This window comes from Lontra canadensis, unplaced genomic scaffold (assembly GCF_010015895.1).
Source record: "Lontra canadensis isolate GAN:19392208 unplaced genomic scaffold, GSC_riverotter_1.0 scaffold2, whole genome shotgun sequence".
NCBI lineage: Eukaryota > Metazoa > Chordata > Mammalia > Carnivora > Mustelidae > Lontra > Lontra canadensis.
The window spans coordinates 27,055,102-27,127,190 of NW_022630996.1; the positions used below are offsets into that span (position 1 = coordinate 27,055,102).

At 36.8% G+C, this 72,089-nt stretch overlaps 2 long non-coding RNA genes across 3 annotated transcripts; both read right to left on the reverse strand.

The window, feature by feature from the left end:
- Window positions 1–1,285: 1,285 nt before the first annotated feature.
- On the reverse strand, window positions 1,286–52,604 carry LOC116872384. Its single transcript, XR_004383631.1, has 5 exons — window positions 52,552–52,604; window positions 48,938–49,070; window positions 46,780–46,847; window positions 18,385–18,526; window positions 1,286–1,445 (listed from the first exon to the last, which is right to left on the reverse strand). It is a non-coding gene; the product is annotated as an uncharacterized LOC116872384 (long non-coding RNA).
- Window positions 52,605–52,628: 24 nt separating this feature from the next.
- LOC116872391 lies at window positions 52,629–59,420 on the reverse strand. 2 transcript variants are annotated; one of them, XR_004383632.1, is made up of 3 exons: window positions 59,347–59,420; window positions 55,707–55,802; window positions 52,629–52,666 (listed from the first exon to the last, which is right to left on the reverse strand). It is a non-coding gene; the product is annotated as an uncharacterized LOC116872391 (long non-coding RNA). The 2 variants fall into 2 exon arrangements; XR_004383633.1 differs by lacking the exon at window positions 52,629–52,666 and adding an exon at window positions 54,138–54,305.
- Between the last annotated feature and the right edge of the window lie 12,669 nt (window positions 59,421–72,089).

Below are 72,089 nucleotides of genomic sequence, written 5' to 3' on the forward strand. Positions count from 1 at the left end.
TAAGCACTGTCAAATAGAGTGGATTTTACATAAGAGGGCAGATTTAAAGCTATTTAAAAAAATAATAGTTACGTTTAACCCTTTGGGCTAGTTTGCTAACCAAAAAATTAAAATCAAAACCAATTAAAATCTTCATCTATAAGACACAGAGCTATTTCAGAAGACTTTAAGAAGCTTCAGGGCAAGTGCTGGCAGCATTGCTTTAAAAAGAGCACACAGATTTCACAATGAAACAAAGTAGATTCAAATCTAGGCTTCACCATTTGTTAACTCTGCACCTTTGAACTACCCAATGCCTTGAGTCCAACTTTCTTATTTATAAAATGGAGATGATTTCATTCTTTTTCCTACATCTGTGTGTGTGTGTGTGTGTGTGTGTGTGTTGATAAGAGAGAGAGAGAGATTTCACTGTTACACTCCTTCAAATTCAAATTTCAGGTTTTACTTAGGACACTTAAAGAAAACATCCAGGATCTCTTAAAATACAGTGATTTAACTAAGTCTGGGAAGTATAGCAGCTTTTTAAAAATAATCATCAATAGTCACTTCTCATGTTTTTATAATTGATAATCTCCAGCTATTCAGAAGAATTTGTGGTAGGTTGGTACCTACTACGAAACCAAGAAACCCTTAAGGAGATCTCAAGTAACAATAGAAGATAGACTTTAGTTTTATCAGTTTGTATTGTTAGCTCCAAGCAAAGACAAAGCCAGTCATTTGGTTCTCCCCAAGCTTTCAGGAGGGGAGGCTGAAAGTGGATTACTGAATCCCTTAACTTCTGTCAAACTGAATATTCTGTGACAATAAATCCTACTTGTCCAGGCTTACTCTTTAAGTAAATTGGTATCAATGAAATAATCAAAAGCAAACCAATTATGTTCTGGCATCTTTTATCCATCTGTTTGGATTTAACTGTCTTTTAAATGGTGTTTGCATATGAGGAAATGCTCTATTGTAGGCAGAGGTACTCAATTATTTAGATTATACATTTGAATAAACTGTGCAGTGGAAGGACCACCCTTGTAATGTAGGACAATTACATTTTCTTGCATAGTTTACAGATTATTAAACTCATATCAATTCGACCCACACTACCAGTTGCTAGATTCTAACCTTTGCCTTCGAGACTTAGCTACTATGAGGGTCTAGTTTCTACCCCAACAATTAGCAACCTGTGTCAATCATTTCAAATTATACCAAATTATGTAAATTGGTTTTGGGAAAAGGATTGTATGAGATGAGACCACAAAAATTTAATTTCAATAAAGATCATAGGTGAGATCTGTAGCTGCTTGCTGCTGCTTGAGGAATCCCAGATAATCTGTGGTTCATAAGCAATGGTTCTCTTGCTTCAGAATGGCTTTCCCTGCACATGCACATCAGGAGAATCCTCTGCCTGAGCCTTCCCAGCACATAGGACTGTCCGCTGCACCTCAGCTGGGCACCTAGGAGCCACAACAAAGATTTCCTTTGTTAGAAATATCTTTATTTAAGTTTTCCGGAAGAGGCATTAGGTCATTAACACATAAATTCATCATTATGTGCGCTGTTTAATAAATATAACAAACCATCACATTTGAACTCCATCTTCACAGAATTCAATTTTTTTAAGATTACTCAATGCGTTCCTCTTTTTTCTCACTTCTACATTTTAATTACAAAATTAAAAAGTACTTTTTAGTTACAAAATACTACCAATTTGCTGTAAACAAACAGAGATGCTCCTCTCTGTAATCCTACCTGCCCCCCACTGGGTAATAAAATTGGCATGGATATAGATTTTTGTCTATGTTTATAAATGCAGGCATAATTTTGAAAATCTCTATTTTATAAAATAAGATCAAACAACTTGAGAGAACATGAGATGCACACATAGCACACTGGTAACTTGATTCCCCCAATGTGGTTCATTGGAAAATTTGTTAAAATACTCTCTATTTTCATAAACCCAATTTGCATGGCCTGTTCCTGTGTCCTACCTGTCCACAAAAGGAATTTGAGTTAGAGTGTAGACCCTTGATTGTGAACCAGTTTTAGTTTTAACAGATAAATTGAGGGTCAGAGGGCTTAAGGGAATACTCAAAATCAAAGGATGATCTAATGGCCAATAGGGAAGTAGAGCCAGGTACTCTGAATTCCTTGTTTAGTTCATTGTTCTCTGATCTCCAGTGGTTCTTATGCATAAATAGACAAGCTGAGTTTTTCACATCATGTTTCTTTTATGTTTCAATACAACATAGAATTCATACAAATTTTAGAAATTTTTGTATTAATCTAAAATGTGTTCATTCCAACCCTCATATGAATGTAGAACACAAATAAGTTTTCCTACTGGGACACCTTGGTGGCCCAGTCGGTTAAGCATCTGACTCTTGATTTCTGGTCAGGTCATGATGTCAGGGTCATGGGACTGAGCCCTATGTCAGGCTCCATGCTCAGCCTCAGATTCCCTCCCTCTCCCTCTCCCCCTCCCCCCATGCATGTGTGCTCACACTTTCTCAAATAAATAAATAAATCTTTAAAAAAAAACTTTTCCTTCTAATAAACTCTGAGTTTCTTCATATCACAGATCATATTTTTTCATTTTTATATGCTAGGCTGTTAAGTATTCAGTTATTCAATTAAACAGGAATCTAGGGGTAGCCATGAGGGTATTTCGAAGGTGTGATTAATATCTGCAATCAGTTGACTTTTTATCTAAAGGAAATCATCCTGGAGAATCTGGGTGGGATTGATCTGATCAGTTTAAGGGCCTTAATAGCAGACCTGAAGAAGTTTCCCCCTATGGGCTGCTTCTACCCAAGAGTTTTGGCCTGCTCTTCCTGGCTGCCTATCTTAACAGATTTGAATTTTTCTACCCAGCCCTGGACAATCTCATAAACTAACTTGTTGATCAGATAAATAAATATATATCTCCTACTGGAACTTTGATTGATATAGGTGAGTAACCAGCTGCAGTAATCAGTAAATGTTTTCCAAATTGATAAATATAAGAAGGAGTGTTTCATTTCATTAAAAACTATGTATTTGACTTAAATTTGTCATGTTGCTTATAAACATTTTTTTAGTTTTCTAGTATGATTAAGTGCATTACTCTTAATAAACAAGACTCCCTCATGATTTAGGGATTAAATGTCTATTTTTATTTCTTTTGTTAGAAAATATATCTCACTGCCTGTCCTGAGTAAAGTGGACTAGCTTCCTTGGTTACAGAAATGGAGAAGACTCTTTAAAAAAATAATATTTGTAGGAAAGAGTGTACATTTATTTAGCTTGTTCTCAGTTGAAGAAGAACCTGGTTAAATCTCCCCAGACCATTATGAATCCCTTATTTTAAATCTCTAGTGCTGTAAATAATGAAAAACAATATCTTGCAAATGTTGTATTGACTATAGTATCTCTTTGAAGTGAAGATTTGGCTTACAGGTACTCAGATCCTGTTCTTCCATTAATTAAAATTCTCATATATTTTTTGAGAGTGTGGAGATATTTTTAAAAATTTCTTAGTGACAATTCAGTTACATAATTTTGTTATTGACCAACTGTTCTTTAGGTGTAATGACAATGACAGCATCCTCACTACAAGAAAAAAATGAAACAAAACAAAGAAAAACCCTCTTTCATAGCTAAGAGAAGGAAAAATACAGAATAAGTCTTTTCATGTAGTTCATCAAATATAGAACTTTTTAAGGGATCCCAGTTTCAGATTGGTTCAAGCCTATAGAATATATAACTCCAAGTAAAAACTCTCCTATATTCATGGGTGACAGAACCTGTGATAGATAAAAAACTAGCTGCACAATCAAGTCTTTTACAATTATTTGCATTTCCAATGAATGTTGACTGCAGTCAAGTAATGTCAAGGTGACAGGTGTGCAGGAAATGATTCTGATTCATAATGCATGTAACTCAAGGTGCATATCGACTGTATAACACTATTTATCAGAAATGTTTTGGGACAGCAAAACATTTAGGTAAACAAGGTTTTGTGTAATCTAGGGAGTTACAGGGCAATTGATTCATGTCAGGAGACATAACCTAGATTTGGAAAGGAGGTGGTTTTGAATTGAGGATTTAGGACCTGTGGAGCTTTAATTACATAAATGTAGGATTCCCAAATTTCATTAGCAATATTAATGTGTATTTTGGTTTGCATTTTAAACACATAAAAATAAGTTATCTGGAATCCTTTAGAAAATCCCAGAGACAGTAAAAAATTTAAAGCGTGAATATTCAAATGTTTGAATAAATATTGTTTTTCAAATATAATTTGTCTTGAAGTTAAATACTGGCCAATGTGAAAAAAAAAGAATCTGTGGGAATTTGGGCTCTACTCTTTGTTCCCCAAGTTCATATTTTTGTCTTCAAACACTGAAAATAGCTCTGTACACAACCTACTTTTTATATAATTACTCATTTTGTCTTTTAGTTTTTCCTGTTTGTTTCTGATCCAGCAACACAGGCAGAACCATATAAATTCTATTGTGTGGTTGAGGATTGTTTCTCTGATTTCCTGAGAAACATGGGCTTTCTTATTTTCACTATATGCTTCCCTTCATAGATAAATAGTTGTTTCTCCTATAAGGAATAGTCAAGTATTCTATATTGCTCTTATGGTAAGGATCGTAAACATTGGGTTGGAGATTGACCATTTAGAGTTTGTAAATTTTACTTAAAAGGATCCCCATGTGCTAATGAAGCCTCCATACTCTGGCAAAGGAATGAGCCCCTTATCTAATCTCACAGCCTTTATATCTGCCTCTGGGAGGTGTGTTTATTGAATTCCTCGGCCTCACCTAAAGTGAGTCCTCCTTTGAGGCGGCACAGCTTTAGCGGGAAGTTTAGTGTTGGGGCAGGTTTGGTGGCCTAGGAATTACTTTAAACTTGGAATTGCAGTCTATTCTTAATAGGATTCTCTACTATTTTTTTAAAAGATTTATTTATTTATTATTTGAGAGAGAGAGAGAGGTGGGGGAGGGACAGAGGGAGAGAGAGAGAATCTCAAGCAGACTCCTTACCGAGTGCCGAGCTTGATTCTGGTCTTGATCCCACCACCCTGAGATGGTGACTGAGCTGACACACAGAGCTGGATGCTTAACTGACTGAGCCACTCAGGCTCTCCTAATTCTCTTTACTACTAAGATTTCCAGTCTATTTACTTTCTATCAAGTACATTGGATAATAAGCAAAGCCAAACATCTTGTCTAAATATAAAGTTTTTTGATTCCTGTCTCCAAGCCACTGGCCTCAGTGATTTGCCCATCTATATTTTAACTCACATTCCTTAGTATAATGGCCCCTGATTTAGTGTACTGCTTCTTTTATTTTTAAGGTAAAATATATCATGGCTTCATATTGATTTTTCAATTCAAATTCAGAACATCAGGAATTTAAAAAATTTCTTTGATCTTGTATCTATCTATACCTACTTTCTTATTACTCAAGAAGCCTGGTTCTTGATGAGATCCAGAATAACAGAATTAAAATATTGTCTTATGGACACAACAGTCTCAGAATGCCAGTATAAATGTTATGACCCATTATATGGTTACTGAAAACAGTTTAAGAATTTGTTGCAGTTCCAAATATCCCGCTAAGGATATACAGTCAAATCACTGGGTTTTAAAGTCACTTATCATAGTTTCTCTTTTGTGTAGTTATTCTAGCAACTTGGGATACATTAAAGATTTTCCTATTCTTTTCAATAGTTAAGAATTATTTTTTCACTTAAATTTTGTACTAATTTTAGACTTTATTTTATACTTATACTACATTTTTACTAATGTATTAAACAATTACAAAATTAAACCAACATATGCAGGTACATTCAAAGAAGACAAACTTTTAACACTGTCTCTTTTGCCCTATTTTACTTCAGGTGACCAAATTTCATAAGTTATCCTTTTTTTGTGTGTGTGTGTGACACCCAAAACACAAATATTTGTATACCCCCTTTGTTAGATAACATAATTGCATACTATACACACTTTCCTCCACCTTGCTTGTAATCACTTAATATTTTTACCGATCACTTCTTGGTAGAATACAGAGATTCTTTATACTTTTTTATGGCTGTCCAATCTTCTCTTGTATGAAACTGCCATAGAAAGTTCAATCCATTTTCATTTACCTAGTAAGAGGCATTTAAGTTGTTTCCTTTTTATACTATAAATAATACTATGCATATGTATTTTCATATTTTTGTCAGTATATCTTTGGGATAGATTCCTACAAGAGGGATCAATGGATACATAGCTATCCAGTTTCCATTTCCTTTACACCAATTTGAGAGGTCAAATTATTATATAATATATATCTTATTTATATGGTATCTATTTATTATATATTAAATTCACTCATGCATGCAGTTGTGTTTATTTCTGAACTATTTCATCTATATTCATGGTAGTTTAAAAAAAAATATGACCACAAGTTTTTTGATACTCTATCCCCATTCCAAGAAGTGGAACTTAATTTCCCTGCCCTTGAGTGAGGATCAGACATAGTGACTTACTTCTAAACGATGGTTTGTGGCAAGAATGATGATATGTCACTTTGAAGATTAGATGATAGAAGAGGCTGTGGCTTCCATCTTGAGTTTGTGTTCTGTCTCTTTCTGTCTCTCTCTCTCTTTCATGTTCTCTCGTCACTCAACCTGGGAGAAACCAGCTGCTGTGTTGTGTGGCTACATGGCTCAACTTCTGATGACTACATCCCTAGCCAACTGCTTGGCTACAGCCCCATGATAGACCCTGAGTTGGAACTACCCAGCTAAGCCCCAGCTAGATTCCTGACACTGAGAATATGAGTGAGGTAATAAATATATGCTGTTTCAAGCTCATCAACTTGGGGAAATTTGTTACATAGTAATAGATAAGTAATATATTCCATCTATTCATGAGACCATGTCATACAATTTTCATTGCATAGGCTTTATGGTTTTTTTTTTTTAAGATTTTATTTATTTATTTGACAGAGAGATCACAAGTAGGCAGAGAGGCAGGCAGAGAGAGAGGAGGAAGCAGGCTCCCCGCGGAGCAGAGAGCCCAATGGGGCTCCATCCCAAGACCCTGAGATCACGACCCAAGCCGAAGGCAGAGGCTCAACCCACTGAGCCACCCAGGCGCCCCTATGGTATGTTTTTATTGCTCTTCATTTCCCAAGTTTTTAAGACTACCTTTGTTTGTTAAGTCATCAGATTGCGCCATATAATTATATTCTCTAGATCCAGACAGAAACATAGTGGTAATTTTTTTTTTATTGAGGTTGCACTAAGTATAGTATATAAATTAAGAACTGCCACTTTTACATTGAACATTCCTATCTGAATACATGATATATTTTCCCATTTATTCCAAGTCTACTTTTGTGTTTTTATGAATGTTTTCTAGTTTCCTATAAATATTTAGTGTATTTCTTGTTAAATCTATGTTCATGTATTTTTTTTTCTCTTTGCTATGATAAATGGAGTCTTTTCCTCCATTATTTCCTCCCCCCTCCCCCTTCCACATCTTTTATTTTCCTCTTTTGGTTTTTATATATGAATACTTTTGATTTTGGGAAGTTAATTTTATAACCTCCTTGGGTAAGCAGAGTCAAGTTCCCCATCCCACCCCTAGAATTGTTCATTCTGATCCTCAGAATCTGAATATGTTAGGTTGAATGGAAAGGGGAATTAAGGTTGCAGGTGGAATTAAGGGTGCTAATCAACTGACCTTAACAGAGGGAGCTCATCCTAGTTATATAGGTGGGGCCAATGTAATTACAAGAATCCAACAAAAACCTAAGTGGGAGGCAGGGATGTAGGAGAATCATTGTTTACAGAGATCTGATGTGAGAAAGACTTGATTTGCTATCTCTGGTTTCAAAGATAAAAGGGGCCACACAAAGGGAAATGATTATGGCTTCCAGAAGCTGGAAAAAGTAAGGAAGCAAAATTTCCCCTAGAGCCTCCAGAAAAGGTGTAGTCCTGCCAACACCTTTATTCTAACTTAGACTGAGAACTCTAAGGTAATACATTTTCATTGTTTTAAGCTACTATGTTTTGGTAATTTGTTCCAGCAGCAATAGAAATGAATGCACCTGAAATTCATTAAATTTTCTTACTGTTTTCAGTGGTTTTTCTATGATTCCTTTCAGTTTTATAGACATATAATCATGTCATTTGAAAAGGTATGCCAGTTCCAATCTCTACAATTCTGAATGCTTTGGCTGATAACCCCTAAAATAATAATATATTAATATTAACACAGTAGGCATCTTTGTCTTATTCCCGGCTTTACTTGGAAAACCTCTATCTTCACTTTAAGGGCTGGCTTTTGGGTTAAAGCATATACATTTTATCATATTAAGAAAGTATCCATCAGCTCCAATTTTGTCCAGTGTTTTAAATAAATGGAGTTACATTTTTGCAAATGTTATTCTGTATCCAGGAAAATAATCATATAGACTTTCTCTTGAGCTCTATTAATAAGATGGTGGGATCCTGTTTGCAAGTATTTCATTAGAGATTTTCACTTTGATATTTAAAAGTGTGGTTGATCTGTAGCTTTATTTTTTGGTTAATTTTTTTGTCATATTTTGGAACCCCTATCATACTTCCTTTTGAAAATTAAATTGACAAAAGGGAAATGCTGATATATACTAGAATGTGGATGAACCTGAAAAACAGTATGCTAAATCAAAGAAGGCAGACACAAAAGACAACATATTGTATGAATTAATTTTATGAAATGTCTAATAAAGTCAAATCTCTAGAGCTGGAAAGTAAATTAGTGGGTGCCTAGGGCTAGAAGTCAGAATGAAGATTATCTATAAATGGGAAGGGGATCTTACTGGAGTGATGGAAATGTTCAAAGAGTAGATTGTAGTGATGATGATAGCACAAGTTGGCAATATACTAAAAATTGTTCATTTGTACATTTAAAATGAAGACCGATTTTATGGTATAAAAATTATAGCCTCACTAAAGGTGTTAGAGTCATAAATTAAAAAAAATAAATAAATAAAAACCTGAAATGTAGTCCTCCAAAGCAATATAGTGGTGCTTAATAGAGAAAAATGAAGTTGGAAGTTTCCCTCATGTTCCATACTCTGAAATAGTTCAAGTAACACAGAAATCATCTAAGACATAAATGTTTGGGAGAGTAACTAAAGTGAATATTGGGCTTGATCTACTGTGTGAGTTAGGGGTGGGGAATTAGAGTGAGGTCTTTATGATTTTCTCTACTTTTTCTGTGGTGATTGACCTGTTTAGACTTTTTGTCTTTACTGAGGTCAGTTTTGTGAGTACAGGATTCCTTTAAAAATTAATTTCTTTTAGATTTAAAGCATATATACAGAGAGATAAATCAAATAGATCTTTACTTTGTGATTTTTAAAAATTCTTTAGATATCTTCCATTTATGATTTTTAATTTTTGTGTTTTCTCCCTTTTGCCCTTCATTATCAGGTGAACTAGGAGACTATCTGCTTTGTTGATCTTATTTTATACAATGATAATTGGACTTACAAAATATGTCTTGGTGTTGGTTGTTCTGTGTAAATTCTTCTAGATATACATTGTGCTCTTTCAGTGCGTGCTTTCAATATATATTTTTTTAATTTCAAGAGGTATTTTTGAGCTACCCATTTCAGTAATTGTTCCATTCCATTGCTTTGGTTTTCTTCTTTGAGGACACCTATGATACATATATTTCATTGTCTTTTCCTATATTATATATCTGTGGCTGTCTCTTAAAATTTGCTATCTCTTTGATATCATTTTAAACCTATTTAGTGGGATATAATTTACATACCATAAAGTTCATCCACTTTAATTTTTAGTAAATTTATATAGCTGAACAGTAATCAACTGTTTAAGACCATCACATTATGCTACAGCATAAAACAAGCCATGAGAAATTAAAAAGGAGAGAGATAATACAAAGAAAAATATCCTAGTAAATCAGAATTAAATTAAGAAATCAAGAAAAAAAAAAGTTGGGAAATCCTCCAAATATATGAAATATACAAGTCATTTGTAAATAACGCAAGAATCAAAGAATCATTCACCTATAAGATGTTCCACAAATACCTAGCTTCTTCGAAGTCTTTGCTAACTGCAAAATCTAAGATCAGTTGCAAATGGTTTCTAATGAAGAGTGTATGGGTAACAAATTGCTGGCTCTTTGGATTTCTCCGAATTTTTGGTTGAAATCTAAACATTGTAGACAATCTATTTTAGTAACCCCAAATTTTAATTTATTTTTCTAGCAACTTTTTGTATGTGGCTTTTTGATTTAGGAAGATGTTTTGTTTTGTTTGTTTTGGTAACTTGTCTTACTCTAGAAATCTTTTTCCTGTTATTTTTAAGTGCTAATATGTCTGCTCCATTCTTTTATTCTGATTTCCCTGGCTTCCTCCTGTAACTACATGGCTTATGAGGCAGTCAATGATGTGGGCAGAGGTTGTGTTAAAATGTTTCAAGTTCATAAAGCTCCCACCTTCTGTGATCGATTTGTGTGTGAGTTGGAGAGTACATTCAATGTTCATCCAGTCCTCACATCTCTTTCTTGCCTTTTAATTTCTTCTGCATTCCCCTGAGTCTCCTCTGTAGATGTTCAGTTTCCTAGTCAGTCAGAGATGTGTGTGGAACTTAACCAAGCTCTGTATACTTCTAGGATCTTCCTTCAATTCTGGCTGGTTGGCCTCTCATGCCAACTGTGGATTTTCCCATTTCTTTTCTGTGGGAATTTGTTCCTTACCATAATTGCCACATTTATCTGACAAAGCTAGAAGTTTTAATCTCCTGCTCCAAATCAACTTTGTCCTCTCTGACAGGACAGCTGTTGGTTGTGTACTAAGCTATTGATCTTGAGCACCTAAGTTTGAGGGTGTGTATGTGTATGTGGCAAAGCCAGAAGAGGGGGAAGAGAAGGACCGTAGTACCCGCAGACAGAAGCACCATGGGTTACTGCTGTTCTTACCCAAAGACAAAGCATTTTTCCAGAATTATGCTTGGTGATCTGTTTTATATCTTCAGTCTATTTCAACACCTTGGATTAGTTCTTTCTGAGAATTATATTCAGCTAAATGGATTCACCTTTGTAGGCCACCATTGCCACAGTACCTCATGTCCTTTCTTTGGGTTCTAAAATTATTCTTTTTCACCTTCCATTTTGCTTAATATATCTATTATTGATTCACTCTTGTGTGTGTGTATGTGTTTCCTAATAAAATTTATTTACATAGACAAAAGATGGGCCATATTTGGCCCCTGACCCTGGTTTTCTTTTCTCTTTTCTTTTCTTTTCTTTTTTAAAGATTTTATTTATTCCTTTGACAAAGAGAGATCACAAGTAGGCAGAGAGGCAGGCAGAGAGAGAGGGGGAAGCAGGCTCCCAGTGAGCAGAGAGCCTGATGCAGGGCTTGATCCCAGGACCCTGAGACCATGAGCTGAACAGAAAGCAGAGGCTTAACCCACTGAGCCACCCAGGTGCCTCGAGCCCTGGTTTTCTGATCTTGTTTTAAGTTTTCATTTGTAGCTTGGACTGATAAAAGCTATGAGTGGAATGAAGAATATAGTTTGATATACATGGAAATACACAGTTTCATGGTTTTGTTTTTTATTTATTTATTTATTTTTTTTTTGTTTTTTTCCCCTGCGATGGAACTAGAACTATAAAATCTGCTATTCCTTCTTGGGAATGGGGAATGGAACTAAATTCTACTGAACAGTTGCTGGTGCCAGGCATTAAGCCAGATATTTAATTCTTAGGGCAATCCTATCCAACATGTGGTATTAAAGGGATTATGATGACATATTTAGATTTAGGGAAGTTAAATTAGACTGTCAGTTCCTTGAGGGTGAGGAGCTCAGAGGACTCATTCATGGCTGTGTCTCGAAGGCCTAAAAAAATGTCGGCATCTAACACTTGATAATTCATCAGCCTGCTTTATAGTATCAATAATGGGGACATCCACAAAAAGAGAAAAAAATAATATTAAAAAATATAAAGGATATTATATGAAAAGATATTGTATATGAAAGATTAATGTAATCATCATAAGAAAAATTGGAACATCATTGAGTTTATTTGCACTTAGGTTATGATATACTGTAACTTTTAAATGCTTCAAACATTTAAAAATTGTGAAATATACTCTATACATAGGGGAAAAGCGTGAATGTATAGTTGAATGAGTAATAAGCCTTGTGATTATTAGCTAGATCAAGAGATGGGATCACAATATCCTCCTTACCCACCATTCTGACTTTTGTAGTAATAATTTTCTTGCTTTCTTTGTTATTATTCTTAAATTTGTATGCCTCCCTGAATTATGTAGTTTAGTTTTGCCTGTTTATTCAAGTTTGTGTTTCTTTTCATTTAACTTTTCTTTGTGAAATGACTTTTTATTTTATTTTTTCTATAGACTTCCTTCTGGCTGAGTGTTTCTAATTCTTATTTATGGTGCTCTTTCCTGTCTTCTATTTATTTTTGTTGAGCTCATTTTGACGTATTTGGTTACTTTTTGTATCCATTTGGCAGACAGGTTTTTGTGGCGTGATTTTATTATCCGAGAGGATGCTATTCTCTTTGTTCTCATTTCTTCCAATGTTGTGTGGGATTCCTTTTATATTGCACATTCTTACATAAAATTCGTTTACTTAAACTTTTAAGAAGGAGTGGCCAGGATAGTTTTTCTATTTTCTCTAGAAGAACTGACTCTAGAGATCCTGCTTTGGTAGTTTTTGCAGAAAGATCAAAACACTTTCTGAGATTTGCTTTCCCTGCTGTCCTTCTTCCTTTTTTATCTGGACCTTGTCTTTATTTCGCTGTTATTCGTCCCCTCTTGCTTACTTTACATCCAAGCCTCGGTAATTTATTTTGTTATCTGTGCGTGTGTGTCTAGGAAAAGAACTCAGGTTTTTGTCTTGGTTTTGTTTTGCTTTGTTTTGGTTTCAAGTATTTCCATGCTTGCTTCAGCCTGCTCACCTTGAGATGAATCCCGTGTTTTCACTGCATTAAGTGTGCAAACTTCTCTCCATTTGCAGCTGCTTTTTCAAAAGGGCTTACCACCCTTTCTAATAAATGTCTTTGGGTATTTTGGGGTCCTCTCTGTTGCTTTTCTTTTCCTCCAGAGCTACTGGTGCCACATTGTACTATTTATATTATCATTATATAAGAATTCTTACTAGAAGGATCCCTAAGACTATTTGGATATTGACCACCTCCTTTATCTGGGGAGTTGACTCAATGAGCTCATGAACAGTATCATAAGGAGGCCAAATAAAAGTTAGACGTAGGCTCAACAATATGGGTGTCTGCACCAAGGATGACTTGATTGTGGAGAACGTACAATGCACAGTTTATCCATAATGTCTAATCCTAGACACCAGTTGTGGCGTTGTATGTGTGCATTAGGACCTGATGGCAGGTTAATTATACTGGACCGAAATTCCATGGTGAAGGAGAAGAAATTTGTCTTCTCCAGAGTAAAGTTGCATTCTGCATTCAAATTTTCTTTCTCTGCTCTTCATGCCTGTGTTCAAATATGTAGACTTCCTGAGTGCTTTTAATTTACTATAGTGGTATCCCATGTAACTTGCCTTCAAACAAGACACTCACATGAAACGGGAAGACAAGAGACTGCTGGCCATGCCATTCATAAGTTCAAGGTCCAGCTTCATTCTCATTTCTTTGAAGAAGTCTTTTTGAGTATAACTCTTTGGTAATCATTACTTCTTCTCAATTTGTAGTGCTTACATTTTTATATCATTTAAATTATCTTAGCACTTACTATCTTGTTCTATCATTCAACTTCCATGTGTACATCCTGCTTTATTATTAGATTTGAGCTTTTTATTTTTTATTTATTTGTCAGAGAAAGAGAGAACACAGGCAGGGAGAATGGCAGGGGAAGGGAGAAGCAGGCTCCCCACTGGGCAAGGACCCCGATGTGGGACTCAATCCCAGGACCCTGGGATCACCACCTGAGCCCAAAGGCAGAGGCTCAATTGACTGAGCCACCCAGGCATCCCATGGCTTGACCTTTTTATTTTTTTATTTATTTTTTTGACCTTTTTAAATAGAATCTTATCTCACTGTTTTCTCTTGGTCTAACAGAATATTTTGCACTTAAAGATTGTTTGTTGATGACAACCATATTCACAGAGCCCTAAAATTGCTTGTGGTTTGCAAGGGCACTGAAGCCCCAAGCCCTCCAATAAAAATTCCCTTTGTCAGAATGTTTTATTTTTGTAAAAAGGTTAGAATTGGCTGAAAGAAGTCAAAACCTCTCTTACCAAGTAGCCAAGGTCCAGGAACAGTATAAGGTCAGCGGACACTCATGTGGTCTTAGACTCTTCCTATCACTTGCATAATTGTGTGTCAAATGTTTGTATTGAAAAAGCAGACAAGTTATTTTTATCTTCTCTTGTGAAAGAAAAATAGTTCCTCCTCTTCTCTGTAGCTTGCACTAATTTCTAAGAAGATAATAAATATAAAAGTTTATCTACTGACTTCCTAGAATATAAGCTCCAGAAGGACAGGAATTCTCCCACTCTCTCTCTCTCTCTCTATTTTATTCTAGTATTTAGAAAACTGCCTGCCATATAATAGGGATTTGATAAGTAGGTCCTGGTTCTTTAATTGTGTGTGGTTCAGTTGTGTTCAACTGTGTGGGCTTTTCAGTTAAAAACTCTTATCAAAACCAATACACAAAACAAAATTAACACAAAATGAGAGCATTATACAAGTAAATGTATTTATTTTAAGGTCTTTCCATAGAGAAAACCAGAAACATTGTGAACATTGGTATCCATCTAAGAGACATAGATTAGCAACCCGTTTGTAGACAAAGGCATGTGGGAGATAGGAATGTAAATCTCCAAATTCACAGATTTGCCGAATCCAAAAATTGCGTTCAATTTTTTCAATTCAGTTCTTCCCTTCAGTGAACTAAATAGAATATTCCAAATAAATTATAAATAGTAGCTAATGCCATAAGCTTATTTAGGGAAACCCAAACCTGATTTTCAAACCTGATGATAGCCCGGCTTTTTAGAGTGATTCCAGTTAGTGCTAAATGACTTCCCTAAAAAATCCTGTAACAGCGGTTTAATTTAAGATTTCACTTAACCAGGAGGCCAGGGGAGTCTACTTCATAACCTCATTTCTGAAAGTTGACTACTCTGTATACATGCTTTTGTACTACTTGAAAAACCATTTGACAGAGGGCCTTGAAAGAGTAGAACAGGATATTTCCTAACTAAGAGAACAATTTCAAGAAATGACCAGTTTCAGTTTGGAGTTCTCTAAGGGTTTGTTTCACCTTCGTCATTGATCTTTCCGTTTGAAGTGTTCATTTACCATCCTGACATAATCTAGGGCCGCACTGCATGATGTTGATGATACTTTTGTCAACGTGAAGAATGCGGGGCCATTGTTACAGAAATCGTACAAGAAACAGAGACCTTAATATGTACCATCTGTTTTACAAAAAAGCTCAATGTGGTAATGCATTTGCAATACCAGAAGCAATATCTCTAAGACATGAAATGAACATATGTTGTCTAAGAGCCTTCAGGCTGACATTGAAAAAGAGAAAAGATAGTACTTCAAGGCAAATACTGTCCCAGTAGAAAGACTGCCAGATCCAATATGGCTCAGCCTATTGACAAGTCTCTGGTGAACAACTTCATATAAAGATTTTCACATTGTTATGGGTTGTACAGCTCTCTGGCCCATCTTTTTCAGCATGGGTAAAATAGTAGAAAACACTCTCTTTGTCACTCTGGGTACTTTTCTGTTTCAGAGCAACAGATGTTGTCAGAAAAAGTCACACCACACAATAAAGTGCTTGAATGATTATTTCTAAGGCTGGAGGGAAACTGAAATGGTGTCTTCTGATGAGGGAGCAGGTAGTTTTAAGAACAGCTAAAAAATGCAACTAACTGAAAGCTGTACAGAAACATTGAGCTGTTTAGCAAAAGTTTAAATTATAAATTTGATGAATGGTAGCTTATACAGTTTTCAAATATGTATTGAATACAACTGAAAATTCTGACCTAATTTTTCTAGATTAAACTCTAATGTAAAATTATATTTTACAATGTAATTTTTTAGAGTGAGAGAGAGAGAGATGGGAGGGAGGGGCAGAAGGAGAGGGAGAGAGAATCTTTAACAGGCTACATGAGCCTGACGCAGGGCTCCATCTCGTGACTGACCCTGAGATCATGACCTGAGCTGAAATTGGGAATTGGCTGTTTACCCAACTGAGCCACCCAGGTGCCCCTACAGTGTAAATTTAAAATGTATGTACACTCATGAATATTCAATATGTGCATAGCCCATAAGTCTATATATATGTGTGTGTATGTGTGTGTGTGTGTGTGTTATATTTGTATACATGACCATCAAAAAAAATTGCAAAGGTCAAATGATGGATTATTAAGGCCTGTGGAAGGAAGAGTTAACAGCTTAACAAGTGTAGTTTGCTTATATTTCAGTTCCAAAGATTCAGTATGGGTTTAAATTATATTATGCCATAATCAGACTTAGCTCTTCATAACTATGTCCATATGAAATAGAAGCCTTACATTAAAAAAAAAAAAAAAGAGAGAACAGTTGAAGAAATATAGCAGTGGACCAGGAGCCAGGAGATCTGGCTTCGAGTCTCCAATATCCTTGTAGAATGTGCATGACCTCAGGTAAAGCTGACCCGGGTCCCCCTTCAAGGCCTTGGTTACTTTAACTATGAAGAGGCATGAACTAAATGACCTTTAAGGTCCTTTCCAAATTTAAAAATTAAATTGTAATTACAAAGAGACAATCATATATTGTAAAATAGCAGAAAAAAAGGTGTTTTATGTATAAAGTTAAGATAATTAACCCACTTATTTTATGTAATTTATGTTTAAAGCTATATGTTGATCTATAAGAGATCTTATTTTTTATGTCATTTACATGACTTTACATAAAATTGTGTTCATGTTCATCCTAAATCTTACTTACAAAAAACGTAAAACCCTTCATTGTTACTGGTCTGTTAGCTATTGGGCAGGTAAAAGATAATGGCCAGACCCAGTTACAACCATAGTCCTATGTATTCAGAAGTAGTTCTCGGATGATCATTAATGTAAAGTTATTTTTTAAAATGATCTTATCTTATGTAGAAATGGACTCTATATGATAGCTCTCATGGCCTGCTGAAGATCCAGGATTCATTCCAGACATCCCCGATGCTCTTCAAGTTATGATCCAAGGATGGCTTTAATGAGGAAAGTTTGGTTTTGCTCCAGGGTGTTATTCAAGGCACTGGGTCCATCCTCTTTTGCAATCCACCAATCCCTGCTGTAATAACTCTTTGGATTATGCCTCTCATAAGAAAAAGCTGGATGGTTCATTAATTATTCTCTGGTGTATGCTACAGATAGAAACTCCCAACATAAAAACCAACTTCTGAGCTGAGATTTGTGTGGGAGGCTTTTCCACCCCGTCTTCTGAAGCTGTACTCCTGCTTTCACTACTAATTTTTAATTCCCTGATCATACCCTAAATCTAGTTCCTGGTCACTGTCTCCTCCTTACTATTTTGTTTCATAGCTTCCGGTATTTCTGTTATATATTATGCTACCTAAAAAGTTACAAAGAGCAGTGACTGCTCTAGTCACCCTTGAATTTAGAGCTTTATTCAAACTACTGCCAGGTCTCTTGACCTGTCAACAATCAGGAGTGACCAACAGGAATTCTTTTCTTCATGGTGGGTCAGAGGAAAGCCACTGGTGAAATTCACTTCCAACCACACAAAGTTCAAAGGCGCTGGCTTGAGTGGTGTGTGTGTTTATTCAGGAACATGTGGATCTGATGAGTGTGAGGAGATTGGTGCAGTATGGCTCAGATGCAAGTCGTTGAGTATAATTGATTTTTAATGGGCTGGCTACCTGCCACCAGATGTTCATCAATTAGGTACACTTTAAAAACCAACACAGCTGCTTATTTCATGCTGACTATCCAGTGGCTGAGATAGTGTTAGCTCAGCATAAGAAGTCATCTCTGTGTCGAGTGACCATACGTTCAATTTGCTCCCGACCAGTCATGATGTAAGCTAATAGTTATTAGTAGCGCCTCTTTTTTCTGTCTCAAAATGCCCCAATTTGGACAATTAATCCCATGGGGATCTTACCTATCTGTCATGCTGTTCTTGGCCCTCTACACATTTAAGTTAAATCTCGATCTTGCCCTGTAGCAGCAAGTAATCCATATTAACATCATACACAGGGTAGGTGTTAACCTCTGGATAACATTAAATTTTAGACATGGAAAGACTTTTTAGATTACATTTAGTCCAGTGCTTCCTAAGACCGGTTCATGAATCAGTGAGTTAATTTTCATCAACTTACCTCTGATTCTCCAGTTTTCTCCCTTTGTTCATCCTTTCTCTTTCCTCTTATAGACGGTCTCTGGGGCTGGCTGATTTCTTTATCTTACAGGTAGTGCTCATGGCCAGAGAAGGCCTTTCTTTCCTTTGAATCAGCATCTACCCTAAACTAAGGTGATCAAATGACCTTGTTCTTCACAAAGGAACAATCACTTTTAGGCAAAAAGCAAATAACTTTCCTAAAATATATTATAAGATAATTTAGTTTTATGTCTGTAAGAAAGAACACAGTATTATTATAAAAGGATTTTCTCCCATCCTAGTCATGTCATTTGAGTGTCATAACTTAGCTTTAAAAAAGATTTTAACCTTCTTTATGTTGTTACACTGTGATGCTTTAGATAATTTGCCTACTGGTAATTTTGATTAGAGCTGACCCAGCCCATACCTATGGAGACCACTTTTTCCCTGAATCTCTACTAATCTCCAGGAAATATTTATCCTACCCCCAGTGTCTATTTACACTTCTTCTTTTTTAAATTTAATTTTCATTTTTATCAATGTAATAGATGTAGAGTTTTTAAAAATCATAAAGTTCTAAAATATGTATGAAATATAGCACTCCTGTTCTCCAGTGACAATAACTTTCAATTTTTTTTAGTTCTTTCTTTGTGCCGTTACCTTCATACTATTAAATAACATATTTAATTTGCTGGTTTTTGACTTTCTGTTTATTTTAGACTATTTTAGATTATTTTAGACTTTTTGGTCTATTTTAGATGTTTTACAACAGTCTTCCACTGCTAACATACTTTCCCCATCTTTATCCTCCTAATATCCCACATTGGTGTTTGCAGTGTTACCAATAGGTAAATATTGCTAAAGTTCAAGCTATAAAGTATATTATGATCATATTTTCTTTTTTATACAACTTTTTCTTAATTTGAAAATATGACTGCCTATTTTCCTGCTGTTTCTTTAGTTTCAGTGTTGTTTAGTTTTCTGTGTATTTGTCACTAATTTGACAGCTCCAGCTTTCCCCCAAAACTGTCAATCTCTCAACTCACTCAAACATTTAAGGTAATTGATAGGTTAATTGATAAGTTTAACTTGCCGTTTATACAGTAATGTATACGTTCCTTTTTATTTTCCTTGAAATTGCCTCCTGGAGACTTGGTCCTTTGACTCCAATCTGTAGCCTCAGGAAGGAGGCATTGCTGCTGTTGCTGTTGTTATTCCTTTCATCCATTGTTAATGTGGAGACATCCAAGGCTGTCATGATGTCTGACTTACCACAAATTTAGTGCCTTAAAACAACACAGAATTATCTTAGTGCTCTGGAGGACGGAAGTCTACGATGGGTCTCCTGAGCTAAAATCAAGAGGCCTGCAGCCTCCGTTCCTTTTGGGAGGCTCTAGGGACAAACCTCTTTCCTCACCTTTTCAAAAGGCCTCTGCATTCCTTGGCTTGTAGCCCCTCCCTCCATCTTGAGAGCCAGCGATGGCCTCTGAAGTCTTTCTCACATCATGTCACTCTGACAATGACTCTTCTGCCTCCCACTTCTACATTTACAGACCTTTGGGATTTTTTCGGGCCAACCCTAATTATCCAGGATAATCTCCTTATTTTATGGTCACCTGGTTAGCAATCTAAATCTGCCTTTGCTATTCATAGGTTCTGGGGAGTAGGACACGGACAGCTTTGGGGGGCCATTCTTCTGCCTTACCACAGGCTCTTGGATGCAAATGCAGACTCTTAAACATTCAATTCTTTCCTCAGTATTTCCACTTAGATTTCTGATTGGCATCTGAAACCAAATTCAAAACCAAACTCTTCATCTTCATACTCCATAAACCTGTTCTCCCTTTAGCCTTTCATATCTCAGCAAATAGTCAAGCCAGAAATTCTAATTGCCAAAACAAATGATTGATACCTTACATATTCTTATATCTCATCATGTCTTTCAGTAAGTTCTATTTGTTCTGTTTTCAAAATATATCTAGAACTCAGCACTTCTTCCCACCTTGCTTCCATACATCCAGTTGCCCAAGAGAGTTCTTTGAACATTGTAAATGTTATTAAGTATTCCGTGAATGACCTAGTGAATGGATGTAGTCCTCCCAATAACATGATCACATGAATAACTATCTTCTATGCTGGTTTATGGTTTTCTCTTTGTTTGATTATGTTTTATCTGTATTTCAGATGATAATTTTATTAGTCTATATACATCTTTGATAAACAAATATTTCTTCTCAGTGCAAACTAAGGAATACATGGTTCAGTCAGAATTCTTAACTAAAAGCAACACAAATTATTGACTTAAATAGTAATAAATTTATTGTAAATACCTGTGGCAGAAAAAATTGGCAAGAGGTTTAGAAAAGCAGGTCCTGAATGTAGGTAGGACTCAGAGCAGCTACATTATCCACTCTGGCTCAGCTGCAACCCTATTATACAAAGATGAGTGCTTGGACATAGGCTTTTCTTTTATGATTTTGGATTTTTAAACGTTATTATTTATAGAGTTTTCTTTCTAGCAATATTAGTTTTATATGACAACCATTCTTAATCTATCACATCATTAAATTAAGGGGGAAACATGATGAATTGTAAATGAAAATGACACAAAGGATAAATGCACATGATTTGGATTTAATAGAACTTCTATTTGATGTTTTAATCATCTTAAATTTCTCTGATGTTATAATCAATGACCTCTTATTTTTCTATTTCCTCTCATATAAGTTGTGTTGATTTCAAAGAGAAGTTGAACATTACATTTGATATTTTTGAACTTTGATTACCTAAATATCAAATGTTTTTGAAAATTAAGATTTCCAATAATCAAATAATTCCCTGGGAATGAGGAGGACACTAAAGGACAAGATATGGCCCTTACTTCTTCGCAGTTGAATGCTGTTCATATTAGATTACATTTATTCTAAATGGCCAAACACGGTGCTGTTCCAACCTAGTTTGCAATGCATGTGACTCGCACAGTTATTAGTAGTGGGTCAAACAGTGGTGACTAATAAGGCTAATAAGACTTATTCTATGTTGGAGCTAACAAATCCTTTATCAGTACTTCAACCACTCTGCTTATGTGGCCTCATTGTTAAGATTATGCCTTTCATCTATGGAAACCAATCCCTTTCATATACAATTTCAGCAAGAAGCTTATAAAATGTGTATTAAAGCAGTATTGACTTGTCTAACAATAAAAAGTACAATTAGGATTCCAACACAGAGCATTTCTAATTTGCATAAAAACCTCTCTAACCTATTCCTTTTACTGCAGAATATAACCAAAAGGTTATATTCTGTTCCATGCACCAGTAATTACTCTAAAATCACTAGATAGATGTACCTATGTAATATTGTTCAGTTCTTTATGCAGATCATTAAAACTGAATTTATATGCAAGATATATCAATAGGAAAATACTAGTAAAATCATTAGAAGAAATGACCAAGCACAATGGATTCCTTTTACATAATATCACATAATGTCATAATTTAAGATAGTTTCTTCCTTGAGAGCCACTGTCTTGATAAAAATCATTCCAAGGGTAAGACTAAAGACATACTTTCATCCCACCTTTTAATTGGGGCTTCCAGTTTACACAATGTATAATTTTAAAAGATCACTTTTAATCATCGGAAAGGGTCATTATGAACAGACTTTATGTTAAAAAAGAAAAAAAGTAGGTAAACTGATCTGCATCTTGTGATTACTTTAAGAATACTAGAAATATTCATAATGGAACATTTTTTATTTCAGAGCCCAAGTTGTTCCTCGGCCATGTGTGACCCTTGTCACAGAAACACGTCTCTCTTGTATACCTGAGAATTTTCATTCCTCTTCTAAAACAATGGAAACTTGTGTGATTCTTGTGTTCTTTGATTTCCTTAAATGACTCCCAGGAGGAAGAGTTCAGACCATGACTGATTCTCTACTTTTTTGCAAAGGCGGCATGAGAGTGGTTTGTGACCACTGCTGATGAGCCTTCCCATGGCTGTTTAATGAAGAGCAGCGCCACTCCACCGGGGTAACACAGAATGACATTGCCTCAGGTCACTTCAGGGCATGTCACATCATGTAACACAACATAACCTGATGTAACCTGATCCAACAGGTCAGGTGCCTGTTGCCTATTTGTAGGAAATAACTTTTTACTTCTCCTCCAGAAAAGGGCCATGTCACCACGCATAACGAAATGTCAGTTCTAGCTCTGGGTGCAAGGAATACCAGTAGAAATCACTTCCTTCCTTATGACAGTGGATTCTGTTCAGCTTGAGTTACTTAGAGTGCATGTCATTAACAGGACTGGAGTTGTGATTATTGAAAGTGAATTGAAGGAAATCTGCCTTAATTAGAACAAATTTAAGACTGGACCAAAGTCATAGTGGAGACAGAAGGCTGTATTTTTAAAAACAGCTATAGAAGCAGGAAAGGGGAGAGAATGAGTTATGAAATAAGTTATCATTTTAACAAAACAGCATTTTTTGCAAAAGAGAATTAGATATTCTAGAAAAAAACAAATGAATGGTGAAGTGAGTTTTTTTTCTTTTAAAACCGATTAATCAATGTACTTATCCACTGTGCTGAGTGCATTTATGTATATAAAGAGGCATGATCCTTGTCATTTGCCTTCAGTAGGCTTAAGCGAATATAGAAACAAGACAGGTATACATTGCACACCTGAGATTGTAAATGCAACCTCCAGGCTCTCGGCTGCATGTTCTAGAGAAGGCGAAGAAAGAACAGAACATTGCCTGGAGTAGGAAAGAAAGTCTCAGGGACTTCAATTTATTATGAACTGCTTTGAGTTTAATGTTCTAATCTCACAAGGAGATCCAAGTCAATTACAGTGTTCAAAATACATGTAGTTGACTAGGAGTGGTGAACTTTAAAAACATCTAACCTAAGTTTATCAACAAAGGTAAATGGAATTTGCCTTGAATTCTTTGACCTGCCTTAGAAATATTATTTATTTAGAAATAAAACTATAGGATTCATCACTAGAAAATATGAAATGAAAGGAAAATCATATAGCAGTACTATAAAAATTCACTTTTAAAAAGTTAATGCATGTTTATCTATAAGGATCGCCCATATCACCCATTCTTTTTAATGAATTATTCAGTTGACATAAACCTCACATTATATGGCTCTAATTAGTTAGATATTAAAGGAGAAGAACAGTAAAACAAACAGCTTAAGAAAAGATATGAATGAGCTTTTAATGGGACATAAGAGTTTCATATTGTGTTAACTTGAGGGGTGATGCTTTTTCTTCCTGTATCTAGATGGGGACACAAGGACAAGTATGAGGGGCAAACATGGTAAAAGCATCTATATGATCACAGAATAGTCTTGCTATTTCATCAGTAGTACTATAGATTTTCCAGATCAAAGAGATAAATTCTGTGTTTACTGGTGTGTTTTATGATACCTAAGTCAAATATGAGTCATTTAACAATTATCCTTCACTTTTATTTTTACTTTGAGAGAGAGAGAAGAGTGTGAGGGTACGCACATGTGCTTGATCAGTGGGGAGGGGCAGAGGGAGAGGAGAGAGAGAATCTCAAGCAGACTCTGCACTGAGTATGGAGCTAAGGGTGGGGCTCAATCTCACAACCCTGAGATCATGACCTGAGCTGAAACCAAGAGTCAAACCCTTAACCAACTGAACCAGCCAGGCACCCAATCCTTCACTTTGAATAATTTGTCCCATTATTCACAAATTTCTTCCATTAGTTCATATGCTCAAGATTTTACTGTACATATGTTAATAGGTAAAGGACCATAATAAACTAATATATGCATCAAGAACCATTAATAACAGAGATGTCAGAATTTAGTTCATAATTTCACTTTGAAGGACAGCTGTTTACAGCTTAAATAAAACCTGGTGCCTCCGATATAAGTGTATAACTTGTTATTACCAAAATATAACATATTTGAAGTCTAAGATATATTTGACATACTGATAGATTTTATTGCTTCATAATGAAAACTAAAAGCTTTACCCCGAACAAGCCATTTCCAGAGTTGAGGGGAAAAAAAAAAAACTATCCAATGTAATGGGATGTTTTGGTTATCAGTTATCTGTTCATTCATCTCTACCGTGCCAGTGTTCCCGTCTACAATTTTAATCGATTACCTAAATAATTCTAGTTAAATTGACACTGATGAATACAAAAATAAAATAATTTTGTGCTTCTGCTCTGTAAGCAACTTGGCACTAACTTAAAGATTATTAAACTATTTGGAGTTTATTTCTTTGAGTACAAAACCTGAGCAGAAATGCCCAGAAGCTATAAACCATAGCTCAGCACTATTAGAGGAGTTTTGTGGCTCGTGTTTCACAAGGTGTTTCAGTGCATGTGTCACCTTTTGGACAGTCCCTCCCCCTCTCTCTTTTGGCCTCTTTTCTGTCTCCTTTTCCCCAAATGTCCTAAGAGGAAGGTGAATGGAAGCCATAGTTGGGACTCGATCAGGACATCCGGGGTTAGTTGACTATCTAACTGGCCTTGGTCACTGGATTTGGCATCACATACTTTAAGTTGTTGACCAATTACCAAGTATGATGGAACTATAAAATCACAGCTGCTGGAACTGAATTAGTTTTTGATAGTTGCCAAAGGCGAACCAAAAACCACTCTTAGATGATGATAACGCTAATGGCACAGGAATTCCACCCCCCTTCTCCAACTTCATTGCCCTCAGATGAACTAAGGGGATAAAGAACATTCCCTCCTAAATTTCAGAAAAACTTTTCTCTAACACAGTACCACAACGAGAAAATGTTAATAGTTGTTCTCTTTTCCTTTGGCTTGAAACTCAGCTCACAAAGAGAGTTCACACTATGTAAAGATTTTCACAGTTATGTACTAACAAGTCTGCAGGATTTGCTGTACTTACACAAGGAAGTCAGATTTGAAAATAAAACCGGTTTTCTGTTTGTGGACACATGATGAACATATGGCCAACACCTGGAATTTATAGAGGCCTTTACCTAATAAAACCTTCTGAGACATTCCAAGAATGACAACAAAGTGATGGCATGAAGCAGAACTGCCAAAGGTAATCTTCTTCACCTTCTGGTTCTTTTAAAGCAGAAAACATAAAACTAACAACTTAGTGCCCCCCAAATGCTTATGAAATGTGCATTAAAGAGGTGGGAGCCCAAGTTCCCTGACAAAAGTGCCATTATATCATGATTGTGAGTGTCTTTCTGGATTGTCTCAGAAAGAGCTGGTTTATGAGGAAGATGACTGATTGGGAAGCATACTATTAAAAAGTAGAGTAAGACAGATTGCAAGATCAAGTTCAAAGTTTCCAAAGTTTCACTTGGAATGTTTTTATAATGGAATGCATTCTTAAGTGATAGAACCACATACAACATGGACTTATGATTTTATACAAATCTCTTAAATTTAGCTGCAACTTAGGGAAATGGCATTTGCAAGGTGATTCTAAGCTCAATATAGACTTTAAAACTGAAATTCCCAATTAGGAAAAGAAAAGTTGATGGGATTCAAAATGAAAACAATAAACAAAAAAAAACCAAGGTTGTTAAAAGGCATCAGAATAAGACAGCTTAACTTTTAAAGGAAGCAAATCTCTTTGTAAATCAAAATAATATAACTGAAATACTCTATGTATTGCAATATTTTGCAAATAATGTTTATTATTGAAGGTAATCACAAAATCAGAATTAACCCTAATCCTGAGCTTCACCTGACCCCAGTTCAGACCTCAGCAGTTTATGATATTGTAACCCAGATTCACAATACATTTAATGACAAATCTCCAAGCCACTCAGTTCTCACACCCTACACCTTAAGGGTCAAACGGGGCAGAAGAAAAAGATTATTTCACCCAGAGACATGCACCATTAAACTAACTGACTATTGGTTATCAGAGTTATATGCTATGAATACCTGTCAGGGACCACAAAACAAAAAACTCTCCTTACTGTAACTCCCAGAAAAATGAGCCATGTGATACTCTCTGCAATTATCAGATATATGCCATTATCAAAGGAAAAAAAAATAGTTGCTGCAGCCTAGAGAAGAAAGCACAGCCAGTTCAGCAGAGCTGGTCTTTCTAGAGAGGAGTCTGCAAGGTAGCTGGGATAGGCATGCTATGGACCAAGCAGAAATAGAGAAGTAACAGAGAAGACTATTTGAGGCTGGGTTGATGGGTGTCAAGAACGGTGATTACACCCTTGAGTTATTTGTCCTAAGAGTTCTTTTAAAATAGTACTCTTATGTTTAGAATGCTCTCTTGTACTAGAATACAGGGAAATGGAATTTTTTTATGGCTATTCTTTTGCTCAAAAAAAGAAAAATCTATGAAAGTTACCCATTGAGGAAATCATTTGGGGCATTTAGTTCATTATTGTGTAGAAGTATAAAAGCCTGACCAGTCTGAGAAAAGATCATTCCTCTTTATCATCACGCCCCTAGTCTATCTTTTGCCCTGGAGAATAAACAGTAAAATAACTTAGAACAGTCTTTCTTACAACTTGTTGATCATAAATCACTGCTTGATAGCTGAAGTCTAATAGAGGAGCATTTAACATTAGTCAGGAGCTGAAATTTTGGTCATCAAAAATGCTATAAGATTCTAACCTTGTGGGTTTTTTAATGTCTTCCATGACACATACATCATGCATTTAGAATTCCTTTGTTTTATAGGTTCTAATTCATTTGGGTTAAACAACAAAAAAGTAGAGACTTCACAGCAAATGCGGAATACTGTCCTTTGGCAAGAATTTAGATCTTTAGCTAACCATTAAAAATAAAGGTGAAATAATAGCAAATAAAACCCGAAACAAAATCATAGCAAAGAGTGACCAGAGAATTAGGAGGAAAGTTTGTAGCAAATACTGGTCATAGAAAGCATTACAATTTCATAGCCAATGCCAGTCATTCAAGCTAATGGAAAATTCAAAGCAACTGCTAATAGTTGAAGTCAATACAGAATTGATAGCACATGCTGATCAGCAATGTTAATGGAAAATTCTCCCACCAACCTGCTCGTTTTCAGATGTCATCTCAGAATAGCAAAAAGCCGTAAGTGTGAGTTTTGACTCTTATGTTGACATTTTCCATTTCTTCGTATTAATCACATGTACGTAATGTGAAATAGGCACAGCCTATTGTGGCAACAGGGGTTTAATTATGACTCCAGATGTATTTGCAAGAGTGTATTTCTTATGACTTTGGTGCCCCGAAAATGGCAGTGATCACCTGCTAATTGTGCACAGGGTCCCTGAGAGCTGTCTAGAATTATAATCTGGTCTGCCGATTTGAAATTGTGAAAGGCCCCTATTCTTAGTGAGTATCAAATGCCACTGGTTTTCTCAGTGCATAAAGAAATCAACAATCCCACAGATAATATATAGTATGAAAATGTAACCTTTCCTGTCCTTTCTTTAACCAAACAAGGAGCTTTTTTTGTATGTGATGGTAGTTCTGAATTTATTCCTGTTATTTCAGATTTCCTGGGTTCAGTTATTAGTTTGACTGTGCAGGATAAGCTGTCCAGTGAGCATGATGACCATCCAGGTAATAGCATTTAGAGCACAGAATTGTGTGGGCAAACCAGGGGCAGAACCGAGGGCATGCAATTAGCTATTACTTGCCGGCACACCTTTTACTGCAATCGCACAGGTTCATTTTCCCTAACTATTCCTGTCCCTTCATATTTTCTACCTTTGCCTTTCTTATCCTCCTTTCCATTATGCTACCCTCCATCCTACTTGTGTACTCAAAACTTAATTTTTCTTCAATGCCCGGTCTTAATCCCACTTCTATGAGACATTTTCTGATTATTCCATTTTTACTTATTGGCATAAACAAGCACTCATTGTCTGTATTGCAGATTTAAGATACTGTCCTGTATTATTTGACATATATTGTTATTTAAATCTTAATCAGGACAGCCAGTGTCTCACAATGAGATAATCAAACCCTTTTAACAAAAGGAGTCAACATTGTTTTGTCTTGCTCATAGCGCATTCATCTCTATGGCTTCCACATAAGGAGACAGCATTAAAAAAATAAAAAATGAGAGGACCCCTGAAACTAGAGTCAGACATCTGGGTGTAAGTATTAATTAGCTCTGCCATTTAAGAATGCTGGGAGATTTCCCATGCTTACCCGAGCCCTACGAGGATCAGTTTTCCCATTCAGGGAAATGGGAGAATTCCTCTGCTACCCACTTCACCCTACAACTTCTGATTGTCAGAAGCAAATGAAAGCATGCACTTGTGAGTAGACGAAATTTGCATGTGAATGAATGTATTGCAGATATATCTCATTATTAGAGTAAGGGCTGAATCCATATTCAAGCACAGTTTTCAATATATAATTTTCAGTACATAATTTTTAATTCATAGTTCTCAACTATAGTTTTTAGCTTCTGAGCGAAGGCAAAAAAAAAAAAAAAAATCTCCCAAGTATGTAGACTCAAAAAAATAACATAATACAATGTAATGAGTACAGGGAAGATGAAGTGAGAGATGGCAGCAGATAGAGCCAATAACTGTCAGGGTAGAGATGGCCTGACTATCTGGAGCCTGCCATAAGCCCACAGCTCAGTAAGATGAGGATTTGATTTCTCTTTCTCCATAATATTTCTATACAATAAGGCTACTTTAAATGTAAATTCTTTTTGAGTGCTGGTATGTTGTAATGATCTCATTAATTGCTCTAATAAAAATTATATTCTTGTCCTCAAGAAACTTCAATCTAAAGAACCGAAGAGGGCGCCTGGGTGGCTCAGTGGGTTAAAGCCTCTGCCTTCGGCTCAGGTCATGATCCCAGGGTCCTGGGATCAAGCCCCGCATTGGGCTCTCTGCTCAGCAGGGAGCCTGCTTCCTCCTCTCTCTCTGCCTGCCTCTCTGCCTACTTGTGATCTCTGTCTGTCAAATAAATAAATAAATAAAATCTTTAAAAAAAAAAAAGAAAAGAACCGAAGAGTCCTATAGAATAAAGATTTATGAGCTATAACATGGGAAATAGTTCAGATTCCAAACTTAGTAACTCTTGACTTCATGCTCTAAGACAAATAAGAATAGCTAAAAAATACTCCAGTTCATACACTGTACTGAAATTACAAAGAATAGGTTAATAATTCACTTAATGAGAGAAAACTCACGAACACAAGAAGTGAAATTGAAAGCATTCACCTCATTTGAGTATGGTACAAATAATCTTTTACTTACATTTTTATAAATAATACGACCGAGAAAGGGAAAAAAGTGAAGGAAAGCCAGATAAAGATTTCTTTAATATGTAGAAAGGTGAAGACCAAGAATGTATTATGGTAGACACAAACTCAACTTCTTCTGAGATCAGACAAGGTATGTAAAGCAAATGAAATGGTAACTTACAGTGAGTGAAAGATGTGGAAAATGTGGAAAATGGAAGGAAAAATATCTATAAACAAGTGAATTCAAACTTTGGAAATGCTCTGTGTACCATGCAAAAACCTCCATTATGAAAAGCTATAAATGCTGGATAGCCTATTACAAACTTAAAAAAAAAAAAAATTGTGACTGGGAAGGAAAGAAAGAAAAATCTCCAAAATCAAAAATGAGAGGGAGCAGCAACTTAGAGCTGACATTGTGCCCGTCTTTGGAGTATATCCTATACATGAGAGCCCAGAGGCTTGAGTTTAATGTCCAAAAAAAGGACAGACAATAGGACCCTGGGCCTGCAAAAGTGAGTATTATGACAAAGGCCCTTTGCACTGAGATCCAAAATTTAAAGCTCTACAATCCTTTAGAAAATGGAAAATTAGAGGGAAAAATCATTAGCACAGGGAGACGATAGGAATTCTCTCTTTCAACCTGGGCTCAGACTGGGATGATAAATTGCTATGAGAATATGTAAACTTGGAACAGTACCCCTCATGGCTTTGGGGTGAAATTTTATATTACCTGTATGGTGTCCAAACTCCTTTATATAAATTTTATATTAAAAGTGCATGAGGGCCCTACTGAACCCTGTGGCACCTAGCAGAAACCACCAAAATACTTTTTGGAGGAATCTGGCTTTATATTATGGATACTCCAATTGAATATATACTTACAATCTGAAATTACAGAATATCTAAGGATAAAATAGCAGGCATATCCCATGGCAGAATTAGATTCCCAAGAACTTGATAGAACTATTGGGAAGGTGCTACAAAAACTGAGTTTAAAATAAATAAAATCTTAAAAATATTTAAAAAATTTCAAAATTCTAAGACTAAGATACTGTTGGTAAAGAACAGATATTTTAAATAACCAACTAGAATTTCTAGGAGGAATAAATATCATCATAGGAATTGAAAAATTCAACATATACCTTAACAATAAATTGAACACAGTGAAAAGAGTAAACTGAAAACTATTTTTGAGCAAATTACTTAGAATGCAGCATGGAGAGCAAAAGAGATAGAAAATGTCAAGGAGAAGTTAAAAGACATGAATGCAAAACAAGAAGTCCACTCTATGCATAAATGTACTTCCTGAATGAGGAAATAGAATGGAAAAGAGATACTGACAATAAACCTATACAGAAATAATGAGAGAAATGTTTTCCCCAGTTGAAAATGTGATTCCTCAGATTTGAGAGACATAAATCCCAAGGAAGATAAATGAAAAGAAATACACATCATAGTGAAACTACAGAATACCCAATACAAAGAGAGTATTTGCAGGGTAAGGTGTACCACTAATAGATCTTTGCTTGAAGAAGTAGAAGGATAAAATTCTGGAAGAAGGAAAACCATGATAAGGAGTTAGAGTTTTATTTTGAGTATAACTGGAAACCACTGTAGAGTTTTGAAGAAGAGAGTGATGCAACTTAATTTATACTTAAAAAATATTGCTGTGCATGTTGTATGGATTGTAAGGACATAGTATTTCTTAGGAACATACCAGTGATAGTGGGGTGGTGTCAGTGAAAGAGGTACCCAGACAAGGATCACAGTTTGAAGGCAGCCAGTGAGTTTTACTAAAAGACTGAAAGAGGAAAGTGAATTAAAATCAAGACTTTTTTTTTTTTTTTTTTTTTTTTTGCCTTTCACTGAGTACTTTCTATTGGCTAGTACTTTCTATCAGCACTTGGACATGTATTAATTCATTTAACCTTCGCTACAACCCTGGAGTGACCCCTGGCTAAAGGCCACACAGCTGTTTGACTTCAGAGTCTGTATTTTCAAGCAATACTTTCTCTTGCCTCTTAGGATGACTCATCCAAATTGAGATACAGATTTATGACATGAACCTTAAAAAAAAGAGGAGATTTTCCTAAAAATGTCATGATAAAGAAGTTTAAAGAGAGAGAAAGCTAGCACAGTGGTTCTCAACTTTGGGTATAATCTTGGCCCATTCTCGAATCCTAAAATCTCTGGCAGAAAACTTGACAGGAGTCAGAGATCAAAGCAACACCATCACCCTGTGGCAGAGCTATGTCACATAGTGCTAACAAAAGCTTCCAAAATCATAGAACTTTCCTTTAATTGCCCTTCAGCACTGTGTACAACATAAGCAGAACTCTTTATGGACCTGCACATTTCCAAGTCTCCATGAATGAGGCAGGAGGAAGGCGGCCCAGATGTCAGTCCCTTCCCAGCAAGTGCATCAGAATATAAGCTACATGATGAGTTCAGGGAATTTTTTCTGTTTTGTTTCCACTACATGCTCAACCTAGCCCAGCATCTCACATATACTAGGCACTTACTAAACATTAGTTGTACAAAGGATTGAAAGTTGTAACGTGCTCTAATCCCAAATGTCTGACCACTCTGAAATGCCTCACAGAAATTGTTCTTCAAAACAAACAAACAAACCAAAAAAATTCAACAATGGAAAATGTAAATTACATATAGCAACCAAGATTCACAAACCTGTGAAGGTTTGGGGGAGTTCAATAGTAGCAACAGGCTAGGTGAGTATCATCAATGTAGGAAATAGCCCTTACCACCTTCAAAACCCATAAAATGTAGTTTTTGGGGTAATAATCAGGCTGTGCTTAGTAAGGCTTCAGAGAAAATACTGTCTTGATTTAGAGCCAGTTTTCAAGTTAGAAAAAGAAGACCTGGATGGATGAAAGGAGGAGGTATGGGAGATAGGGGCATTTGTTTTTAATGAACTGATGACTTCAGAAAGGTCAGTGGCAGTAGTTATTGGAAGGAGGTCAGTAGTGAAAGGAAGAAAATTAGGGCACTAAGCAGCTGTAGGAGAGGTTTATCAGTCCATGATATGATAGCTAGCCAGTGAGTTTTACATCTGGAGAAATAGCTCAAGAGGATAAGATTTAAGGACCATGGTTATGATGATTTTCCTCGAAACTAGTGGATTGAAGAAGCTGAATTGTATACGCCTCCTGATGATGTCAATCCCCGGGTTAATTGCTCAGCACTCAAAAGGACATGTTCTTGAGTTCTCTTGGCATCTTTTGAAGATAGATCTGCCAATCCATGCTTTTTGCCATAGGTCTTAGAGGGCAAAGTATGAGTCTTTTATATTTGCTCACCTTTGAACTTGGGCCATTATTTGGATTCCAGAATTCTCTACACCAAATCTAACCAAGTGTTCAGTTTGCTAGGAGGCCTAATGTTCTAAGTGCTGAAATTTGAAGTGCTTCTTAGATCCGGGAGTAAATGCACATTGAATAGAGTTCTACACAGATGGTCAGAGATAAGATTTGCAGGGTTCCATATGCCTCTTACCTGGTGGAGTTATAACACTATGTAGTGAGGACAGGTCCTGAGGCTTTGAGTCTTATGACTGGGAAGCCCTAATGAGGTTTTGAAAGAATTTTCCTCCAATGGCTGAGGTTAGGATTAAGTGGGGCCTTAGTTGCCCACATTAGGAGGAGTCACATTAGTTCAAGATGGCTTGGAAGTGGAAGCAGTGATCTTCAACCCACCTTACAGAGTGTATGTTTTAAAGAGTAAAAATTGCACAATACTGTATTATCATGTGTCGTTATCATAACCATTGCAAACTTCACTTTTTTCCCCTAATGCTGAAATAGTTTGCCCTTTTCCATAGTCATATCTTAATCCTTTAGAGGATCACTGTTGTACCATATTTTTAAGAAAAAAAATCATTCGTGCTCTCTATACAGTCAGTTGGCACAGGGATTCACATTTTCTTAATGGGTAAGTGATTATGTGTGTGTGTGCATGAAGAGCAAAGTATGTGGACATGGGTATATTTACATGGTACTCTCAGTCCATATTTTTGTTGTTCCTTTAAAATTTTAGAGAAAGTGAAGAACAAGATAAAAATTAAAAGTAATTCTATAAAAGGCATTTTAACTAAAACTGTTCTCAATTCACAAATGCTGAGACATTCTAAGAAAAGCACCACAATTCAACATTTCTAAAGAAATGAACCAAGCTTTGCTATCACTACTTTTTACACTGGTTCCACGTGGGTGGTCTTTTATTTCACAGGACATATTAATCTCCTGTTATATGTGACAATCACTACTGTGTGTCATCTCAGTTCAGGACAATAAAGTGACTCTAGAGTTTCCTTCTAAACTTAGCGATCAGGCTTTTCTTACTGTGACAAATGTTTATGGATTCTTCTAATTACACGTCTGGTTTAAAGCTAAGATACCAAGAGAATACAGCTCTCTTTTGTAAAGTTCCCAAGGTTTCTCTATAATAATCAATTACCATAATGAGTTTTTTTAAAGCTTCCATTCATCATTTTCTTAAAATATATAAACTACTAGGATAAAGATAAATAGCCATATCCAGCATGCCCTGAGGCACTCTACCAAAGGTTTCCTTTAAATCAAGATCAACTGGAAAACATGTTGGGTTTTATTTCAAAGTCAATCCTGCTTAGGTTTAAAAAAATTGTGTAACACAAAAAAGGAGTAAAATAAAATCCATGTCAAGTAGGCTTCATAAGAGGACACTAGACAATGCATCATTATCACAGTCACCCCTGTGGTCCATATGTACTTGTTAAATGGGTCTCACTAGCTGGTTCCTGTACCATTAAAACTAGAAACTAATTCTCTACATGGGCCTTTTCTCACCTATTAACCTATTATCTCCTTCTGTTCTTAGAAAAACAGTACCTAAACTAGGAGTTATTTGGTACATCTTTAATCTAAACCAGGGTTTCTCAACCTTGGCACTATTTTTATTCCAGGAGGAACAGTTCTTGGCTGTAGGCAGCTATCTTGCGTATTATAGGATATTTAGCAACATCCCTGGCCTTCATCCACCAAATGCCAGGAGCACATACCCCCTTCCCCTGAATTGTGACAACCAAGACTGTCTCCAGACACTGATAAATGTACCTGTGGGACAAAGTCCTCCTCCCCTTTGAGAACACCTGCTCTTCACTTAACCATGAGCATTCCGGTAGTATAAAAATAGTCTGAAATTGAAAAAACTGGGGCAAAGAATAGTGAGATGATTCAGCTGGTTGCAGTTTAGAAAGGATGATGTCAGGTAAGAGTTGGGTGATGATGGAAGGGATGTTTAAATTTTTTTTGTTCAGTTTGTGAATGGAGTTTCTAAAGAAAAGGGGAGGATAAAATAAAAGATTGATAAAATTGACCATATTAAAGTTTCTAAATTGGCTCTATTTTACCTATAATTTTTAAAATACAGGCGGTATAAATTTCCTAATATTAAAACTATGTATATATGTGGATACATGGAAAAAAGGAAAAGAACTACAATATCTATCCAATATATATTAAGAAATAATTCACAGAGATGAGATTATTGATTTTTATATTTCTTTTCATACTTTTGAATTGCTCTGAAATAATAGTAAATTTGTAACATTTTTGTAGACAAAAAAAACTGAACAAGTATAATTTTAATTGTTTTGTGAAGGCAGGTAAGCAAAATTATCTGCAACTGGAGTTTTTCTTAGTTGTGATTCGGCAAGTTCTCTATTTACTGGATACATTCAGGAACTGATGATAGTGATGATAATTTTTAAGTGATCTCTTTAAAGTATTATCTTTAATATTTGGTGGTTCTCAACTTATAGCATGATAAAATACTCTTCTTACACAGGTCCTTAGCAGGAGTGCAATTGAAAAAACACTAGGCTGGGAACTAGATGAATTGAGTTTGATTTCTGCCCTCATCACTTATTAAAAGCATTTCCTTAGGGGCGCCTGGGTGGCTCAGTGGGTTAAGCCTCTGCCTTTGGCTCCGGTCATGATCCCAGGGCTCCGGTCATGATCCCAGGGTCCGGGGATCAAGCCCCACATCGGGCTCTCTGCTCAGCGGGGAACCTGTTTCCCTTCCTCTCTCTTTGCCTGCCTCTCTGCCTACCTGTGATCTCTGTCTGTCAAATAAATAAATAAAAAAATCTTCAAAAAAAAAAAAAATAAATGAAAGCATTTCCTTAGACCAGCTCACCAAGATTGTATGGTTCAGTCTTACCTATGTAATTAAAACATTTTTATCTTCCTTGCTTTGTGGATATGATAGACTCAAGAGAAAACAAAGAAAAGATTCAAAAAACACTGCCGTGTAGTCTTACCTGTTTCATTAATAGTGTTTATTTGCCTGCAAAGCTTTTTGTTTTCAAAATGAAGTGTGAGACATAATGTCAAATCATCATCCATAAGAGAATGCTCCCTTAAAATATTGCATATGATTACTACCAAGAACAGTGTTTTCCCCTATGTTATCATTATTCATTGGCTTCTTGACTCTGAAATCTTATTTATATTTCCCATATGTTTCCAAAGAAATATTTTAGATAATCCTAGCCAGAATCTTGAGTTCCAAACAATAACATTTTAGTTGTTGCTAAGAATAGATGTAAATCTGTACCATCTCAACTAACCTTTAAACTGAAGGCATCATTTATATATCTGAAGGAAAGTAAGAGTCATCTTAAAAGATGGGTAAAAATAAGCACAGTCAACTTCCCCTAACTAGTATCTTTGGCGTATTATAGACCTTACAAGACATAATTTTTAGATAAATGATACTTTATTTGATACTTATTTATGGGGGGAAAATGACTGGGTTGCCTCAAAATAAAATATATCCTATGACAATGACTTATACAGAACATTGAGTTTATGGAAAAAGCAGTGGTCCAGAGAAATAACTTCTTTATTTATGTCAAAGATTTTAAAAATGCTACATTTAATTTTAATATCATGAGGAGCAGTATTCCCTCTGCCTGATAGGCCTCATTACACTGCAGCATGTACAGTATTTGCCTTATTTAACAATTTTTATCAATCATTTAAAAATGAGCGATGCTCTCAAAAAAGAAAAAAAAGTGATAGATGTGTAGTGTACAGCTTTTTAGATCTACAAAAATTTGCACTCAATTGTGAAGGATAATAAAAAATAAAAACAAAAAGGGGTTTTATTAATCCTGGGCCCATGATTTGATACAGTCAGCAACCAGAGACAATGATTGTTAATTGTATAACCGTAGTTCCTATTCATTACAAAAATCTCTCTGCTTTTCTTCTTAATAAATGTTCACCTCCATCCACCTACTTAGATTCATCAAATTTGTGTGAACATCACCTCCCTGTCACTTTGGACTCCCGTTTTTTTGTCACCAGCGCTGATCCTTCCCATTTTTTCGTAGTGTAAAGCAATCTCAATCAGGGACTCCTTTCTAAAGCCCTCTTAAAATGTTAATATCCAATGCAGGTAAACAAACACAGCAGTGATATGGAAAGTTCCACCACCCCAAATAATTTCTGGACCAGAGAACAGGAGAAAGAAGAATTATGAATCAAATCTTTTACTTAAATTGAATCCTTCATTCTTCAACATGTCATGTGTTTCTTTTATTTCATTATCATAGTTTAATTCCTCATCTTCTCTTTCATGGAATCCTGTTTGAATTTTATTTTTTTATTTTTTTTAAGATTTTTTTTTATTTATTCATTTGACAGATAGAGATCATAAGTAGGCAGAGAAGCAGGCAGAGAGAGAGGAGGAAGCAGACTCCCTGCTGAGCAGAGAGCCCGATGTGGGGCTTGATCCCAGGACCCTGGGATCATGACCTGAGCCAAAGGCAGAGGCCTTAACCCACTGAGCCACCCAGGTGCCCCCTGTTTGAATTTTATTAATATTTACCTCACTCTTGTTCTTAGTCCTATCATTCATAGCATCTTATTTTATACATTTTTACTTGTACTTTTATATTATATATTGTTTCAAAATTATTTCTAAAACACTGGCCTTGTACTAGGTGATATTAGGGGAATATAAGCCCTGGCTCTGTCTCTCCCTCTACCTCTGCCTCTGATCAAGTACTGTAACTTCTCTGAGCTTTGGCACTTCTCCTATAAAAGAAGAATATTTGGGGATAAATATTATAAGAAGAATTGGCTATGAAACAGTATATTTTATTAAGTAGTTATTACATCTCTTTTCAGTAGGAAATTGATGATTTTGTGACAAATGGAATATTCAAACAATATCTATTTTTCTTTTTAATTCATTTATTATATCTCCCTCCCCCTCTCCCCCCACTAAATATAAGCTACTTAAAGAACAGGAACTTTGTTTTACTCACAATCAAACTCAGAGACCAAGCAGTGTGTTATGGTATCCGGTAGAAGCTCAGAAAGAATACACAGAATTAAGTAAAATTAACAGATATTATTTCCATTTCTAAAATACCTTAGCAACTCTCACCCATTGAAAGAACTTTATTTTGTCATTTAAATATTTTAAAAACTTCTTCACTCCTACTTAGGAATGGGGTGGGGGGAAACCCTGCCCTAAGTCAACTGTCTTAGATTCTTAAAGGGACGGCTTTTATTTTTTAAAAAGAAATAATACCTATAACCTACTCTGCCACACCAAAGAGCTATTGGAAAATAAAAGGATTTGCATGAGTAAGTCATAAAAAGCCATATTAGAGCCCTCTGGGATAATTTTTCAAAATGGTGTACCATGCTTTAACCATGTAATTCTCATTGACCTTAATGGGAGTCATGCAGCTAAAACCACATATACCTCTTTTAAAACATATCTCTAAGTGTTCTGTCACTAATGCTAGTAAGTAATAAAACGGTACACTTTCTCTAGACATATAAACATTATTATGTTTATATCAGCATAATTATGAACTTTTTGGTACCATTATAGCTGGGTTTTCATCATGCTATCATTAGCTTTTTGATAGCACAAAGACCCAATTTTCAATGGATGTTGTTAGGACATTTTTCTTTTCTAACAAGACAGCATTGTCTTGATAGGAAAAAATATCCTTTTAGATGTACATTTGCATGAGAAATCATGCACTAAGATACTTAATTTGTGTCCTTCTGAATACAGCCTTCTAATGTAGAGCTCTAGTTTGGGAAAAATATGGCAGTGTGATGACTTTTCATTACAAAACAAATATAGTCTCAGCACCTTGCTGGCCTACTGTAAATATATGATTTTTAATAAAAGAAGAATAAACATTTAAACATTTCTTTGCCAAAATATATTAGTTATGACCTGCAATATGCCTGTAGTCCTAAATTTCTTCTACATATAAGGTGTCCACTGTGCCAGATTGTATGATGACTTCACAATATGGGCAAATGTTCACCAGAAACCAGAAGGTAGTTTCTAATAAAGTCAGCTATTACATAATACAAAAAGCTATTACATAGTAATTCATTTCAACAGTTTCAGAATAGAAAATGATTGAAAAAAATGAATAAGCCAAATACATTAGGCTCTCTGGATTTTTTTGTTACTGTTTAAGCAACACTCACAAGGTATTTTATTATCACAGGATCTTAGCCCTGGAAAGAATATCAATGATCTCACAGTTCAGCTTTTCCTTTTTCTTCCCATTTGCAGATGAATGAACTCTGAGAGAATGACTAAAATATGTTTTTTCCTAATTAAAAGACTTCTATGAATATGTGGTTCTAAAAATATCATTTCGCTTTTGAAATTTGTTTTTAAAGGTAATTTGTACAGAGAGTTTGCAATTTCTGGGCAAGTACGGACCTCACCCTCTCCCTACGCACATACCCACATGAACATAAAATGATTAAACAGTCATCTACCTGAGTTTATATTCATAAAGAATGTTCATTTGTTTTTGAGCAAGTATTATGAAAAGTTTCTGGTTAGTGAAGATTCTATTTCTAGTGACTCAGGTTAATAATTAAGACACCTACATCATAGTCACAGCTCAGGCAGAGACACAGGAAACTGCCTCTGCCTATCATCTCTGAACATAAAACGACAGAGGCTCTTTTCCCATTAGTAGTGTGTGGGAGCCACGTTACCTGCTTGGGTCTTAGGTGATCCACTCAGAAAACTGCCAGCTAGGAACTGGAACTTCCATGGCTAAGAAGCAGTAGAACATCAATAGCTCTCAGAGGTGAGCGAGGAGAAGAAAAGATGTATGTTATGTGGGAGGGCAGGGCCCAAGACAATAGGTTTAAACAAACTGAGAGACCATGGAGGTCAGGGAAAAAGAGACGGGATAAGGACAGGTTTGTCTACCACTGTAAGAGGTGGTCACCAGGGGGACCCCAGAGTCCAAACAAAAGTTGAGGGGATGAGTGAAGTCGAATAGTGAACACATCTCAGAAACACACATGCACATTCACGTGCATGCACAGAAAGACTCAGTGTAGTTGGAATATATCACTTGAACCTGATGTAAGATTATCCTTGTGTGTTGAGTGAGTGCTTGGCTGGCTTATGGATGGACCATTTCGTTTGGGACTGTACAACTACTTCCTTCCATGGTGAAGGAACAGAGCTAGAGTTAGATATTCAAGCAAAAAACATTAGAGGTTATAAGGGAGAAGATGAGCAGAACACAGTTGATCCAACGATGGGGCTAGGGAGGAGGAGATCTAGAATAGATTTATTTTAGAGAAATTCTCTTAACTATATTTGATGGAGAGTTTTATCCACTTCGGTATTAAAAACTCATAATAGATCCCACTCTAAATAATTTGTTTTATATGCTTATGGTAATTGTATAATGGATGGTGTATGCCTATCTCTTGGTATACTTGGCTAGATCATTTATAATGAATATTTTTATTATCTTCATGAAGCTTATGAGGTTCTATATTATATAGTATATCTTATATATAATATTATATATATTATATACAATTGTCCTGTATTATTATAGAAATGCCCTCGACTGACAGAGTGGGATCAAGCAAATAGCAATTTTGTGTAATGAAAACTTATCAACGATGATCTTTTTCTAAAAGTGATACTTTGCTGTACATGCAGACTAAAATGTTATTCAGGTTGATCAATTTAGATCAATAATCTTTCTAAGCAAGTGAACTCAGCATTAAAGGCCTAACAAAAACACTACCAAGTAGAATCAACTGTTAGAAGTCCTGTGCTTGTTTCAGCAGCACATACGCTAAAATGAGAAGTCCTGTAAGATACTTCCCTTCTGTCCTACAAATCTATTTCTTGGGTCATTCCATGTAAAGGCAATGATGCATAATGCTTAATATCATGGGTTCTAAATATGTTCTAACCAAATCCTGCTTCCACCCCTCATTACTTGAATGAGTTACTTAACCTCTCCAAGCCTAGTGAAATAAAGGTAATAATAACAGTTGCCTCATCTAGGTACACTGCTTAGCCCAGTGGACAACACATACCAAATGCTCATTAAACATCATTATTATTGTGCTACTAACATGACCTTTCTGTGGTTTCTCCTATGCCTCTTTATTTATATCTCTGGATTCTCAATCTTGAATTTACTTTGGTGACCTGATTTAGTTCTTACGTTGTTGAAATTATGTCTTTTTATTTTATCTTCTCTGTAAGAAAATGATATCTTGCCAAACCCACCTTGACAACCCAACCTTGATACCTTGGTACTCTTTGACCCATATTACCTTCTGACTTCAATTAATTCTGCTGTACTAAGCAAGTAGAAGAGGTCCAAGTCCTTCTGGTTCACACTATTGGCTGGTAGATGAATGTTTTATTAGCTTCTCCATAATTTATATAATAATAACAACATTTACTATATTCTGCCACAGACCTGGCAGGGAAGCTCCAGATAAAAGGTCTCAGTGGAGATATTTTTGACACAGCTGTGCCATCAGTTATGATTAGCTCACCCTGAAGAATAATCCCAAAATAGGTCATCAATTGTCACTAAATTCCTTGGTCAGGGATTATAGCCCCAACCCAGCATGCCACCTAGCAAATGTCTATACTTGGAAGCAGAAGACAAAAAAAAAAAAAAAAAAAGAAGAAGAAGAAGAAAAATGCAATGTTAAAGACCAAAAAAAAAAAAAAAAAGAGAGAGAGAGAGAGAATGTAATGAACCCATGCAAATCTATCACTGCTACTGGGAAAGATTTCTCAAAATGATTGCCACAACAATAGCAACCATTTATCTCTGTCTCCTAACCATCCTTTTGTTTGTAGTTTTAGCCACCATTTGTATATCTTGGATATGTAGACATTACTTTGTAAGAATTCTGCACAATGAGTAGTCAGATAAGCATTCACAGAGGTTTTGTAAAACCATTTTGTTTTATGAATCTCAAAAACTTTCTGCTCCAAAGCAGCATGGAATGTGGAGATATAAAAGACAACGTCTAGTATGCTTGCTTCCTAGGACTTTAATGCTCTACAGCTGTTGTCAGAGTTTGTACTCTGTGTCACAGGGTGGGTTCTCCAGACTTTGAGATTGAGACTTGTTTTGAGTAGAGGGTGTTTATTAGAGGTCAATACCTATGGAAGGGAATAGAGGGAAGTAGGGTTGGATGATGGGCCAAATTGAACTATAATAAAAGCCCAAGAAGCTTTGGTCAACTGCTAGAATATATGTCCCAATAAGCTGGCAAACCTGGACTTTATACTTCTGCCTTCATCAGTGTGGTTGGATATGGACCATCCCAGGAAAGGTGAAGCTTGGCCTTGACAGGGGGAGGCTGTGTAAAGACAACATTCCTGGCAGCTGGGCAGCAACTCTTCTTGCAAATACAAGCAGTGAATGTCCTGGTCTGCCACTACCTGCTTTCAGACAACCGATCACTTGTATTTTGAACGGGGCACTTTGCATAACAGTCTGAATTCAGTTGTTTCTCTCTTTTCACCCTTCCCCCTTTATACCACTACCACTCCTCCTCCCTTTTCCACCTAGCACACACTTCCAGGGGAGCTAGAGGGCAGGCCCTGTGCTAGTCATCTTGCATAATTCCTTTATTCAGATAAGAGAGGATCCTATTAAGTTCAAGGTCATACTTTCAGTACAAAGATAGAGCCTAAACCCAGCTGATCCAAGATCTGTCTGTAAATCCCATATATGAGCCACTGAACTAACTATGTTGCCTCCACATGAAGTCACTCAGACCACATCCATGAAGGTCAGGGTTTTAATCTGGCATGTTTATATGTGGACACAATACTTTTCAAGTCAGTCTGTCAAAAGACATGCTCTGTTTCCTCATTTTACTTTTCACTTCCTTGGTGAGTCAGCAGAAATTTCTATATACATTGCTACATTTATAAAAAATAAATGACAGTTATCAGAAGTATATTGCTGGTAAAAAAAAAAAAAGGAAAAGGAAAAGAGAAAAGAAATTTTGGAGTGTGTGCGGTATTTTGCTCATAAAGGATGGCAGACATTTCTTGATACCTCAGATAAATTTGCCAGTCTTAAGGACTCTGATGACTATACTAAAAGTCTGAAATCTCTCATATCACTTTTTTGACTGTGTATTCCTGGAGAGCAGTATTCAAAATCTATTATTTCTGTGAATTGAAATTTTCCTATGGAGATGCACTAAATAACCCCCACACACATACTTTTTTTTTTTTTTTTCAGTCAGATCTTCCTTTTGCAGATAGATATCTTCAGCTTCTCTTTTAGCTGGGAGGACCAGAAGACTATAGCCAAGTTTTATAAACACCTGTCAGCCAGCCTTTTGTCAGAATTAAACTTCTATGGCAGGATCACAGATATGTTCATCTGCAGTGTGCCTGTGCCTCAGGAGACACTCGAGCTAAAGCTATGGAAGAACTGGTCTAAGTTTTCCATAATTAAACGTCCAGCCATGTCCCCCCAACCCATTTGATTGTAGTAGAAAATAGAAAAACCAAGTAAGTTTGGGGCCTTTTCTTCCATTTATATACAAAACGATTTGGAGAGCAGAAGGCATAGAGAACATTTATAGCAACTAAGGTCTGTTTTGTTAAGGAATTATCATAACTCGTTCAATTTTAGAACTCTCTGACACATCTTTTGGCAGAGGGACACACACACACACACAAACATAAACATGTAGAATGATCTAATTGTCATTTCCCAAAGTTAGGTCTGTTCTTTTGTACTAATGCTTCACAAGATGGGCCTGGAACCATTGAGCTACTGCGAGCCAGAAGATCCTGAGACTAGTCACTCACTCATTTTATAATTTACAGTATAGAGTGACATGCAAATAGATAAAAAGGCTTTGCCATTTTCTTGGTGGTGAGGAACTTTCACATCAGTATAGTGAAGAATTCATCAGCTTCCTGTTATCTTCATTGTTTCATATCACTGTCATTAAGCCACCTATTAGTCAAGTTCTCTTCAGCATAAATATAACACCTTAATCCATCCAATTTTAATCCCCATAAAAGATTATTTCATAGAATATCGTTGAGTAGTGTAATCCCTCTCTGTTTTTTCCACACTCATGGGCATTTCTAGCATATAAGACAAACGTTCTTACTACAGTTATATTAAGATATTGAATAGGAGACACTACATTAAACTTCTATAAAATTTTTTCCTTTGTGTTGCATCTCTGATCTGAGATTCCCTTCTGTCAACCACGCGACACAGAATTTGACTGAACGTGCTGGCTACGCTCCTCTCTGTTGCTCACATTGGAGCTATAGTCATTAGTGTTCTCTCTTTCTTCCCTTTCTTCACAGGATGTCCTGATTCTTGGAGAGTCACACAGATAGCTGTCCAATGCAGAAGAATAGAGTTCTCTGCCACTGTAACCAGTCCTCTTCATGCTGGAATTGTAATATACTCGAGCTCTTGGTTTCTGAGAATCCATCAATTATCCACTGTTGGAACAGACCCCAAATCACTTAGGTGGATTAAAACTGTAGATGTGTAGGCTCCACTCCCCTCCTCCCACCCAACCATATTGAGTTAGAATCTCTAGAGATGGAGTCTGGGAATCTGCTTTGTAACAAAGACCTGAGTGACCCTTAGGCATATGAAAATTTGAGAACCATTGAATCATCAGAGGATAGTTAACCTATTTTCAGTCTATGGCTCAATATCAAAGAATTCTTGATAATGTAAGGACCCTGGGGACATCTGGTCACAATGGCTCTGTCAGTAGCTGTTTTGAAGCATTCCTCCACTCTTATCATTTAAAAGTGAAAGATAAAATATAAAAAGAAAACACCCTAACACAAAGCCTGGTTCAAAAACAAACCAAACATTTCCTTGGACTAGAAAAATTGGAAAATGTGGCTGAATATAAATGACTTTTGGGCTCCTGAGCCAGAAGCTGGTAGTGGGGGTAGGGGCTCAGTTCCTCTGTTCCAGCTCAACTGCCTGAAGCAAGGGGATGCCTAGGGCCCTGAGCTCATGAAAGAAGCTAAAATTCAGAGTATCTGAATTATGGTTTTATGCAAATTATGGGCTTAGGGAAGCAGAAGGATGAAGAACTGTCCTGTGATCAGAACTAAGCCAAGAGAAAGAAAAACCCAAAATGAAATCAAACCAAACCAGCCAACCAAAAAAACAAAACAAAAAAACCTGCAACTCATAATGACCCTAAAAACCCATATCTAAAACAATTGAAAAAATTACATTTAAAGGAGGACAACACCATCCACAGTTAACAGAATCATTAATTTAAACAACATCTTCATTTCAGAAAAACAATGTCAAGTGCCGATGACTGAAAAATGAAAATAAATGTAATATGTGAAAAATGCTAGTTTCAAGGGCCCAGAGAGGTAAACAATCTCCCTCTCCCATTCCCTCTCTCCACCCCCACTCCTCAGTGTCCTGTGTTCTCCAAGGTCTTCAGTGACTGCTCAGAATTTACCTCCTGTAATAACAGCCCTGTATCATAATTCCGTTAACTCACCTCAACAGAATTCAGAGATAATAACAAAGACTCAAAGGGAGAGCACTATTTCGTTTTTAGAAATAGGGTCACTGAGATGAAATTAATGCTGGAAGCTAAAGCTTAATTCTAAATCTAAAGTAAAGCAACAACAAAAAGTTCTCCTTGTTCATTGACTAGTCATTAGGCTCATTTATCTCTCTTCTCTAAGACTGAGCGTGCATCTCGGATGATACTGCAGTATATAGAGCCCAAAAGTGTTTGGTCCGTCCTTTGTCTGCAGATGCGGAATGAAGGGTGTTCTGAGCTTTCTCACTGCCAGAGGCCACGTTTTGCATAATGTGCCGCCTCTTTTGTAAGTAGAAACAATACAGGAGTTTTTTGACTTCCCTGGTGTCAACAGTCAACTAAGTAGGGTCCAATAGCAAATCGCGTTTGAAAGTGATTGCAGAGCAGGTGACCAGGAGATAAACCAGCTGAGATGACTCAGCCATTCAGAAGGCAGCGACATGAATTATCTACCTATAAGTGATGTCTTTTCATGTGAGACATAATAACATCATCCCAGAAAATGGTTTTCATGACCTCTTACTTGTAGGATATCCAGGTATTATCAGCATGAAGGCATTGACAAAAAGATAGATATGGTGGCTCAGGCTTGATTTTCACATTAAACATGATAAAGACATGTAACACATGATGGGATGTCTAATAAAATATTTTAGAGTTACCTAATTTTTCATGAAAGGTAGTAACAAAAAATATTTTAAAAAAATTAAAGGCTCGGTCAGTTTTGATCTCAATCTCAGATCCCACCACAAAATCTTCAGCTCTGTGATAGTTTTTTGGGGAGTACTTATGTTGTGCATATATATATATATATATATGCACAACATATACATATATATATATATATGGCATATATCACATTGTTCTCAAGTTTAAGAAGCTTGTAGGTAAATACTTTATCATGTTTCATCCTCTGAGTCAAATGGGAAGGATAAAAAGATTGTAGGCAACTAAAGATGTCCAAGAACAGGTTGTAGAAAGAAATTAATAATCCTTTCCTGCTTTCCTTCTACTCTTCCTTGTTCTTCCTTTGCTTCCTTCCCTCTTTTCTTTCTATAATTGAAAAATTCATTTGAATCTTCAAATTTTTACTCTATACTAACTAAATGTGTGCCAAGAATATAAAAACAGAAAGGGACAATCCAATTTTATATGGTTTGCTTTCAAGAGGATTATACAAAGCACTATTTGAACACAGGAGATGCACTAGATTCTGCGTGGAATAATAATGAAAGTTGAGCAAAAGAAATTACCTGAGACCTGGAAGATTAGTATAAGTTTGCCATGCAGAGAAGTAGGGGTAGATAAAGCAGAAGGTGGTCTGTAAAGGAGACAGAGGCAGGAGAAAGCACACATTTTCAAGCAATTATAAGGAAGTCAGTTTTGTTCCTTAGTAAAATAATACCATCTTGGTTAATTTTATGTGTCATTTGGCTAGGTTAAAATTCCCAGGTGTTTGGTCAGACTCTAGTCTATATGCTGCTATGAAGGTGTGTGGATGTGATTATCTTTCATAATGTGGGTGGGTCTTATCCAATCTGTTGAAGGCCTTAAGACCAAAACAGGTTTCTTAGAGAAAACAATGCTGGAATTCTTCCTCAAGATTATAACATAACAATGCTGCCTATATTTCTGCCCTATAATCCAGCATGCTGGTCTGCCCTGCAAATTTCAGACTTGAAACAATTGTTTAAAATCTATTTTCCTCTCTTTCTTCCTTTCTTCCTTTCCTCCCCTCCCACCCTTCCTCCTTCCTCCTTCTCTCCCGCCTTCACTCCTATTGGCCTTTTTCTCTGAAAACTCTTTACTGATACAAATACTAATACATTGTGAGTATTGGTTGTGCTATGCCCATATCCATGGCTTATTTGATTAACTTCTCATTATAGCCATTTAAGTGAGGTAAAGACAAAGAGAAACTGAGACTTATTTAAAGAAAAACAAAAACAAAAAAACTTGCCTATGACAGCTAGTGATAGAGCTGTGATTTCAACTGTTTTGTGTAACTCTACCTTCACTTATAATTACTATACTGCTTCTTTAGAATCTAAGCTGTGGAGGGTCACCAGGGTGGCACAGTTGGTTAAGCGTCTGACTCCTGGTTTTGTCTCAGGTCATGATCTTAAGGCCATGATCTCAGGGTGGTGGGATCCAACCCCGCATCAGGCTCTGTGCTGAGCTCACGGTCTGCTAAATTTTCTCTCACACTCTCCTTCTGCCCCTCCCTGCCTCTCTCTCTCTTTCTCTCTCTCTCTCTCACACACCCCTCTCTCTCTCTCTCAAATAAATAAATCTTTAAAAAAAAAAAAAGAATCTAAGTTGCGAAGAACTAATACATAATATTCAAAAGGGGGACGATATGCTCAGTATGATAAAGATCATCTTCCTACAAGATGAAAGATTGGAGACCAAAGAAATTGTTTAAAAATCATGAGTTAGTCTTTCTGACAAAACTTTCCAAAGCACTGAAGGTCCCATTTGACAGCTCTCAGTCATTTGATTGCCACATAGCTTCTCTTTAGCATATTCAGTATGCTTCTCTTTTCTAAAATCGTTTGACCTGATTGTTGATTGACTCTAAAGCCACTGTCTTTCTCCTCAATACCTTTATATTGCAAAAATGATTTCGGAAAAAGAAAGACATTCTTTTTTTTTTTTTTTTAAGATTTTATTTATTTATTTGACAGACAGAGATCACAAGTAGGCAGAGAGGCAGGCAGAGAGAGGTGCGGGGGGGGGGGGGGGGGGGGGGGGGGGGGGGGGGGGTGCGGGGCGCGGGAAGCAGGCTCCCTGCTGAGCAGAGAGCCTGATGCAGGGCTCTATCCCAGGACTCTGGGATCATGACTGGAGCAGAAGGCAGAGGCTTTAACCCATTGAACCTCCCAGGTGCCCCAGAAGAAAGCCATTCTTGAGAGATCAAAATGACTATATGGGATTGGCCATGCACAGGAGTGCGTGTATATGTTTTCAGTGAGTATTAACATTAACAAGTAAATAATAACGCTTATAGCAAGGTGTTCAGTTCTGCTAATGCAGCCACAGACTCTGCCCTCCACAGGTTATAATCTAGTAAAACATGTTCAAAAGTAATTACAAGTACAGGAAGTGTCTAACGATAATTGGCTATAGTAGTCTATTATTAAAAAGAGACCACCACATCTTCTGTAGTTAAAAATTAATAAATCAAGAAGATATTTTCAGTATAACTAAGATTTAAACTTTTTTTTCTCCTGTGATTTTGGTGACTTTAACCCAGAGTAGTTATTTCTTTTGCCTATTTCATTGCTTCCCAGACAACAGGAAAGGCTTTGACACTTCACAGCATTCAATTCTTTAGATTCCCATCTCCGGTGATCTGTTCTTCTACTTCTTCATTTTCCCTTCTTCCTTCTTCTTCTCAACTCATCTTACTTTGGCTGTCACTGCCAGATTCTTCTTCCCACTCCTCTGTTGCATGGATAGGGAGACGATGTTACATAGAGTCAGAGGATGTGTTCTAGAGTCCCAGCACCACCACTTACTTCCATTACGACCTTGACACAGCCTATAAGAGATTCATGATGGTCAGTTCTTGATATATATATTTAAGAGCTCAATTAATATTCATTCTTTTAAAATCTTTTGGTGGTTTCCCTTTGCACACTGGATACATTTTCAAGTGACTTAGTATTTTAGTATTTAGTGTGAAAAGGAATGACTTAAGCAGTTTGGTCCTAACCTACTGACTTTAGTCAGCTCAGGCTATTACAACAGAGTACCACAGAGTGGATAGTTTATAAATAACAGAAATTTATGTCTCATGGTTCTCAAGGTATAAAGAGCAAGATGAAGGCACAGATGGTTTTGGTGTCTACTGAGAATCTGCTTCCTCATTGATGGATGGCCTCTTTCACTGTGTTCTCATGGTAAAAAGGAGAAAGGAGTTCCCTATGATTTCTCCTATAAGGGCACTAATTCCATTCATGAGAGCTCCACCCTTATTACTTAATCACTTTCCAACCCTTCACCTCCAAATACTATCACATTGGGGATTAGGTTTCAACAGATGAATTTTGAGGGGAAATAAACAGTCTAGAGGACTACACTTCTAGTCATTGCCCTGGGCCACTTTGATTAAGGACCTTCTGTTAAATGAAGACCAGTCCATTTATTGTCCTAATAGGAAATCATTTTTCCCCATCAACTTTGGTTCTTTATCAAATAAACAGAGGTCCAAAGTTCATGCAACTTGGGAGATCTTTAAGAAGGATCAGAAGGAGGGAGGGGGAAAATTATGAATACAACAGAGAGTACAGGTTTGGGGAGGGACCCATGCACCTTAAAGTTCATTTGCTTCCTACTCAATCTTCCTCTGCCCATTGCACCTTTTGATCAGATATATCCTTTCCCTTTTCTCTGCTTATTAAATATAATCTACTGTCAACTGAAATAGTACCTCATCTCTGAAGACTGCCAAGTGTTTCACGCCCACTGCAGTATTTTTCCTCCTCTGAATTCTTCTAGCACTTATTATCTGCGCTCTTAACTTAGACTGCATTGCATACTGACTTATACAGTTACTTACGTTGATATGTGTATGTGAATTTACAAGATGTCTAATTTGATTACTGATTCCCTGGGAATTGGTTCTGTTCCAACCCCCACCCCACCCCAACTTAGTGTTTTGTGTAGCTAGGTGCTCACTATTTGTTTGTTGATTCATGTCAAAGATATTTCCAAGATTTTTTTTTTTTTTTAGTGAAAAGAGTACAAATTGTTTTTGTTTTATTTAAATATAATTTGCTTCAATTATAATTCCAAAGGCACCAAACCCACCCAATTAAGATTAAATAAAGTTCTTTTTATTTACATGTCATATAAAATGTATTAAGTAAACTAAATTGGTATATACAATAGATTTCTTCTAAAAATTAACACTGAGGAGAATTATGGGGCATCTGCCTTTCATTTTTTGTTACATTTCAGTACGTTTATATGAGGATAATTTTCTCGAATTTTTTACTAAACAATCAACTCAATGCATTTTATAGTGATTTTTCCTAAAGAAGTCTACTTTGAAAATAGTGTTAGCCATTTGAAAGAGGGTGTATTTCTAAATGAAGTGTCATTAAAAGCAGCAAGAAGGAGAGCATTTATGTACCATGTCTTAAACCATCCTTCCTTCATTTGTACTGCTGTGGAAGTATATTTCTTAAGCCCTTGATGTGACCATATCAGCAAAATATAATAAATTAACATGAGTAATCCTCGACTTTTATTATACTGTATCTTTTCACATGAAAAGCATATAAGTAGGCATGAAATACCATGAATTTTCTACCCCTAACTGCATTATATAAAGAGCTGTCGTAGGCATATGAAGTGCTTTTAATCTGAATGAACTTCATTAGCTCTGGATTTAGTTGTGCATTCAGGGTACAAGTTGAAAGGCCTACCTGTTTGCTCAGGCTTTTCTTAGAGTTTGCCTGAGCAACGCAGAAGGAATATAGTCAGATGGGACAGAGGTAGTTAAAGAAATAATTAGAAGAAGAAGAAGCCCTTTTGAACACTGGCAGGAATCTGTTTAACACAAGAGGCATTTCCTCTAGAACTGATTCAGGAATTGTCTTCTGGGAGCTTCTAGTCAGACCTTCAGGAGAGTCTCTATTACCTTTGGACCATGAGGGACCCAAGGCCAGGGGCAATGTGTGGGAGCATGTGAGGTCCAGGAGAGATGGGAAAGGCATGCCCAGCACAAGAAGAACCAAGGACAGGTCTTAAGGGCCTGCTCGGGGCAAGGCATGACCCTAGCCATTGTACACATCTTGTTTAAGCCTCACAACAACCCGGTGAGGTGGACACGGTCACTTTCCTCATTCTAAAGATGTCCTCTGAAGGTCAGAGAGGTGAACTGACTTGCCCAGGACTATAGCATTAGGTGCAGGCAGAGTGGAGATGCGAAGCCAGACAGTCTGGCTCCGGAGGTGCTCTGTAGCCTCTCTGGATGCAGAGTACCCAGGACAAATAAGCGATGAAAAAGACAAGAACTCTATGTTAAAGAAGTTTACATTTGATTGAGGGATGGCTGTTAATCTAAAAGCAGAATAATGCATTCCTACTAATATACTACGTAAGCACTGTTACAAGTAAAGGGAAATTAAAGATAAAAGATATACAAAGATAAAGACACTGTCCACATGGAAGACAACAACTCTGCTCACCCACATATGGCCCTGAGGCCTCCAGTAGCTGCAGAGTGCTGCCAGACCAAGCACAGTCATGTGAGATGTGCATACATAGGAGGGTGGGGGGGAGACACACGGTCGGGGGCAATTACCGTTTTTTAAAAATTCCTAATCTGACAGTGAGTCGTTCATGTAAAAAAATAATTATGTTACAGATCAGAATAAGTCCTGGGAGATGGGAATTGAAGCCCAGAGCAACAGGAGTGTTACTAATGCTGATAGTCAGAAAGGGCATCCTGGAGGAGGTGATGATGTTTAGACATGGAGTTGGCAGCATCTCATTCTCTATTAATGGGAGGAAGAGGAGGAGCACCGGGCAGAGTAAGAGCAGAAGCAAAGTGAAGGAGATGGCTAGTCCAGCATGTACTCCGTGCTTCTGTAAGGCCCTGTGTAACGGCTGTCAGAACAGCACCGTGCAAGTGGGGGGCAAGTGTGAAAAGGTAAGTAAGGGGTGGGAGATCAAAATCACGCCAGGCTGCGAAGGCATTATAATGTCTCTCCAATGCCTTGAGTCTTTTATTGGAAACTATGGGGCTTATCTGGGGTTCTCCCGTCAGGAGGCTGCTTGCTCAGAGAAGTGCTGTGGAAAGACTCCTGGTAAGGAGTAACAGGAAAGGCAGAAGGCCAGAGATAAAGTGAACCAGCTCACACGTTAACATACTGATTTAAATGAGAAGCAGTGATGGCTTGAATTCAATAAAAGATGGGGGGGTAATATAGAGTATGGAATAGAAAGTTAAATAGCCTGGTGGTTCTTTTCCACTTTAAAAGCACACAGGAAATAAACACAGAGAATCTCACCTTCTGTAGCAGCCCAGCTGAACTAGGGGAAATGTTCTCCCATTATACTTAATTGACAGTTTGTTCACTCGGCCCAGTGCAGCATTAGGTGTCCTTCTCACGAAAATCTCACCAACTAATAAAATAAATTGTGATAGATGAAGAAATCACACCATTCCTTTTCAAATTCTATGTCAAAGAACAGGTCAGAGTCAAACACACTCTGGTAGGTCAATGTTGGTATTTCTTGTGCATTTAAATACTTCTCTGTTATTTGCAGAAATGTGATGTCCTTAAATAAAATAATGATCTTATTAACCGACTCTTATTAGGACATATACAAACTCCAACAGTTTTTGGTGATGATTAACTGAGGTTTACATAATATATGTAACGGTCTCTGACATATAGTAAGTGCTAGAAAACTATAAGTATTATCATCATTATTTTTATTTGCAGCAGTAAGGTTAGTGTCCCTGGGTTAGGATGTTTAGTCTGATTTAATGCTGTTCCTATGATCAGCTACAGATGTTTGCAAGGTGGCTAGCCAGGGTTGTAGATGCAGTACAGTGTTGATCAGTGGCGCTAACTAGAATCCACTGAGATTCTCCAGCATCTACCATCAGTGACTTAACCACCTTCACAATACAGAAACCCAGAAGCTTGTTTAACAAGTTTATTTTCACAGGTGAACATTTGCAAATATGAATACGACTTTAATTAGAAAAAACAACACGATGAGGATACTCAGCACTGTGATCCACAATAAAAGCAAATCCCGCTGTCTTCAAGCCAGTGGGTGTTATCCTTGCATAAGAACCCTAGGATCATGGCCTTAATTAGCTAATTATTTAGAAATTAGAAAGGAATCACTTAACAAGGAACACACACCCCATGATACAAGTGACATGAGTGGTGAGTAAATTTACTTTCAAGAATTAATAAAGAGTGTCAATGAACTACATATGGTATTCATGTGTAATTAAAAACAAATTACAGTGTAGAGAAACATGAAACATGCTAGTAAATTAATCTCCTCAATTAAACAAAAAAAATCTCCCAAAATTTTGATAGAAAACATATGTATTTTCTGCGTGAAATATGGAAATGATTTCCCTCCGTCTGACTTAATGTTTGTTTAAAAGAATCAACAAGATCGCAGCCATATATCGGGAATATTTCACTGACACGTGAGCAAGAAGACCTTGAACAACAACAGCAGAAAACAAGCCCCTCCTCATTTGCTTTGGCAGCGTTCCCCCCAGCCCCCACTAATTAAACACGGTATAGTGGAACAAGTAAAAGTAATCTACCGTGAATAGTACTCCCCTTTTTTTTTTTTTTAGTTTTCTATACAATAATAAATACAACATTCCAGATGTATAACAGGAAGCAGAATCACTTAGATTTATGAGGTACTTCCCCCCTCCATTTCCTTGCAAAAGGGAGAATCCTGGACCTGGTGGGTTGTGTTCTCCTGGAAAGTAATCCCAGTTTATGCTCTGTGAAACTCAAGGTAAACCTCACTTAGCAATGAAATACTACAAACCTCACTGTTGAAGAATAGTGGGACTCTAACCAAGTAATAAGGGTAACACTCCAGGGAAAATGTAATAGATCCCCAAATTCTCTATGTTATACTCAGTGGAATTTATTTGAACCTCATCTTACTAATTTTGACATCATCTGTGTTGTCCTGCATTTATCTGTTTGATGGCTAAGCTGTTTGCTAATTTCATAACCTTTATCACTCTTCTCTTCCAAAATAAGCAACCCTATAAGGATACAAAAAGGAAAAACATAAAAATAAGAGGAAGTTGATAGGAGGGCAGGAAAAATCAGAATAAATAATAGAAGGTAGAGCCAAGTATAAAATTAATGCACAAGTATAAAATTAATTCCTCACATGATTTATTAGAAATTGGCTATGCATTTGCCTCTGGGCTTCCTAAGAATCAACCCAAAGACAGAAATATGGTCAGTTACTCAACACACAATTCAAAAATGAATTTTTTCACATGCAGAAAAATGAAGGTTTTCACATGCAGAAAGAACACATGTAGGATAGTTAACAATGTGCCAAGGTATAAAAGAAGCCAATTAATGTGTACCATGTGCGCCCAACATCTTTATAATAAATCTAAAGACAGGTTCTCCCAGACTTTTTAAAAAATCTTTCAGTATGGCCTGCTGTCCTAAACCTACATACCAGTCAAAATAATCTCGTTTAGCTTTCCATGACTTGGATTATTCCAAGGACATCATTTGGATTTGGGAAGGGCTAAAAATGTTTTAATTAGTAGTTCTTGAAGTGTGGTCCCCAGACCAGCAACATTAGCATCACCTGGGAACTTACTAGAAACACAAATGTTTAGGTTCCACCTCAGACCTTCTGCATAAGAAATTCTGGGAGTGAGGCCCAGCAATTAATCAATTAAATTGCACATTGGAGAAAGATAACAAGGTGAATTTATAGTTGAAAAAGGCAAATAAAACATGTTTATACAACATATACCTTTTAGTGTTTCTGGAATATATACTGTGAAACGAATGACTTGGTCAAAGGAAACTGAATGAGCAGAGGAAAGAATTTATGAATTTAGAGGGTGTTTCAGAAAAAGAGTTGTTATTTTAGGAAATCTTAAGTACTTAGTAGAGAAGGTGAGGAATGGAGTGATAAAAAGACTGTGAGGGGGGATAGGTTAGGTGACTCATAACAAAACTATGTGATCCTGAGTGTAGTTGGTTTTGCTTTTGCATGAAACAAAAATACGCAACACCAACAGCTGTATTTTAAAAGATTGCATCTGCTCAACCATAGCAGAGTCAGTCATGACTTCAATATTGTGAGAAATGCTTCATGAAATTGGGTGTGTTGATTTGTAGTTCTAAATGTTCAAAGGGAGAAAACCAGCCACGGTAGTTCAGAAATATTCCATTGCTTGGTCAATTGCATTACTGTCATTATCATAATTATTATTATAAATATATAATATAATTATATATATAATTATATTGTTATTATCATAATTACATATTATAATCATATATGTATATTCATATATTATACACACACACACACACACACACACACATTGGATTTAAAATACAAAATTCAAACGTAAGTGCCATGGGCTGAATTATATTCCCCCAAATTCATATATTGAAGCTCTTACCCCCAAATATTATGAGTTTTGGAAATAAGGCCTTTGGGAGGTAACTAGGTTTAGATGAGGTCTTGAGGCTGGGGCCTTCACGAGGTGCTTAGTGCCCTAATGAAAAGAGAAACAAAGCTCACCCTTTCACCCTCTCTTTCTCCCTCCTCTCCTTCCCACTTTCTTTCTCTACCTCCCTGCCTACCTTTCTCCCTTTCTCATTCTTCCTCCCTTCCTGCTTTCCTTCCTCCCTCATCTGCCACCAGGTGAGGACACAGCAAGAAAGCAGGCATCTACAAGTCAGGAAGAGAGCTTTTAACAGAAACCAACCATGCTGGCACCTTGATCTTGGACTTCTAGCCTCTGAAACTAGAAGGTAATAACTGTCTGTTTAAGCCAAGTAGTCTTTTGAATTTTGTTATGGCAGCTCTAGCTAAGATAATAAGTTTGAAACAATTTGATTTTAGTCTTTTAAAATTTAGGAGGAATTTTTAGTCCTTTAGAGATTTGTGATGTAATCTTCTAATTACTAATCTCTGATAATTGAAGTGGTTATTGGAGGCTTTGTTTCAGACAGTAAGGCACACCAGATACTCTGCCAGGTCTTCTTGCCATTGTGGTAAAACTGGACCTTGCATAAAATACATCTGACTCGTGGTCAGATTTGGCCCATGGCTGTAGGTGGCCAGTCCATTCTCTAGAACATTGAAAACTAATGATCACGTAGTATTTTGTAAAACTCAATAGCAACCAAATCTAAATAACACATTTTGTTGTGATGAAACTATTTTTAAAAGGATTTGGTAAACACAAAATTCAATGTAGCGATTACCTCCAGGGGAGGAAAAGGAATGGGAAAATATGAACAGATGAAACACCTTCAGTAACATTCTAGTTCTTAGATTATGTCGTAGAATCGTGAGGATCTTTTCTTACTGTGCTTCCTAAGTCACATAGATGTTTCATATGTTCTTTTTATATTTCATATTTTACATAATTAAAAATATCACTGCACCCCTAAATGATTTAGTTTTCTAGAAGCGCCTCTGCTTAGTAGTTAGGTCACTGGTTCTCCATGACATCATGTTTCTCACCACCAAAGGACCAGTTGTGAAGCCTTTCAGGGGAAATACATGAATAAATTAATTTAGACAGACTTACATAGGCAATTATGAATCTCTTTAACATGTATAAATATTGTATATATACATATCACCATAAAAATTTTAAAATTTGGCATACGGGATAAAGTAATCTGTTTCCTGAAGTTTAAAACAGTTCATAAGATCATGTTTATATGAATCAGAGACAAAGGCTCAATGGCTCTATTGTATAGCAGGGATAGTTATAACGTCTGTCAACCGTATGTATATATTTTCTAAATATACACATTACGCAAAGAAATTATAAAACCTCAAAACTATAGTTCACCTAAAATAAATATGGCATTGTATACAGGGTGTTGGCCTGGTGCTAAGTAATTATGGGAAATAACCTGAATGTGATCCTTAAGTTATACAGGCTTATATCAGGTTTCTGCAAAAATCATATAAAATTCCTCTTTCTAAGGGTCTGCAGGGGAAACACAGAATATTAATTTCATGGAGTTCCATTCCAGTATTTCTGTAAGAATTATATGTCTGGATAAGGCAGTTACTACATACTGCACTAATATAGTTGAAAACATTCCATGAATTGAATAAGAATATTTCCATCCAAAAAGTGCCAAATAACAGGTCACCTCAAGTGAATGGAGAAAGGTATAATTATGGGTGCATTTAATACCTGTAATGAACTCAACTTTGAAAGCTTTCCATTGTTTATATGTCATATACTGGTTATAAATAAAATTTTAAAAGGTATAGCACAAAGAGAACATTAAAACTTCAAAGATTATATATATATACATATATACTGTATTTGTTATGTTGCGATGACATACTATATTATTCAGCTATATGAGATCTTGACTGCCAAGCAAAATATATTTGTCCAATCTCAAACTATGGATTTTTATTTTCTCTTCTGCTCAAATCATTTGGATTTAAGCTAGCATTTATAACTATCAGAGCCTGATGGATGATTAGAAAAAGACTTAAAAAAAATGTTCACATACTGTAAGTTAAAATATGAGATTTTGAAAGAAAAAAAATCACCACTTTATAATAAATTAAGGTGATAAAAAGAATGTCCATTAAGATTTCATGGAAAAAGTGAAGTAATATTACTTTATGTTATTCAGATAAACTTAACATATTTCATGAGCAATGTTTTAACTTCTAAAAAAATTGTAAAAGTAAACTTTTGGGTAGTGTTGTAGATCCCCAAAGACAAATTTTTTAACATTTAAGTGCCAATGATATTTAAGAATTGGGATGAATAGCATGGTAGGTGTCTTTCAAGTTATGATAACAACCTGTGTAATAGACTCTGAATTTTCAGCCATTTTCTTGGATTTGCTCATTATTGATTATGTTGGACATTGCTAAAAATATTAAAGTAAATGGACTTTTTATGTATTTATTCACTCACCAAAAAGCAAGATTTAGCAATTACACAGTAAGTGTTTAGAATGTATTGGTCACAGAGGTGAAAGATAAATAAAAAATCTGGAGAATCATATAGTGTGTTAAAAGAATACGTTTTTAAAACTTAATTGTCTTTCACTGTAGTAAACGCAAAACTCTTGAGTTCTGTTAAGTATGCTTTCATATTGAAATATCATTTTGCTTCCTTAATAGCCAGGTTTCATTTTCCCCATCTCTTCCTACAAGACAATCAAAATGACATTTTGTGTTTTGTACCTTGACTGGTTTATGTTGCTTTTTTTCATGGATATGTTTGTAGTATATATTATTTCTAACCATCTAAGATAAAAAATATTTAGAAAATTGACACATGCTCAGTGAAGAGGATTGATAAATAGTGAACTACACAGATATCACTAGATATCCTCTAGATTTCCAACATAAATAAATGATTCCTGCTAATATGTTGGCATATCTGCTTCCAGACACAGATTCAGATACAAGTATGGGTCTGGGTATAGGGATTATAATTCTATATAATATATATAATAGAGTGTGAACCACAGTGTGGTCCACAGAACAGCAGCCTTAGCATAACCTGGGAACTTGTCAGAGAGGTAGAAGCTCATGACCCACTGCATACTTACTGAATCAGAACCTGTATTTTAACAACATTTCTCTGATTTTCGTACCGATTAAAATTTGAGAAACACCCCCCTAGATGACTTGGGAACCTGCAGATACACCAATTAGAGTAGGGCAATCAGGGCCAACTTACTCGTTAGAATAGACAGTGTCTAGAACCCACAGTAATTTACAGGGTCTGTGAAATTGTTAAAAATAAAAATTAACAAAAATGGTTAAGAATAAAAATTTAAAGAAAATTAAGAATTTAAAAATAAACTTTTAAGTAGAAGAAAATATTTTAACACATGATCTTAATATATTCAGCTTTATACAAGCGCAACTGTAAAATATAATTTTTCATACAATCTTTTTAATGGAGGAAGGCACCCAGGAAGACAAAATTTCCTAGGGCCCACAAAAGTCATAATGCAGCCTTGTGATGATATTTTTCATCTTTCTAATTAAGTATTTAGAATAATTAGGGTAACTAATTATTGGTAACTCACCAAAATAAATGTATATGCAAATTCAAAAATCTTAGAAGAACTAGGAATGGTACACTTCTAAACCAGAAGGAGCCTTAGAAATCAGAGGATAAAGTCCAATTATGAAGATAAAAGAAAATATGTATTTATCTGATGACAGATGACACTGATGATAATTTTCCTTGTTGTGTTTCATTTTAGCCTTGTTATTTTTAAGCTGGGACCTGATGTGTAAAAATTTAGTAATATCTATGACCAGTGGGGTAATATTTTTGATAGTGAAAGCTGAGGGTGTACAGGCAATTTTCTCTGCTCTTCCTTTTTATATTTCAGATAAACTGTATAGAACAGAGTTTGTTTATTCATCTAAGTTCACTTCACTTTCAAGTCCCCAGACTTAAAATTTTGACACTGAACAGGGGAAATTTCTTTAACATCCATTAGCAAGCAGTTGAACATGTTTGGACGGCAGCCTCCTACCCAAGTACCCTTTACATTATATGAGATAGCACTTTCGTTGCCAAACGTACGTTTTAGAAATCAAATAAATTTTAGCGTAAAGCTGGTTAATGAAACTAGCAAATTTAGACTTGTTTAAACGTCAGTATAATATTAAGTACCATATGCTGCATGCCAAGCAGTTAAAATTGTTTTTGGAAGGATATGAAATTAATTGTTAAAAAGAGAATTTAGTGACTTAAAGTACTTCACAATCAGTGTTATCATTTAATGCATCTTTTGGCAATTATTAAACCCTTGGGAACAGCATGAATATCCTTATCAAGTCTGGAAAGACACTAATGGGGAGGAGAATGGAGTGATGCTTGCATTTACATGTGGGCCTGAGCCCAGAGAAAAGTGAAGGGGGGAAAAATAAAACCATAAAAACACCCTCAGGCTCAGTGCCCTGGGCAGATACATTGTGCAGCCACCAGAATTTCCAATCACACCATTTCCTGCATTAATCCAGTGTTTTATTCCTTTTCTTCCTTTTGTATTTTTGGATGCTTGTCGGTTTTAAGGATAGACAGACATTTTTAAATCTCCGTGCATCATTTACTTCGTAGATTATTTACTCAAATCCATGATTAATAAGAAAGTCATATGAAGGCCAAAAATGTGTTGGAGAGTTTGGGTTGGTTGAATTTATAAGTTCTTAATGACAAGAATAGAGGAAAGCAAGTATTAAGCACTTACTGCTAGGCATTGTTCTAAGCATTTTATTATTTTATTTGATCCTCAAAGGATCTTATAAGAGATTTACTAGTTTTGTCTCCACTTTACAGATGAGGAGACTGAGGCAAGGTGAAGTTCAGTAACCATTTGTTTGGGTTTTTTTTAAGATTTTATTTATTTGTCAGAGAGAGAGAGCACAAGCAGGCAGAGTGGCAGGCAGAAGCATAGAGAGAAGCAAGCTCCCTGCTGAGCGAGGAGCCCCACGTGGGACTTGATCTCAGGACCCTGGGATCATGACCTGAGCCAAAGGCAGCGGCTTAACCAACTGAGCCACCCGGGCATCCCAGTAACCATTTCAGTTTTAACTTGATGGGAAACCATCTCAAATACCTACTTTCCTGGCTTGGGAAATGCAGCTGTTGGATATAATTGTGCTTTTATGTCTCGGTATCGAAAATACCTCAGTTATCATGTAACAGAAACACGAATTGTACGGAGAGTATCCGCAGGCAAAGGAAGTTATCAGCAGGACTAAGTCCAGAGTTTTGTTTGTTTTGTTTTATTTTGCCTTTGCTTTTAGTTCTGATTTTCTAGTGTCCAGTTGAATTCTCAATCTAAAACTTTGATTAAAGAAGGAAAAAACCTTTTCCAATACTTGAATCTGAGCAGTTTCCACCTAATTGAGATGAGTCAAATGTTGAATGAGGGCAAGAAGATTACACCTCACTTGGCTAGAAGTGAGAGGTGGGTTCCAGGGCAGTTCCAGGGATGTAAAGGGAAGAGGCGAGAATGTCTGCCAGTGAAATGTTTGAGAAACGGCAGTTTGTGCCAGAGAACACTTTCCTCCACATTCTACGGCTGCCGTTAACCACATTCACACCATCACCTACTAACCAGCAACATGAGACCAGAATCCTAGGATTTCTTCACAACACTAGAAGGGAGGGCCTTGGCTGATTGCTTAGCCAAAAATGGGTAATCATAAGAGCTTGAAATAGTCACTGCCCCAGTTAAATAACCTAAGTTACCAGGTTTGCCAGCTTGAATTAATATTTGCTCCAGTGTTTTAATTTATGACTTTATCACATAGGTCATGTTTTTAAGTGTTCCTGTGAAAACCATGGCAGGGTTATATTTTTGCACTGGTATAATCACAAAGTCTGTGCTTTTAAGCAGTGCATGGACTGTGATTAAGCTAAGTAAGAATTATGTAATTTAGGACGAGGAATTTTTTTTTTTTTTTTTTAATATAGGACACGGAAGTAAACGATGGACTTAGGTGAGGTTGAGAAGTTCCAGAAAATCCTGTTCCTGCTAGGTCTATCTTCCACTGAAAGTTCCATGTGTCCCCTTTTTGTGAAGGCTCCAGGTGTGACTGCTGAGAGATAATTAAGACAAGAAAAGGGGAAAGAATTCCTGTTAGCTGAGCATCTTCTACCAGCTATGCACAGGAACAGTGAAGGTTCCGTAAATCCTCACATGAACCAAAAGGGAGGTGTTGTCATCTTTTAGAGGTGAAGAAAATAAATTTCATAGTGAGGCTAAATAACTTGTAAGTTCACAGTGCTGTTACGTAGTAGAAACAGGATTCAAACTCAGGTCTTTTTGTATCATAAGGTTTACATACACTTATGTACTCTTTAGAGCTGTAGTTTAAATAATATATCAACTAGCTTAGCTACCTAGCAAAATCCAGGAAAAATGGTCATGGACAAGACAGATAAATTTTGGTCACTAAGGAATAAAAAGGATAGAGAGGAAGGGAGACAGTCGTGGACTTGGTAATAAGTTTTCAACTCCACTTAGAAAAAGCTGTTACGGATTTCCCTCCTCAAAGGAAAATAGTCTTATTTTTTTCTGGAATGCCAACGCATGCCAATTCAACTTTGACTCATATTACTATGAAAATACTATGGGTACACTACACAAGTGAACAAAACCCCACAGAAATAGAATAGATTAGCAACAGTTCTATACATTTTCCTATGTTTCTTTTCTTTTTTATACAAGTACATTTTCTTTCAAAATTATCTTTGTTGCAGGAACAAAGAACTGAATGGAACTATTGAAATGATTCTAGAAATTACAACGCTAGAAAAGATGCCCACAAACATGTTCTGTTCTCTGAAGTGAGAAGACCGTATAACATTTTATCAGTTTAATTACAAAGTCCATTTAAAAATAACTCCCTGGGGATCACAGAAGTTGAATCTTTACAGTGTACAATTATCTTTACCCAGTCAGCACATGAAATAACTACACTGTTCCCAGTTCTCAGTTCAAAAAAATTTTTCAGTGTGGTAAGAGATAAATATAGCTTGTGAGCAAACACGGTTTGCTGCTCAATTGTTCGAAACTGTGTTCACACAAACAATTGTGGGGGTAATTATTAATGCTAAAAATATGTGAAGTTGCAGTGACTCTGCATTTGAAGTCTAGAATGTGTCATTTGTTTTATTCATGATAAACAGATCATTTAGTTGGAAAAATCCCATCTGCTTAGATATATCTCTTATTATTTATGAGAACCATGTTTAGGAATGCAGGCAGCACATGTGCATAATTAATCCTGAAGAGAATTAGACATTGTTTGATTCACAGCTGAATGCAATTAGCATTAGGAAGTTTACATATGTTGGCAATAACACAGATTAGCAACTAAAGTGCTTGTTAAAAAATTTAACCTGAGGCTGCTGGAGCAGACCTCTCTTAATGATGCTTTAAATGTTGTTGATGAAGTAATAATCAATTTTGTTTTATAAATAGTAAATCAAGAATTTAGGTCTAATTAGCAGTGCTACAGATCACTTCACTTACATATCAGATGTACTTGTGATGTGTGCTATGAACTTTCTTGGAGTCTTGTGTGCAAACAGTTGTTCTGAAGAAGACGTGATCCCTTCTTGGAAAAAGAAATCATGCCCCTGCTAGAGAAGTGTGCGGCGTCCACCTTTTGGAAGGACTCCCCTAGCGATGTTGAGCCCCAGAGTTCTGGCTTTGCCGCTCAGCAGCTTTTAATTGCAGGAGAGAGAAACAATGCCCTCTCTTCTGCAAGCAGAGCCATTAGCCAGCTTTACAGACTGTGAAACGGAGTCATCTAATGGGGAGGGAGGAGAGAATGGAAAAGCCGAAAATGAGGCCGAAAGTAAAATTGAGCTGTAATTGTTTGCACTTCAACTTGGAGAAGTTCACCATTAATTAAAACGTTTCTGCACCACTCACCATCAGACTGGCAAGAAGGAGGCAAGGCGGCTCCAGAGGCAGCCCAGGAACGTGCTGGGAGAGCAAGGAAGCCTTTCGGGAGGGAGGGAGCATCTTGAGGACACAGATGCAAAGGAGTCACAGGAGTGCAGGCGGACCGCGGTCATGTGACTGTTTTCGTGCGCCACCCAAGGTGAGGATTTTGACTCTTCCTGCGCCTCCTTAGAAATTCCTATTCTACATGTTCAGAATGAATTGGGATAGAGAACATTTAGCTAGGAAACTTTTGCCCTCTTCCATAAAGTGTATCAAATTTCTTTCTTTCACATTTTAACATCTCTGAAACGTGGGTCCCTCTCCCAAGGATCACCATCTTACAGGTAACTGGCAACAGTTTTTCTCTTTAGTAGGTAACATAATGATAGTAGCACGTTGGTTTCATTTAAATGTGGTACTAAATGTCTCCTCTGTGCCAGGCACTGTGCTAGGGATGAGGAATAAATGACATGTAATGTAATGCGAGAAGGATTATCATAAAGGTCTGTACAAAGAACATGCTTGCCATTGAAGTCAGGGCCCTGTGTGGGTGTGGCCCTGAAGTTATTTTTTTTTTTTTTAAGATTTTTATTTATTTATTTGACAGACATATCACAAGTAGGCAGAGAGGCAGGCAGAGAGAGAGAGGAGGAAGCAGGCTTCCCACTGAGCAGAGAGCCTGATGTAGGGCTGGATCCCAGGACCCTGAGACCATGACCTGAGCCTAAGGCAGAGGCTTTAACCCACTGAGCCACCCAGGTGCCCCAGGCCCTGAAGTTTTGTAACAGGGTCTTGGGCTTGCACCCGCACCAGTCATCATTATAGTTACTTTTTCCCGGATGATAAGCGATGACAGGGGACAAATGTAGAAGGTAAGCTCTGTGCAGGCAGGGAAGTTTTCTGTTTGCTGCAGAGATCCTTGCTCTGAGAACTCTGCTTGGCACATGGGGACACTCAGTAATTTCTCCTTGAGTGAGAACCAGGCCAGGGCTTGGCTTTGCTCTATGAGCAAAGATAGTTTTTACATTTATAAATGGTTGAAAACAAAAATCAAAGGAAGACTATTTTATGACATACTACTGTTACCTAAAATTCAAATTCCCATGTACATAAATCCAGTTTTCTTGGCACATATCCAGAGTCATTCATTCTTTCATATTTTGTCCATAAGTCTTTTCTCATTACAGAGGCCCCATTGAGTAGTTGTAATGGGGTTTTTACGTGCACAAAACCTAAACTATTTATTGTTTGGCCATTTACAGAAAAATGTGCTGGCCCCCAGACAAGGCTGCTGTGGGAAGGATCAGCTGTGAGGAGCTTTGGCGGAGCCCAATTGTCCCGTGCCCTCACTCACGCCTTCCTGTGGCATGACCTCCTGCCCCTCTTCTCAGCGGATTAGGAAACCTGAACATCATCACTGCTGACATGCTCTATGATGGGGAAGCCAAACCCCATCCTGAGCCCCCTCACATGCACACACGGCAGTTGTCCCTTGACCCTCATAAAATTAAATTAATTTTGGCTCTCCTGGTAGAAATGCATAAGCTGAATTGTATATATTAAAGCTTAATGATAATACCTCCTGGTACAGGATCAAATTTGGTACAACTTTAATCCATTTGGCTTCTATCCAAGAAGAGCCATTATAGGGAGAGAGTACCAGCTGAATTTCATTATCAAAATACTTTATGTGTTATGTGGTCCTGAGACGTAAATCTAGAGAGTGTTATGCTTTTAATTAAGGATTATCAGTTCTGAAGATCCTCTCCTCATTCACATCTGCTACATGCTAGATGTTTTCACTTGTCCACTAGGAGTGGACTACAAAGAATCACAAAGCATGACAAGCAGGCAGGAAGCCAACACAGGCTGAGGGTATCTGACATCAGGGCAGTGTTGTTAGTGTTCCCCTGGACGTGGGTATGGTCACTGATAGGACACAGAAAGCAGCCTTTGAAGAGGAGCAACCTGGGCACAGAGATGGAGAAAGCACATGTATCCATTCTAGTGTTCTGGGTTCTCCCCCTTTTACTCTCAACAGCACAACTTGCTAGACAGGAGTTCATTTCTTCTGGATGCAGAGACAGAAACTAGCCCATTATTATAGTCTTTGCAAATCTTTAAGCACCGTGAAAATGGGTCCAGATCTGTCTTGCTCATGGCTCTAGGTATCCCCAGCACCTTGGCATAGTACGTAGCCAACACATCTTTCTTACTAAAGGAAGATGCCCTGGCCAGCCCATAAGCGAGCTTTCTGTTAGATCTCTCCTTAGAGCATGCAGTTCTTCCCATCTCTAGACCATCTGTTGATGTCATGGAGTCCTTCTGAATGTGGGATAGATGCAAGTGTACAAGAGGAAGCCTCGTCTCAACAGAATAAATGGGAGGAGAAAGGGGACAATTGGTTAAAAAGTAGTAAGACTTTAAGATAATGTTAGTCATTGTGTTATCTTTAAAGGGTAAATCCTAAGTCTAGGCAACAACTTCTGCAGTATCTCAGTAAGACTGAAAACACTGGCCCCACATTTCTTCCTTACCTATCTGCATGAGGATTCATGTAGATTTTTACCAATTTAGGTCAAGATTTAGCAAATCCTAAAGGTTTATATTAAAAATAAAAGAAGTTATTTGGGAAAATTATTACCCACTAGCCACTAATTTATCATCTATTAATATTTTAGTATAAACCAGTAAGTTCAGCACTCCCTAAGAACATAGAGCTGAGGAATGAAACAGGAAGGCAATGGGGTGCCTGGGTGGCTCAGTGGGTTAAGCCTCTGCCTTCCTCTCAGGTCATGATCTCAGGGTCCTGAGATCGAGGCCCGCATCAGGCTCTCTGCTCAGCGGGGAGTCTGCTTCCTCCTCTCTCTCTCTGCCTGATTCTCTGCCTACTTGTGATCTCTGTCTGTCAAATAAATAAATAAAATCTTAAAAAAAAAAAGAGAGAAACAGGATGGCAAAAAACTTGAAGAGCTGGATCAAATATCAAAGTTCAGAATATAAGGAACCATCCACAGGACAGTTCTACAAAGTCATTTGTTGGGAAGCTTATGAGTCACTAAGAGCCACCTGTGAAAGAGATGCTAAAATTGGGAGGAAGATTGTTTGTTGCAGAGACTACTAGGCCCCCGGTGCACATTCCCCCCTCCTGCCTTTTATTTAAACTCACACACACGCACACACACACAGAGTTTTAGCAAGAAGCAAGGCAAACCATTAGATATTTTCCAATCTTCCCTATGGTTAGGCATGTCCATGTGTCTAAATTCTGGACAAGGAGAGGTTAGCAGAGATAATATTTACAATTTCTATATCATATCCTTAAAAGGAAACTGCTTATTTTCCACTATGTCTCTTTTCTCCTTCCTGTGTACAAGAACGAGGATAGTGCTAGTTATCTAGGGTCTTAGTCAGCTAAGGCCACCATAACAAAATACCACAGTGTGGGTAGCTTACATCACAGAAATAGATTTTCTTACCAGCTCTGGAAGTAGAAATCTGAGATCTAGGGGCCATAAGGCTTGGTTTCTGGTAAGGCCCCTCCTGGCTTATAGGTGGTGCCATCTCACTGTGTCTTCACATGGCCTTCCCTTGGTGCACACATGGAGAGGGACCTCTGCTATCTCTTCCTCCTTGTGCAAGGCCCCCAATCCTGTGGGATTAAGGCCCCATTCTTTTGACCTCACTGAATCTTTATGACCTCTTTCTAGGCCCTACCTCCAAATACAGTCACATTTGGGATTAGAGCTTCAACATAGAAATTTTGGGAGGGACACAGTTCTATTCATAACAGCCGGTTTTGAGGACACCACCCCAGGCCACAGCAGAGCACAACAGTGGAAGAAACAGCAGGAGGTGTGAAACCTTCTACCTGCCTGCCCCTCTCAGGGCTGTTCTTTCTCAGCCGCTGGGTTCTAGATGTGTTTGTTATAGCAGCTATATCCTAGTGGAGTGTGAAAGAGGAGAGCCAAAAGGAAATTTCTCTTCACAAATCTGCTTGGGGAACTACTCATAAAAGAAAACACACACACACACACACACACACACACACATAGATTGAGAACAGGTCATCCATCCTCTTATCTGAATCTCTTTTTGAATGTGCTTTGACTCCATCTAATACTAATCTAATTACATACCCATAGGCAAATGCTTAGAAATCAGAGTCTCATCTTTCATATAACGACTCTATCTAATCTGTGGCAGTGGAATTCGTTTTGGTCCTACTTTGTGATAGATGTGAGGATACCAAAGGTATAAATTTAGATATTGGCTTAATTATATTTCTTGCCAAGTTCACGTTGCCAAACTTAAAAGACAGTGAACATTTTTTAAAGTAGACACCTCTATAAAAATAGAATTATTTGCCACAAAATTAAAGTACATTCTGTAAATGTCTTCTTTAGGATGCTGAGAAAATAGAGGAGTTCTTAGGTTTCTTTTAGGGACAGTAGAGTGTTCTAAAAGTAGATCATGGTGATGGTTGTGCAACTCTCTGAACTTAACAAAACCACTGATCTGTACACTTTAATGGGTGAATTTATGTAGCATTGAGTTGTATCTCAATCAAGCTGCTAAAAAAAAAAAAAAGTAGAAGTAGGAAGTATATGGCCAAACACATTGAGAAATCTTCCCTACTTTATCCACCCTAGGAAGAGTTATCGGTGCTGGAAGAGCAAACAAAAAAAGCCATATAACTTTGCTTATCCAGGGTCTTCCTGAAATTATTTAACCCTGACTCACTGTATCACTTAACCTCTTGCAGCTGAGATGGGTGCTCAGCTAAAATAATAGAGCACTCTGAATCCCTGCTTTCCTGGCTTAACTAGAAATGTATTTAAAAGTTTCACACACCATATCCAAGAAGCCCAAGGGGAGGGCGTCCAGGCCTGGCCCAGCAACTCAGCAAGGGCCATCATGAGACTCATACTGACTGGCACTCTCCATTGTCCTCATCCCATAGGCCTTCCTTTGTCATTTGGCTTGGTGGTACAAGTACTTCTTTCCCTAGCTCTGCCCTCTGAGCACGAAGAAGGGAAGGACTGGACAGAAGTTTCCATTTATCTTTTCTGGTGCAGAAATCTGCCGTGTGGCCTCTCCTGACTGCCCAAGAAGGTGAGAAACCTCAAATGGAAGCTTTCCAGGGTGTACTCTGCAAGAGGAAAGGGGACAAGGAGATGGTTAATAGCTTTTGGCTTTCCACTGCAGTATTTGCAAGTCCATCCCCTTGACTAGTCAACAGATATGTAATATATATTTCTAGGGAGATCCCATATGGCATGTTTATTGAGGAAAGTATTTAGTGATTGAGAAGTGTCTTCTGTATCAGGTTTAAACATAGAATTAAATTAACAGTGTGTCAAATCCTCACAGAATATTTGGACATTGATAGAGAATTATAATTGTGAAATTATAGGATTTTGGAGTTGGAAGAACATACACACATATGTGTGCATTTGTGTGTGTGTGTGTGTGTGTGTGTTTCTATGTGTGTGTGTGTTCTGCTACCTCCCACCCCCAGACTCTTTTTAAGGAATGTGTGTACTCTTCCCTTCAGGTCTCAGTTCCCAGGCCACGCCGAGTAACTGCAGCCCACTGGAGGTCCAGTTTCCATGTCATATCCAGCCTTCAGCACCAGGTCCTACATTTCTCCTTAAAGATCAGTAAGCTAAAAATGACTCATTTGCCCTGAACCAACCTCAAGACAATCTCTCTCAGGGACAATTCTATTTATTATTAGAATAAGTAGTGGTTAGAACTGATCACCAAGTGTGACAATACAAATGCATATCCCCATGAGGCAGCTTCTAATATATAAACGGACAGTTCAAGACACAGATCTATCATCCATCTTTGTGTGTATGTATACATGTATCTCATCCATATATGTGTGTGTGTGTGTATATACTAATATATATTAGTATATATATATAACACACTAGTGTTATATATACTAATTATAATATATACTAATTAGTATATATATATATAACACACTAATATATATTAGTAAGTCCTTACTATTTTAAAAATCCAGGCTATCTCCAGTTTTTCCTAGGTTCTATAAGGTAGCCAAAATTCAAAACAAAAAATTGGATTGAAAAAAGGAAAAAAAAAGAAGGAGGGTCAGGGGGAAAAGCTAAGTAAAAAAACCATATAGCCTTAGTATTGTATTTGAGGGATAAACACGTGTGAGGGACACTTAGAAAGTCAAGTCATCCTTTGCTCTGCACACAGTTATTTTGTATGCTGTATGCTGGTGGAACCAAACAGCTCTGTGTTTGTGGAAAAGCAGTTACAGATGGAGCCCTCAGGCATGCATGGGAGCTAGACTGCATACCAGGGTCATGAGCATGCCCAGGGATTTTCCTACAGAAGTCACTGAATTAAATAAGAGTTCTCAAGAAGACAAGACACACATAATGCTGGGGTCTCTGAACCTGCATACTCTGTGTTCTGCCTTCTGAGAGGTCCCTCACATTGTGGGCCCAACACATACACACATGCACACACACATATCTTCTTTATTTGTTTCCTTAGGGTTTTTTTTTTCTTGTGTTACTACAAAATGGAGAGGAACATTAATTAAATACTTTTACCAAGCCAGCTGAATTCATTGGTCCCCTTTATCCTTTATTCTAAATTTGATACTTCTGAATGAATGGAAATCTCTATACCTTTGATGGGGGGAGTCTTAGGGTCCTAAACAATGAGTTAGTTGAAGGGATTGTTCAGACCCATATCTTCTAAATCTGAGCACCCAGTTGGCCTTACTTTGTATGTTTATTCCTTTTTATGAGAGTGTTGGTGAAAGCCAGAGTTGGTGCATCTTATAAAGTTTCACAATTTCCACATTTTACTGTAAGTCTAATTCCTTTTCTTCTGCCTTCTCTAGATGTAGAGAACAGCAGGTGATTATTTTACCATACGGTTCTTGAACTGTAGATACTGTTAGGCCTTTCTCTTGGCTAAATAATCCAAGTTCCTTTCCTCGAATTTTCCTTTGTAGCTCCTATTTCTCAACACTTTAACAACACAACTTTCCTTGAGGTCCTCAGTTGATACAAATAGTCATTTTCACTTTTTTTTTTCTCTGCATGATTACTTGAATAGTATTTCTAAGAAAAAATTAATATAACTCTAAATGGTCTTACCCTATGCACGTTACAGGGTCTAAAGAAATACACTCCCAAGATTCAAAAAGACTGGTGATTACTTTTGAAAATTTAGGCTGAACTAGGTAGCTCCAGAAAATGGGATAAAATAAAACATGTAAGTTTTATTTGTCAGAACAAAGAGATTTGCCATGATAATTACAATTGGGCAAGTCTAATGTGAGGTCCCTGGGGTGGAAAAAGAAAAGACCCCTACAGCTTATATGGGATAATAGAAACAAGAGCAATAAGCAGCATGGGATTTTATAGGGAGAAAAAGTCACTCAAAAAACTGAAGTCCTCCTTTCTTTAACAAAATTACAAAATTAGTAGATGAAGGGAAAGTATTTAGTTTAATGCACCTGGTCAGCTATAAAGCTTTCAATAAAGTTTCACCTCAAAATGCAATTCAAATTATCTTATGAAAAAAGTATAACTTTGGAGACAAGTGAAACCTTTTACCTAATAAAGTGCTTACCAAAGATTTGAAGCCTAACATCAGGCAAGGAAATATGAAAACTGGGCTTGCGTCAGTGTTTAGAGAACAAGGTGACACCTGCCACATACCTCTGGGCTAGTTCTTCCTTATTGACCTTCTCTTCAAAGACCAGACCTTGAGTCTCTAAGGGGGGAAAAAAGCACCGGAAATGTTACAAAGTCCAGGACATCAGGCACTTTAAAGGGTAAAGATAATGTGGGAGGGGACCGGGGAGATGCACATGATGCCTGACAAGACACCCCAGCTCCCTTCCCCCGGCCGCCCATAGTATGGTGCCCACACCAGTCCTGCACCCTCACAGCCCTCCCACCCACACCCCCCAGGAGGTATACAGGACTCTCCTCTGCAGAAAATAAAGAACCCTGGTGGAAAAACACATAGACTCTGACATTTAAAGTTCCCATCACATAAATATCCATGTTGAACTTTTTCCTACACACCAAGAGAGGTTATCCAGTTTTCCTTTTTCAATGTATAAACATGTCTCACTCCCAAATTTGAATGAACAGTCAAGAAAGACTAAATATTTGAGGGAAATATTAAAATACAGAGTGACACAAATAGAATAGAAAAAAAAACAGAGGCAACATAAAGCACAAAAGAAAACTTAAAACATTGTATAAGTGACCATTATTATCCTGATCAATGAGAGAAGATATTGTACCTAAAAGAAACAGGTTGTAATAATAAGAAGGAAT